Consider the following 71,465-nt stretch of genomic DNA (forward strand, 5'->3'; position numbering starts at 1 on the left):
CTCGTACACATGTGCCAATGATGTGCAAGGGTGCTAGTTACTTTCACGCTCAAGTACACCAAATACAGACCTGACCTGCACAAAAAATACCTAGTATGATTGTAGGAGTGCAACCTCTACCTCATACTGACACATTCCTCAATGAGTCATTTAGTTGCGTGACATTCGCTATACCATGGATGCGGAGAACTCTGCCTCCAGCTGAGTCTCAAGCGAATCGTCAAAAATGTTTGAGAAGCAAGTTATTTTTAAACAATCCACAAATTCCAAAATAGGAATGAATTATCAACAGGTTGAGGCTTGCGCATCCAGCCAGGAGTACTTTCAGTAACATTCTCCCTGACTATCACTCAGTGCTACAAGTGATACCAATGTACAAACTACAGCTAGATTACTCACCAACTGGCGACTGGAACTTCACGGAGAATGGCGGTCGTCTAAACACGGTGTAGTTCTGGATGGGGTACTGGTAGACCTGCTGGACTTTTACAAAGTCAACCCTGCATGGTAATCATCCGGGTACAAATAACAACAACAGTAGTAGTTATCACACCAGCAACACCAGAAGCAACACCAGCAGCAGCAACACCAGCAGCAACACAAGCAGCAGCAACACAAGCAGCAGCAGGAACACTAGCAGCAGCAGCAACACTAGCAGCAGCACAAGCAGTGGCAGCAGCAGCAACACCAGCAACACCAGCAGCAGCAACACCAGCAGCAGGAGCAGCAACACCAGCAACACTGAACAACAGTGGCAGCAGCAGCAGTAACAGTAAAATTATTAATTGGACCAGAGCAAGCAGAACACACAACACATCACCAGTAGTATTGAACATACCAAGGAGCTGTTCACCGTATTTTGTAAAACAGACTGGCAAATAGAGTGCCGTCAGGTTAACAAGATGATCAGCTCTTCCGCTGCTCCCAACACCCACGAACAGAGCAACAGCTCCTGACGTCGTGCGAGAAGAGAGTTCAGCGATAAGCACTTCCAAGAATGACAACGTGAATGTTCAAACAATCACGTACAAGTCAACGCGCAGCGCACGTGAAGCCAAACTCCATGTGCACACAACAACAACAAAGAGGTGCACCGACAATGTACAGGTCGCAGAGGTCAAAAGGATAACAATAGTATCCATCCGTACCCAGTCCAGGTTGTCTCTGCAGGAACTGATTGGTGACTACATGGTGATGTTAAGTCAATACTCACCGGTAGATGAATGCATACGCTTGCCGTGTTCCAGAGTCAGGCCCAAGCAACTCACTGGTGATGGAGCGAAATGGCTTGTTACTGGCATACTGGGATCTCCTGTTCACGGAATACATGCACACACGTACACACGTACAAACACACAGATACTCAAACACATGCACACACGCACACACACACACCACCACCACCACCACCACCATCACCACCACCACCATCACACACATGTGTGCGCACGCCAAGACAGATACAATAATGACGGCACACATGGCATAAATTCCGATGTGCTGTGAACATGATACAGGTCAACATGAATGTAGAGGAAATGTGTGAAACTGGTCAGTGGATTGTTTACTGATCGGTTGTATAAGGGAAGTTTCACTGTGAGTGTATAGAGAGGGAGAGTACTTGATTCAGGGTCATCACCCACATTATCATACACAAAATATGCTCGATTTACAATATGATCCGGATGCACTGGGTCAGGTGAACACACAAACAGTAATCTCAGTATAAGTATTACCTAGTATGAGTAATGTCCGTCAGCACACTATACATTAGCGAGTCCCTGGTTGCCGGGCAACATACCAATACATGCCTTGTACAGTGCTGCTAAATGAAACAGACTAGAAGTATCCAGGGTACAGGACACTCATATATACATGGTGGCTCAGCTAGATACCAGTAGACAATTCTATAGGAAAGAAAACGACTGGTTTAGGCTACGTCTCTGAACCCCCCTTTGTACTTCGGCACCAGGCAGCACTAATATAGCTACAAAGGAACTTACGCATTGAGGCTGTTGACCAGGGCATCTGGTATACTCGTGTTTAGGACCTCCTGTAAGAGGAAGATTTTCTGCCAGCCAACAATCTGATGCAACAAATGAGAGAGAGAGAGAGAGAGATAGAGAGAGAGAGAGAGAGAGAGAGAGAGAGAGAGAGAGAGAGAGAGAGAGAGAGAGAGAGAGAGAGAGAGAGAGAGAGAGAGAGAGAGAGAGAGAGAGAGAGAGAGAGAGAGAGAGAGAGAGAGAGGGAGAGAGACAGAGAGAGGGAGAGAGAGAGAGAGACCCAGACAGAGAGACAGAGAGAGAAAGAGAGAGAGAGAGAGAGAGAGAGAGAGAGAGAGAGAGACAGAGAGAGAGAGAGACAGAGAGAGAGAGAGAGAGAGAGAGAGAGAGAGAGAGAGAGAGAGAGAGAGAGAGAGAGAGAGAGAGAGAGAGAGAGAGAGAGAGAGAGAAAGAGAGAGAGAGAGAGAGAGAGAGTGTTCGAAAGGAAAATGCACACATACTTGTAGCAGAGGGAAGTCCAGGCTATGAATGACAGTGCTCGGTGGTGGGCTTGAAAGCATAACGTTGCTAGCATTGGAAGCCAGACCGCTGGACCAACAAATTCTATTTTCTGTGAGGTTTGGTTTATTGTCGTCTTGACTCTGGAGTACACTCATCTTCTCCTATCTGAAATGATTCTATAACATACAAATAAACCCTTACAAGTTGGAAGCTGTGCTCAGCACACCCAACACCCAAGATGTGATACATCCAAATTTCTTATGTACGCCTAGTCTTCTGGAACTGCATCAGGGCCTCACACGTCTCAAGGACCAGCAACCCATCAACAATTATTTCCAGGCCTCGGCAGGCCCGCGGAACCAGCTACTTAGGCGTTGGCTTTGGGAGTGAGGCCGGGTAAAGGGGAACTCATATTCCTCCGACAAGTCCTGTTGGCCAAGGTTGCACTTTGTTATGAGTTTTCATCATTGTCCTTGCTTTGTGAAGAACAAAATAACGCTCTGTGCGAAATAGAAGACTTAGCCGGAGGGAAACAAAGTAGCACACAGAGAGATGAAGCCAGTTGTAAATCTGATGAAGCCTTTTATACCTTTACTTCTCACATAAGTCAATCTAATTTGATATCGCTGTGCTTCGTCACATTATCACCATGTACTGATTTGAGAAGTAATCACTGCGCTCAGTTGCCAGAAGACTACAACGCTTGAGTTGTTTTACTTCTCGGCCTTCATTCATTTCCATACAAGGAGCCGCTGCTGCTGCAAGCACAACCCGAACATTCTGAGACATGGCGGTAGAAAATAGTCAAAATACCCTTTGCCTTCATGTTTTTATCCTTGGGGATTCCTTGAAATGTCCCCTTTACAACTGGATGCACAATTCTCTTGAGAACAACAACAAGCGCAGGAAGTTTGGCATTTGCCAGGCCAACACCGTGCCGAGCACCATACCTGGATGGCAGATGAAGTGCCTAGCAGCAACAGTGAGGTGGTACGTATCACAAACAAGTGCACGACAGAATTCATCAGAAGGGTTGTGTTTGACTCTAAAATGTATAATGATGAAAAATTTACAAACGATGTGGGCGGACGGTGGCTCATTATCTGTATGCATTGCATTATGAATTTATGACCTGACCCAAGTACAATGCTGTTTAATGAAATCCGATGGAATGAGTCAGCTTTGAGCAGGGGCGTAGCACCCGCTACGACTGGTACGACCACGGCCGTACCACTTTTCGAAAAGTGTGGTCCGTCCGGAACGTGCAAAATCGTAATAAAAAAAATCAGGATTTATCGATGCATATGCGCATCAGACTTTGACCTTTTTCTAGACTCGAACTACTACTAGTAGATCTGCCATGCATCTGCGCTGCAGTCGTATACTGACTACTCCGTACTCGACTCGACTGCACACTGAACAGTCCCATGCCCAGGCCCAGAACGCAGGATTTTGTGTCTTTTTTACAAAATTTTCCCGGAGGAGGTCCCCCCGACCCCCCTCCAACCGTGACGCCTTTCGCCCGAGCCGAACTTCGGTCGTACCACTTCCAAAACCCCTCCTACGCCCCTGTTGAGTAATGTACTAGAGAACATGCCAGTGTTCTCAGGTCTAGAGTTACACAGCTCCAGGTGTGTACTTTACTCATGCCATCAGATTTCAATCAGCAGCACACACACACTATACATTAGCGAGTCCCTGGTTGCCAACATACCTATACATGTCTTGTACAGTGCTGCTAAATGAAATACCATCACGGGAGTCAAGTGTGCGCCTTGCACCATTTCTAAGCCCAGTGTTCGCAGGTCTAGGGCTGCCCGAGGCCCTGCGCATACTTCAGTCATTCCATCGCATTTTATTCAGCAGTATCGTATTATGAACCAGCTGCAGTGGAGCCTCCACACACTCAAGTCAGTGAAGATGCGTGTATCGTTCTTGTACTAGGAAGTAACTGATTTCATGACTAAGTGTCTTGAGCTTCATGTCTAGGATCAACGTGTGCATGTATGACTGTGCATGTAACGGCAGACACCCTGCTCCTACTCACCCCGCTATAGATATCGCTGTACATGTCGTACTTGGCCGAGTCGAAGTTCTTCACGTTGAATGAGCCTATCCCTAGCGAGAACGACCCGGCCGCCAGTCCACAATAGCGGCAAAGCAGCAGCAGGATGCCCGCGAGCGCGCTAGAAGAACGCAGGTTGCGCTCCATTGTCACGAGACGGACGCTATGTCCAAGGTCCGACAATCAATCACGGATTATTTTTCCACCCACAGCAATGGTTAGTTCTGGGTCATGAAGTAAGTCATAAGTGGCCTGCCCTGAGGACTGAGGAAAGGCTGAATGATTGCCACTCGCTCAAGCCAGGACCAGCCGGGCCGGCGTGTGCGTCGGCTCCGGCACTTGCTCAGGGACCCAGGTGGACGCGTGCACGCCCAGTACAGCGACAAGCGTCCAGACGCGCAGAAACAGTCTGTCGATCCCCACATGCGATGAGCAAAATGCAGACTGGTAGGAACCTACACTACAGAGTCACAGAGATCTTGTAACGCGATCCATGCCAAACCATTCATGTAGGTGATCGTGAACAAGAAACTCAACTTCAAGAGCCTTGAAAAGGAACAAAATTTTAAAATAATTCAATAATTATTCAGTCATTTCTTAGCACTGTACTACTACTACTAGTACTAGCGCATAGCAATCATTATCATTCTGAACGACTGTGATTTCCTAAAAAAACCATCCGTAATCCCAGGACTCAGGCATAGCAGGAGGACATCCTGCCTGCCTCTGCGGCCCTCTAGCTCTGGTCAGTGGTCACTGGGCTTGGTGATCCATTATAATAATAATGATGAATCATGATCACACTGCCTGTGAGCTGTGCATGTGCGACTACGGACCGGTAGATCTGCTAGTACTATAGCATTACATTAATTTCACAAGTGAGCATGCAAGAGAATGTACATGTGTGCGTTGTACTGAATAGGGTACATTTTTTGAATGAGTATAGTCAAATGTACGGTTAAAAAAGAGTCCGCAGGATTGCCGTGGCTTATAGGTTATAACCGTTAAACCGACCGTTAGCTTAGCAGTTAAGGTGGCGCTACACCTTTCCGGCACCTTTCAGAGGGTCAAAAATCGAATTTTGGATTTTGACCCCATTTTCGCTTCCAGACCCTCTGGGTAGGTCCCAACCGCACATCCCGAAAATTTGAAGTGAATTGCTTCAGTAGTTTTTGAGATATGGACTTTCAAAGGCCGCTATTGTCAAAAATAGTAATTGTAAATTCAAAAATTCAAATTTTAACGCATTAGAATTTACATTACACATGTTTTGTGTTTAACTTTGATTTCGCTGGCATTTTAGCGATGAAACTTCGCGGAAAGGCTGAAAATCTCCCTGGTTTTACCTTGCTGCGCCCCACGCAGAGCTGACATCACCATCGGCATCAGCAGTGCCACTGCGCATGTCACCACACACAGTGCGCATGTCGTACTTCAAATTTTTGGTAAATATTTTTATACCAGCAATCTCCAATCTCCAAACTGTAGCTCTTTATCAGTTTAGCTGCTTTGTTGGCTTTCATCTGTTTTGTGGAACCTTCCTTGATCACTATGGGCAAGAGGCAGTACGTAGGCCGTCCTGGTCGTCCAAAGAAGCGCAAATTCCATGGAAATCAATGTGCTAAATAATTTATAAAATTGTCGAGTGAAATTACGAAAATTGTCGTGGCAGAGGACTCTTCTGTGTTGCCAGAAGATAGGGATGATGCCGAAGTCCAACAGTCTAATTCTGGTGACATCTAGTGACAGTGACAGCGACAGCTCTGGAGATGAGCGCGACGGTGATGATTACCTTACGACCGGGAGCCGAATTATTTATTTAGAATGTTTACAAAATTTACTTGCTGATAGTGCCTGTTGCTCAGCGTGCCATGGCACCCTTACACTATGTGAAGTACGTCGTGAAGGATTGGCTTCAACTCTATCGCTGGCCTGTGACAGCTGCGAGGCTGAAAGCCGTGAAGCTATGTCCAAGAAGACTGGGCACTGCTGGGATGTGAACAGAAAGCCGGCTACTGCAATGACATGGATAGGACGTGGGCATCCCTTGTGAAATTCTGCACTGTCATGAATATGCCTGCACCCATGAATGTCTCTCCATACCAGAAGCACACCAAGGTACTAGCAAAGGCCAGTAGAGTTGTTGCCACCAGCAGCATGAGCGTGCAGCTGCGAATGCCAAGGAGTTAGCGTCTTCCCCTGATATTGCCGTCACTCACGACGGAACGTGGATGCGACGCGGCTTTACCTCGCTACATGGAGCGTTTCTTGCCATCTCGTGGGATACTGGCAAAGTCATCGACTACAAAGCCCTCTCCCGGCACTGCCAGTAGTGCACAATATTCCAGAGGAAGCTGAGCAAACATGAGATCAGCAAGGAGCAGTATACTGCCAACGTACGTGGACATGGCAATGACCTGCAAGGCATGGCACGCGCGATATGGGCATCGGTCATGCATTGTATTTCAACAGATGACAAGCCGCAGCATCAGTTCTGCCCCCCTGGACCAGATAGTTTGTGCAAGTGGCAGAGTCATCAAGCTGGTGGCCCTGAATACCAACATCAGAAGAGCCTGCCGGATGCAGTCTTCAAAGTCATCAAGCCTGTGTACTTGCGGCTGACTGAGAGGCAACTTCTCGAGAAATGCTTTCGTGGCGCTACTCAGAATCGGAACGAGTGCATCAATGGCCTCATTTGGCAGATTTGTCCAAAGACTGGCTTTTGCTCGTCAAGGACTGTCCAGACAGCTGTTGCCATAGCCACTGCTTGCTTCAACAAGAAGAACAAGGCCTTGGAGGAGATTCTTGAAGCGATGGGCCTGACAGCTGGTCACTACATGCGGACAGCGCTTGAGAAGTTGGACCGTGAGCAAGCCAAGAATGCAGCCAGGAAATCCTCAGATGAAGTGAAGAGTGCAAGGAAGAGGCGAAGCAGAGTTAGGTAGGGTGTCGAGGAGCAGACTGTTGATGACGAAGGTCTCACTTATGAGACTGGGGCCTTCTAAAATGTAGCTGGCGTGGTGGACACAGATTGTAAATACATGTATTATACTGCAATTTTTCCCCTTTTTTTGGCTATTCCCGCAACTCTTAACCAAGCTACTGAGATAACCGTGGCCTGCAGACCCAACAAAGTATACATTTTTGAAATCTGTGAAGCATTAGCTAGACATTGAACCGAAGTTTCAGAGGGCTGCTCTTCATATGCTCATGATAGCACAGGTCAAACCTTTTGGTATTTTTTGCGCTTATCGTTCTTTTTTTTTCAATCTCCTGCACTTGCTGGCTTGTTTTGCTGCTGTCCCCTTTCTTTGGTTCAATGTCTTGCCATGTGTGTGTGAGACACTGCAGTGGCACTCATTTTATTGCATAGGACGCATGGTCTTCTATATTGTGGTTACAGGCGAACCTTTCGGCGGATTTTGCGAACAGATCCGTCACATGTATGCCAACAGTAGATAGATGGCATCTTTGGCTTTATGTTTGCTGTTTCTGAAACGGGTATATCCAAGGAGTAAATGCTGAAAATTTTATAAGAATCTGTTGACCCATTGCTGAGATATGTGTGCTTGCGTGGGACGGTGCCGGAAAGGTGTAGCGCCACCTTAACCGTTGGGGGTAAAACCGTGACCGTTTGAGCCCTACTATTTTGTAGTCTGCTCATGATCAGTGCCAGTGGTCCTGGAAATGACGACAGGTACAGACATCCAGGCATCCCACAGTGTCTGTGTAGAACTGTCCGTGCTTGGAAAAACGGTCGTTAAGAGCAGGTGGTCGCTAAAACGAGAGGTCGCTTACACCAGGTTTTACTGTACAGTAAACCTTGCCAATACCGACCCTGGATCCTCCATGAGAAAAAGGTTAATTTTAAGAAATGGTTACGAGGTACTAGATCTGGAGATTGTGTTGTTATTCGCGAAATTTTCGGCTAAAATTGTGTGAACTTGTGTACTTGTGTGTGTGTGCAATTATTGTGAATTCCGGGTTATGAAGACATCCCCGAACCTACAAGGTTATTTGTGTATACACATTGCCACACAAAATGGAGGCAAAGCCACGGCACAACACTCAACAGTGGTGTGCAAGACGTGACATGGGCTTTGCATGCGTTCACTGTAATGTGCGAATCCATACATGTGCTGGCAGGAAAACCTATGCCATAGCTACGTCCACTGTTCAGATCAGGCAAGTTCTTGCTCCACATAACACATAGCATCATAGAGTTCTACTGACATGGGCCGCTTTGTTTTCATGGCCATTGCTGGTATACAGCATGCAGTGACTGTTTTACTGGACACCATCGCCCTGGTGTTTGGCGAGCAGCTCATCGAGGCAGGCCACACGACATGCAGTTGGTTCATCGTGCTTGAAGGACCTTGGCGTCCCCTCGTCAGAGTGACCCTTTACGGCCTTTAGCGACATGACGAAAAACGGCAGTCCCTTGACGCCGAACTCTTTGCGCGCCCTCTAATGCTCTGTCCAGACTTGCTCCTTGAGCTTGGAATCCTCCATGTGCAGCCTTGCTGGCTTCGAGCTCCAATCCAACCTGCCAGTACAAAACAACATTAAAAGTACAAATCCCTAGAAAGTATAAGAAATAACCAAAATGTTACATGTTATCCGCAGTTTGTCCAACAACACTGTATAAGCAGGATACTGTGTATTCAGAAAGAACAACAGTTAGCACAATACACACTGAGGCCGTACTGACATCATCACTGTGACAAACTGATGTTAATTAAGCTCTATCACGTCTGGAATGCACACACCAGCAGCCTTCCAACAGCTCTTAATGCATTTAGAGGGTAGAGTAGTGGAGGATAATTCTATACAGCAAGCCCAGGACTTTCCCTTGTCTCATGGACCACTTACGACCAACTATGCCTACTGCCAAAGTGGCTCTGCAATGCTGATATGAAGCTGCCTTTACTGAAAGGTGACTGTCTCTCTCTCTCTCTCTCTCTCTCTCTCTCTCTCTCTCTCTCTCTCTCTCTCTCTCTCTCTCTCTCTCTCTCTCTCTCTCTCACTCTCTCTCTCTCCCTCGCTCCCTCCCTCACTCCCTCTCTCGCTCCTTCCCTCCCTCCCTCACTCTCTCGCTCCTTCCCTCCCTCCCTCCCTCTCCCCCTCCCTCCCTCCCTCCCTTCCTCCCTCACTCCCTCTCTCTCTCTCTCTCTCTCTCTCTCTCTCTCTCTCTCTATCTATCTCTCTCTCCCTCTCATTTGTTAGACTTACCTGTCTTTATAAATGTAACTTACTCTCTCTCTCCATCTCTCTCTCTCTCTCTTGGGTCTTTCTCCCTCCACCAGGGGACCAACCACGGTCAGTTTCTGGACCCTACCCAGAAGTGAACGAAAAGTGATTAATTTTTGAACGGATTGGGAGAACTTCAAATACAAAGGATCAGGTTCGAGTCCTGGAGGGTCTGGCGATTTTTTCTCTTTTCAGGCAGTTCACTTCCCCAACTGATCTTTCATAATTCTTTTTTTTTTGCAGTAAGTAATATCTACAAGCCTCGCCACTACATAGCTTGGATCCCCTCGTCATTCATTCTCAATCTGTTAGCAAGCGGGTTCACCTTTGCGACTCTTTACCATCGGTGGTTCTATTTTTTACTGCGTACATTCTTTTTTTCCCTATCAAGGGCCTTTTCCGGAGGCTGGCCTACTCTGCCTACACATGTTAGATAACCCCATGATCAAACAAACAGTGAATCACTATACCTCCGGAGCTCTGCAGTTGCCTCCATCAGGACATCCAAGTCATTGACGTTGCGTGCATCCTTGAAGTGTATCTTGAGCAGATACTACTCGACAAGATGCTCCTGTACCTCCAAACCCATCGAGCCGGCGTAGTGGATGAGACAGTGGAGGCGTGTCGAGCCAGCCATGTGACGCGAGGTATCAAAGTCTATGCCCTGCAGGGAATAACAACAGCAGACCAGGCCAGAGTGGATGTGAGTACAGTGTTGGATACTGAACAGGAAATACTACATGAGCTGTAGCAGCACTTTGGAAGGGGAATGTTACTTTGTACAAAGTTTTACAGATCACACTGTACTAACAGTGTTGGTCTACAATGTCATGCTTGATACACTGCACTATGGAGTGCTACCAGTAGAGTAGCGTGGTGAGAAGATAGTTCTCTCGGCCATTTCCCACCTTTTTTTTTTACCTCAGCCCCTCACATGGAGTGGCCGGGTGAGAAGTCTCTTTGCTACTCTCAAACCAAGTTCTCCATTAACGTGGGTCCCAGTACGGTTGAAAAACCCTTCAGCTTCCAAGTGTGCTGCAGATCTGTTGTAAGGATAAGTTTGGAGTCACTCAGGCTGTGTTTACATGAGAAATTTCAACCCGGGTTGAGTTCAGCCCGGGCTGAAAGTCTGTACGATAGACAAAATAGGTGAGCGTTTACATGAAGACAGTTGACCCGAGTCAAATACTGGTATGCTGCCAATAGTCCACTTCTAGAGTCCTGTATGGTCACGTAAATCCGTTCGCACAAAATATAAAAACAGGTGGTCTTTCAGCACAGGTCACACTGTAAATCTTTGCATGGTCTGTCGCAGGGACCAGAGGTGACCGGTCTCTAATGACAGGTGGTCTTTTCACACAGGTCAGCAATGCATGCTGAAGCTAGGTATAGGGTCTGAGAAGCATGGTCTCTGTAAACAGGTGGTCTCTTCAGACAGGTGGTCTCCTATCACAGTGGCTGTTTATCACAGGTTTCACTATACACGTACACGCATGAGTACAGAGTCATTGTTCTTACCAACAGCTTTATAGAAGACGGTGAATCCCTTGTTGGTGTTAGTGTAATCACTCGACAACCCTATACCAATCTGATTGGCGGCGCTGGTGAATGGTATTTGGCAGCGTGTTCTGAGAGAGCTGCAGGGCAGAGACCTTCGCTGGCGCCAGGCTGAATATGTCCTTGGTCACCTGGCCGTCGATGACATTGACGTAGTCCGCAGCACACTGACCATCAGGTTCAACCTGTGGAAGAAGGCACAATTGGGCAGAATAGCTGATCAACGCCCAGCCCGGATGTAATCAGAGCAACATTTCTGCATCAACTTCTGCTTGCATTCCCTACAGTTTTGCTACGAACTCGATAAGAATGGCATATACTTCTAACTCAATAAGTTACACTTAGAAGTGTACTAGACGAAACTAATGCTCAGCGTGTAACAGGCTACCTTGCCACACCTCTATGGCTGGACTGACAAGGCATGGTGAAGTTCCACTTCCGCTCGCCAACAAGCTAGAGAGCCGGTTGATATGGAGTGACACACTCTGTGTTGCAGCATTCAATCACAGTTAAAACTGTCTAGGCAACCACTCTGATAAGGAGATCGCCTGTCCCAGAGTCCCACAACAATCAGGATGTTATTTCCATGCCAATTGGCACTGGACAAGACCACCGGTACACAGGGATCCTATATTGACGGTCACTTGAGTAGTCGCCTTTGACAGGTTTCGCTGTATGGTAATACTTTAAAGAAAAATGAGTGCCACCACCAGAACGCTAACCCGGACCTTTGTCACCACCAGAGCTATAACCCGGACCTTTGCTACAGGCTGCTGAAGTGCTTTCACTAAGCCATGGTGTAGTTGTCATTCCAGCAATACATAATACGTTACACACTTAGTGTGTGACATGGAAACATTCTACTGCCAACAACTGAAGGTGTCCCCTCCCCCTCCCCCCCCCCCCCTCCCCCCCCCACCGCCGACTAAGTACCATCCAAAATATGATAATTGGACAAGCGTCATGGAACCAGTCCACACCGGTCTAGCTGAATAGCTGCTGTCACTTGACTGGCTAGTGCCAGTTTATCTTGAAGACTTTAACCAAACATCTACTAAAGATCCCACCTAACCTAACAATGCATTCTATGGTACATGACTAACGATGGCCCCGACAAACATCCTGCCGGCTCCTACCCTGAGCATTCACAGCACCGTAGATTCTCTTTATGTGTGCATAGCAACTTTGATCACGAACCTGGAAATTCGAGAAGCTGAGCTTGATGACCATGCCGAGCGGTACGCGTATGTTCCACGTGCAGTGCAAGTTATTAGGGTAGTGCCCAGTATAGCTGTAAAGCGGGCTGGAGAAGTTGCCTTCTCTGTCCGTTAGCGTATAGTCACACTGTGGTGAAGCTGGACGCAAGCAGAAGAACAGACGGAGAATTCCATTACACTTTGCAATCCACGATACCCATTCAGTGGCCCCACACTCATACTCGAGGAGTGATTGGTAAGTGAATCGCATTTCGGTACCCGTGGAGGAAGACACACACATTACTAGTGGGCAAAGGGTAAACAACAACAGCAGACCAATAGGGAGGGTAGGGGTGACGCAATGAAACCCATGCTGGTAAGACAACCAATAACACCATCGACCTGGGATCTTGGTGTTAGTAACTCCCGCTTTGCACACCGTAAATTTCAAACGTTGAACAGCGATCCTAAAGTGAACTATTGGGAGCGAATGCAGAAGACAAGCGAGAGAGTGGTAAAGGAGAGAGGGGGGGGGGGGGAGGGGAGGGGGGGAGGAGGTCAGGTTCGATGTGTGTGTGGCAGTGGGGGGGGGGGGGGGAGTGGATAATGAGGCCCAAATTCATTATCACAGAGCAAATTTACAGCAAATCGGCTTCATCCTCACTTGTGAATGTGGCGACAAATCCGGGTCCCGTTCCGGTGCTGTCCGTGCGGAAGTTGAGCAGCAGTGAGTTGCCAGTGGTGGTGACTGTTCGATTTCCCTTGTCCTGCAGCCGTGCAATGAGCCGTGACGTGAGCGTGTAGCCATCACGGATATCAAGCCGATCTTCGTAGAAGTTTTCAAACTGCAAGGCAAAGTGCAAGGGGTAGTAGAGTAAAAGACTTGGCTGTTGTGATTCAGTCAAAACTGGTAGCTACATGTAGAGTGCAGTATCATCATAACCACTGTGCTGCTCAATGAAATCCAGTCGAGTCAATCAAGTATGCGCCGGGCGTTGCGCAGCCCTAGACTGTCCCTGCGAGAATTTGCGGAAAAACTCTCGAAAACTTGCGCAAGAAATTGCGGCAGAAAGTAAAAAATGATGCGACGAAAAGTACGGAACGATGCAGAACTTGCCATTGGGCTGCACCTGCACCTGCCTCTGCCTCTGCCCTTGCATGCATGCAACGAAGGCTGATGTCAGTGATGATTAAAGTGTTACAATGGCCGCATGAATGCTTACCAATCCTTCCCTGGCTTTGATTTTTTTCGACACTTTGATTCTGAAAAAAACTGAAGCTTCTACAAGTACTAAAAAGACTTTCCAAGATTACTTCCAATTGGACCTTTAGGCGATGTGTGTACCCGAATGCCATCACAATGACGTCAGTAGGAAGGGACGAGCGGGTTCTGGGCCAGGGGGCGCCCGGGTCCCAAAAAATGGGGTATTATTGAAAAATGGGGTACTAATAGTACCCCATTTTTGCGGTGAAAATTATTTTTGGCCCGGTTTTTTTGCGGATAAAAATATGTGCCAGGGGGTGCCCCTACCTCAAAAAAAAAAGGGGGTATTATTGAAAATATGTATTGGGGTGTTATGCTCTACCCTAAACAATAAGGTAATATGGTGTCATGATTATGTAAGTATAAAAGGTGTGTTCTTGAATGATGATCCAGTCAGTTTCAAGTTGTTGTGGTGCAGTGAAAATGGATTCTGAATTTGAGATCCTGTATGCTTATGTACGTTCAAAGAAGCAATGTGCGCTGGAGGAAAAGAAGAAGAAGAAGAAGAAGAAGGAGATAGAGGAAAGTGAAGAAGTGTGTTATCATCGTGAAGAACAAGTTGAGCATGCTGGTCATAGAGTTTGTTCTCAGTGTGCATTGGTAATGGCGGACATTTACATGCCCGAGGTAAAGTGGAGAGAGCGTTGTACTAGCATAAAGACCTACACGGATTCCGATCGCATTCAAGGTGTGAATCGTCATCTTGTACATTTTCTCAACAAGATCGACTTCACTTTACCGCATGCACAGTTTCACCCTGTTCAAGAGGCACTGCAAGCAATGAAGAAGTCCAGTAGCTATAAAAGCATGAACTATGCAATAGCATTATCGTGTATACTTCATGAGGATCATGATGCAGTGCGCACACTGCGTTCTTCTTTACCGCGCAGTAATGTATCATGGTTGAGAAGCAGCCGCATTACACAACCTCTTCCATCATGTTTTCCACTGATGTTTCTTCTACATCTCATGGAACACATCAAGGGTCCTCTGTCCGCTAGACAGCTGAACACTCTGAAAGTTAATTTGTCCTTGATGTCACCTGCAGACCTGTCCATGATGCATCTTCTAATAGATGCCTATTGTTGGCATGACTACAGTCTGGAATATTTAGTAGATCACGTGACCTCTCTCCCACCTGATCTTGCCAACATACTCTATCAATTTACCAAGACTGCAGTACATCATCAACGTTAGCAATGCGTTGGAGATTTACACTCTCGGGAACCTGTTCTGAGACATGGTCGAGACACGTTCAGTCATGACCGAGACATGTTCCGACAGGTCAAGTGCAAGTCGTGCTGTGATTGGTTAAATCTTATCATCTGCTCACCGTGTCCTCTGATTGGTTGATTCTTGAACAATTTCACCGTGTTCTCCAAGGTCGTCACCTCCCATAGGATGTTATTTCAAACTCGGCGGCGGTCAAAAGGGTATATATGTGCAAGCACAGTCCTCCATTCACTCACAACTGCCTTTGTTGTTTCGTTGCTCAAGCCTTCTCTCTCTCTCTCTCTCTCTCCCTCTGGATCTCTCTGGATCTCTCGTGACTGATATCATGATGGCCACTGATGCTGTTGTTGCTGGTGAAGATGTTGTGGACTGTTTGGGTATTGACCCGTTCGCTATCAAGACGATAAAGAAACCCGGTCTCTACAAGCGACGTGCTAGCCGTAATCCGAATCTGGAGCCTCTGCCTAAGATCAAGATGCCATCTCCTCGTCCTACCATACTACCAGGTGTCGCCACCATTATTACGGATGGGGCAGCAGAGTGTGTTCAAGCAATGTACAGCAAGACCGCCCACGACTATCATGTTGCTCCTGGCACCGATTTCTACTATACGCGCGGTGATTTACCGGGCATGCTTGTCAATGGCACGGTATGTGAAGGACGCTTTGGTCAACTTAAGCTGTACGTCCAGGCTTCACAAGACGATCTCATTCAATTCTTCCTGAAGACCTCAACACCTTTGAGACGTGCCGTGAGATCTCCACATATCAACAGGATACGGAGTAACATCTTCCCTGCAATGTACCAAGGGAAGAGTGTGACTGCTTTGTATCTCAAGCCAACCAAGGGTGTGCCCAACTTCCCGATGAACGAAGAGTGTCAGCTCTATCTGCATCCTTCCACTATATCTTTCAACAGGGAGAAGTGCGAATTCAAGGCATGGCTTTCGGCAATCCCCCTGATGTTTGTAGACTCACGGCTTTGTGAAAGGGATCACGACACCGTGCAAGACCTTCCCGAGGCTGAATTGACTCGACTGGTGATTGCATTCCTCAAGAAGTGGAGCACTGCTGACAACGTGACTGCTGACATTGCGTTTGACACAACGGTGGCGGCGGCAGCGTCTCTCCCTGACACCCTACCGGACAATTCACTGGACTTGAATCTGCTAAATGCTTAGTCTATCTTACCACATTGATTGATCAGAAAGACTTTATATCCTAACCCTTTTTTTTTTTTTTTTTTTTTTTTTTCATGCTCTCTCACTCTCTCTCTCTCTCTCTCTCTCTCTCTCTCTCTCTTGCTAACATATCATCGCTTCATTAGATTACCACTAGCACACATGAGTATCATAATGATTTATTTGAGAAAGAAAATATTTCCTATCATAATTAGAACAGTGTGTGTATGTGTGTGTGTGTGTGTGAAGATGGCGTACTGGGCTACGCATTTCCATAGGAGTGATGGGGAGGAGACTTCCCTCAAGCACATGCAAAGCATGCGGAATGATATTACCGAAATACAATCAGTTGTGGGGAACGATGACACCGAAAACACCTTGGTTCATGATGTGGAGAAACTGAAAGAGGTGAAAGCCGATGAGAGCAAAGTGGAAGATGTGGAAAACAGATCTACGCGCTACACAGATCAAGCCATAGCAGCTGATGAGCTGCACGTGAAAACAGATGGATCCGTGTCCATGGATGCTAACCTCAACATGAACGAGCATTCCATCTGTAATTTGGCGTACGATGATAGTTCTTTGACATGTGCTGTCCCTGCCGGTTGGGTCAAGAATGAAATCCAACAAGCATCATCGAGATTGCAAACTGGTATGGACACTGTGCGCAAGATGAAAGGACCTCGTGGTGATCGGGGATTGGGATGGCTTAGCGGAGGTGGCATACCACTGAACTCTGTAGGGAGAAATGGTGACTTCTATCTCGATGCAACCACGCTCATCGTGTACAAGAAATTCAGCTCGAAATGGAAGGCGTTTGGTCGGCTTCATGGATCAAGAGGTGAAGCTGGTCCACGTGGAGAACGTGGATTGATCGGTCCTGAAGGTGAGACTGGACCTAGAGGAGCTGATGGGCAAGGTGGTGAACGCGGTCAAAAAGGTGATCAAGGAATACCTGGTCCAGAAGGTCCCAGAGGTGAAGTTGGACCACGTGGAGAACGTGGATTGGTCGGGCCTGAAGGTGAGATTGGACCTAGAGGAGAAGATGGGCAAGACGGCCCACAAGGTGAACGTGGTGTGCAAGGTGATCAAGGAACCACAGGTCCCATGGGTCCCCAAGGAACCATCGGTCCAACCGGTCCTCCAGGAAACAGAGGTCCCGTGGGTCTCCAAGGAATCATCGGCCCCATAGGTCCTCAAGGAACCAGAGGCCCCATGGGTCCGCAATCAAATCAGAACCTATCCGATCCGTTTCATCTACTACCTCTCATTCGGAGAAACGCCTACCTCTACATATACTCTCATCCTAGCAGATTTGAATCCGTCACCAGGGTGAGCAGAAACAGATACAGAGGGATAAATCTCGTTGACATGAAGGACAAGAGAATCAACGTGAACAGCATCGACATGTTCCGAGACGATCACTTCTACCTCAACATTACACAACCCAGCCAAGTTTCCATTAGAGAACGATTCGTCAATCTGTTTCACGACAACATGTCTTTTGCAATGTTCCAAGTAATTCAAGTGGACGCACCTGACCCTAGAAACATGGCATTGAAGGCATTCGATATCGATACTGTCGGAAATTTCAGCTTGGATAGTTTGTACGTGTTGTTCACTGCCACCCACATAAGCGGCAACTACTTCACGCGTCCCGGCCATTCATCATTCAACATACCCGTTTCGTCTGTAGTCAGCCAATTATCGGCGGCTTTGGATAAACCTGTGTCGAGTATGACGGATCTCTTGGGTACAAAGTGTGTCATAAGTTACGCTCGGAATTCAGAAGGCCTATTCACTCTATACGTAAACTCCATTTTGATACATTCCAACTTAGACACTGTCCCATTTTCCAGGACCAATGGAATCGAAGATTGCAATTATAGCATTGGTGGTACTCAATTCTTCAACGGCACTTCATCAAAGTTGTTCTGTCATTTGCACTTTGCAGAGAGTTTATCTTCTCACACAGTCCAGCGCATCCACACAGAACTCATGGCACACTACGATATATGAAAGTGCTACTTTGATTGTACATAATATATAGCACACATGCTACACTACATTCTTGAGATGAAAATGAAAAATAAAACCTATCTATAGTGAGTGTCATCACAACACCAGAATGTCTGTGATATTGACAGTGGCGAACAACACGTCGGGCGTGAGCAGGGGATTGCACAAACCGAACTTTACTCTAAATGTGAAGGAGCTCGATACGCGTGATAAAGTCCTGCATGTTGAATCGGCTCAGTTTGAAGTACACTTTGAGAACATAGACGAGGCAACGAACAAACTCTATGTGGTACATGGTGTAGAAGAAGAAGAAGAGGATAGACTTTCCATCAAGACGGGAACATACAGCGATGTAGACGATTTGGTGTCTATTATCAATGCCACTCTGAAACGAGCAGGACACGGAGACATTGTGTTTTCCTACTCTCGTCACACCAGCCGCATAAGTGTCTCGGTACCCAGGAATAAACGGTGCTTGTTGAAGAAGGACTCACCCGCATTGGTGCTGGGTGTGGGCACTATTCTCAAGCCATACACGATCGAGGGATCTCACACGTTCCCGTTCGCTGTGGATCTGACGAAAGGCAGAAGACTTGTCCTGCTCTACACCGACCTCATTGGACCTGCTGTGGAGTACGAAGACAATACTGATTCGAGGGTGCTGAAGACTTTTCTTATTCAAACCCTCAACGGTTTGAATAACTACGTGTTCGGGAAAGAAGACAAACGACTGCTGCTTCCACACGAAAACGTGACTAGCATTTCGTTCTGGTTGAAATTCAACACCGGTGAACACATTACTTCCGGATATCCCGTCTACCTTGATCTTCGGATCACCAACACAACTACTTAGATGGATCTTCCAGATGTTCGTGTCCGTCACGTGCGTGACATGGTGGAGGATATAGCAAAACGAAAGAAATTGGAGAGCGAAAAGGTGCGTTGCCGGGAGAAGTACGTGATTTACAACACTGCAATCTTGTCCTTTCTCATACTCATTCAAACCATTCTCAATATCCTTCAAGGGAGTGGTGTTGTATCTGGAGAACATCGCATTCGAATCATCGCCATCAGTAGCACGATTATCGGTGTGATCATGGCATGCATTGGTAAACACGTTCTCGACACCAAACGTCAGCTTGTCAAGTGTATTGAACAACTGCAGCAGATGGAGAGAGCTGAAGACTCGTTCATGTTGGAATTGGGCATTACTCTTGAAGATGGGAAGCTCACTAACGAGGAGCATCAACGATTGATATCGATGATGAACGACTTTCGCAAGACACTGGATATTGGATCTTTGAAAAAAATTCACCCCTATTATAATGTGACTCGCAAGAATGGCACAGGAGATATACTCACCACAAGCTCCGGAGTCCTTCACGGGACTCCTGACCAACACGAAGATCGTTCAGAAGAACATCCTCGACAGGACGGAGAAGAAACTCTCGTTGCTTGAGGGTAGACGCGGAGTACGACTCTTTTCCACAGCAGATCGATCACCACCATCCCTGAACAATGAACTAGACATCTCGTCGCCGAATTTCATTGCTCTGGGGGAGAGCTATTTCATCGTGAAAATGCGCTATAGTGTCAAAAACAATCTCAATAACCAGCCTGGAGACTACACGCGATGGGTGTGCACCACGTCACCAGCCTTTTCGTGGTTCAAGAACATTCGAGTGGAGATCAACGGAACAGAGGTCACGCAATCGAGTAAAGTTGCCGACATGCAAATGGTTCAGCATATCCTCAGTCTAATGGAAAGCAGCAGCGAACGCCTTCAGTACGTGGACTCGGATCTCTACGGTCTACAGAAACTGGATCCGCAAAGAGCATTGAGAGGTGTGGATTTAACGCCCTATCAACTTGGTGTGAAGCGTAAGCATGGCTATGCCTTCGAAACAAACGCTGCAAACGCTAATGCAGCACAAGCACCGGATTTCGTCGATGATTTCACACTCAGGCGTGCACCCACCGTCGAGCTTGTCACCAACGAAGGCTTCTCCAACACGGTTCAGGAAAATGCACTTCGTGCAGCTGTTGGACGGTTTCAGTACAAGCTGAGACCCTTCCTACCGTTTTTCAATCAGGACGATGCTTGGTTACCCCCGGGTACACAGGTGAAGCTTCGCTTTGATCTGCCACAATCCGAGCTTTCCAGATACATCATGCTTAGCGATCAAGGCGGTGGTGCCAACAGTGCTCTGAGCGTCGGTGATATTGAGATCGATCTACTCCAATTGGACTTTGTGTACACTACCTATCGAATGGAACCCAATCTCACCGATCGTGTACGCCTTCCCAAACAACTCTATTTCCACACGTGGTGCCCTCGTCTCATACAAAAGAGCATTTCAGATGATGCTGGTACACTGGAACTGCTTCACAATGCGGACATTCCACGCAGGATGATCCTGTTCTTCACAGATTTGACTCATGGTACACAGCCAGCATTGGCTGGAGGTCAAGCATCGCATTCTTCGAACAGACTGGCCATGATTCATGCAAATCTCAGTCAACTTCGTGTCACTGTCAACGACCAGACGCTCTTTGACAACCCGCTCAAATTCCAGTGGGATGTGAGTCGTAATACTGAAGGGCAATACTTCTACGATTACAACAAATCCTCCTACCTGCGTGGCTACAATCTGGTTCAAGACTTTTTCGGCAAGACGTATGGAACGCAAATCCCCATCACCGCTGCAGATTACTGCAATCACTACTTTATGGTGCCTATCAACTTGAATCTGGATCGGACCACAGACAATCCAAGATCGAGAGGAAATCTGTCCATCGACTATCAATTTAGCGACGTGACAAACGCCCCCGTGAGGAGACCTAGCGAAAATGGCGCCTCGATCAAAGTCAACCTTCTCTGCATGGACAAGTACTTGTACACCATGAGCAAAGATGAAGGTATCAAAGCCGAAGTTGTATGAATTAATTCCGACCTAGTAGTAAAAGGGCATCATGGAAGGTGGTGACCTGGAGACCAGACATCGTGTCTACGGTGGTGATTTGAAAACATCGAGTCGACAACACGGTGGATTCTTCTGGAAAAAGAGCTTCTGGAAAAACCTAATCGGTGCTGGACCGGATGAGATGGAAAAGCAGATGGCGGAACCCACGACAAAACAAGATGCAATGCAACGCGGTGGACTTGGACCCCTGGCTGCCATGGCAGGAATGACACTTCTTCCCATGCTTTTGGGGAGAGGAGAGTCCGGAGACATTGTGGAAGCGCAAATGAAAACAGCTTACAACCCTGCCATGCACCGAGGAGGTCTAGCCATTCCACCAGGATTAGCCGCCAAGGCCATACCACTCCTGACGAACCTGGCTGCTCCCTTGGCCATGGGTACCATGGCATCACTGGGTGACAACGTAATGGATAAAATATTCGGCAGAGGAGTAAGGAAGGGAAGCTCAGCAGGTGCCATGAAGCGCACTAAAAGTCGTCGTCGTCGGCATGCACCGAAGAAGATTCGTCAACGAGGATCTCGAAAAACCAAGAAACCAGCTCGTCAAGTTCGCTCCAAAGGCCGCAGGGCACGAGGAATAAAGAAACAAGGAAGGGCCTTGTTCAAAAAACTAGGACATCGTGCCCTCGACGAAGCTTCATCGTTCCTGTCTGCACCTCGTAGATCCCTAACCCGTCCTGAAACTCCATTTGCTCAAAAAATTCGACAGAACATTAACAGTGCAGGACCGTCTTCTATGAGTTCCGCTCACATCGGTCCATCCTACAACATCTGATCATGGACTTTATCTCGCTCCTTGGACAGGAAATCGGGAGGAAGAAAAAGACTAGTCCCGTAAGGAACGACGATGTTCCGACCACGGCCACTGCTCGACACGGGCTGCACATTCCTGGTCTTCAGTTCGAGTCTAAGGATTGGTTCACGGAAATCATTCCTGCTCTGAAATCCTGGGGTCAAAACGTATTGTTTCTGGGACAGAGCAACATGGGTAAATCCTACTTTCTCATCAAGCTCCTGAAACGTGTGCAACCTGAGCGTATAGTTGTCATCTCCAACACGCCGGCCGATCAGTATCGTCTCCCAAGCCTCAAATCCTTCAAGCATTACAGCACCATGCCCGAGTGTATCGAAGACATGGATCTCCAGCCTAACACCTATGTGATCATTGATGACATCAGAGTGATGGGTTTGAAGCACGGCAGCCAAAGAGAGTGTCTCTACAAGTTCTTCACCATGTACAGTCATCATCATAAGTTGAACGTGTTCTTTCTCTCTCAGAGCTTTGATAACATTAAGGACATGAAGATCAATGCAAACTTTATGTATCTATTTCGCTTCACTGATAAAAGCAATATCAAGCGTTATCTCAATACTCTGTTTGGTGGTCTGTGCACGAAGTCATCCATTATCTTTAGATTGTATGAGAAGTTATTGGCGGTGTGTCGCAGACCTATCCTAACCATTGATTGCTCTTCTAATCAGTACTACACGTATTGCGAAGACACTGCATTAAAGGTGACTTTTGAATAAAAACCTCGTTGATGTGCGTGTTTAGCCGAAAAGTTAGCCGAAAAGTTAGCCGAAAAGTTAGCCGAAAAGTTAGCCGAAAAGTTAGCCGAAAAGTTAGCCGAAAAGTTAGCCGAAAAGTTAGCCGAAACATTGAAAAAAATTCCAATAATGAATAAGAATGGAGCATCTTACGGTGAAATTCTCAAATGGGCTACCGAGCAGTATACAGAGGGTGGGGTCCAGAAAGGGATCCTTCTCGATACCCAAGCGTAAAAGGTTGCAAACCTTGCAGTTTATGTCGAAACATCCTCAACACATCCTCAAGAAGAGAGTAAATTCGTGGGAAGTTCTCGGTATACCACCACTCATGCGGCAAAAAGGAGGTAATAACTACAATACCTACTTGAAAAGCGTCAAGAAAGTTCTTTCCCAAGTGCCAGATCACAGTTTGAGCACCTCCACCCTGTTGGAACTGCAAGCTGATCCGCGAGTAAAGCGTCTATATGACACCCACTTCAAAAACAATCCCGATCACATCAGTTACCCGTCTGTGAGAAATGTGATTGCATCCAACATACTCAACTATGATTCCACTACCGATCAAGTTCGCGATTCCGTTGCAGATGTCAGGAAGAAGAGAAAGGCACCTTTAACATCAGTGCCTTTCAATCTATTACAAGACCACGAATTTGACCGATGGATCCTACAAATCCTGGACAGTTTCCTCCGACATACAAATATACCGGCAACCTTTTTGAAGAGCAACTATTTCACAAGCCGATCACAACTGCTGCAACTCTACGATGAAGATCGACTGAGGTTCAGGAGTCGGGTGGAAGCGGCTGCGGATGCCCTGAAGACGCAGACGATGAACGACTACACTACTCTGGTCAACGAGACGAATCGCATCTACATGTCCAGGTACCCGTTTGCAACCATAGCGGGTGCGGTGGGAATCCACAAACATGTCGATGGATTCCTTCGATCAGAACGAAAGATTCATGAACTAGCCACCCTAGTGCTAGCTGTACCAGGATCGCAGCTCAAGTTTCAAGATCTCAACGATATGACTTCTACGTATGGTAGAACAACTGAAGCAAAATTGATCCATCCCGAGCATTTCATGATCAGAGCACAAAAGGTGATGGTGGACGATGCATCATTCATTCAAGAGGTTCTGAAGGATAAAAGCAGGATCACTCGTATCATCAAGGATATCCTGAGTGGACGTTCAATGTGATCACGTGCGCGAAAATTTTCAGGCTATGATCAAGAATGGACTACCCTCTCAGCAGTGCCGACATCAAAGGAAGATTGAATGGTGTTGGAGGGTTCGTGGGGTGTACAAGTTACGACCTCTTACCACCCTTGAACAATGGAGACTTTTGTATCGTCAACACCGACAACGTTCTACCGGTGTACGATGCACCGGAAGGTGGACATCATTGGTTGACCGTGTGTCGCGAGCAAAACGTGATCCTGGTTTTTGACAGTTTCGGACGCAGTCTATACACTATGGAGCAAGATTACACTGAACCTGCACTGTGCGATTTCTTTAAAGAAGCCTATGCAGACTGTAAGATCATCACCAACACCCAAGCCGTTCAAGACAGAAGCACAGCAGTATGTGGATGGTATGCCATATTGATGGGAAAGCTATTTTCCAAATATGGTCTGGATGAAGCACTTCGAATTTTCCGAAGAGTCTTCGATGAGGATGAAAAGCTGGAAAACGATCAACTGGTTCTCAGTTTAGGTGCCTTGCGAGGTGGTGGAGCCTTGTGGGATACGAAAGTGCAAAAAGCACTTCATGATGGAAGACAGAAGAAGAAGTCGCAGTCCACACCATTCCACACGCAACTGGCTAACGAATTGCACAAACCCAGACGAGTGCATTTCAAAAGACGCAAGGTGAAGAGCAGGTCTGTGGATCACATCTGGAGTGCCGATCTAGTGGATATGCAACGGTTTGCCCGAAGCAACAAGAACTACAAATTCCTGCTGACCGTCATCGATCTGTACAGTCGCTATGCCTGGGCAGTACCCCTGAAAACCAAAACTGGCTCTGCTGTCAGGGATGCATTCGACCTGATCCTGAAAACATCGAACAGGGTACCACAAAAACTATGGGTAGACGAAGGCAAGGAGTTCTACAATGCAACAATGAAGCAATGGGTCAAGGATCACAACATCATCATGTACAGCACCCACAACGAAGGAAAAGCCGTGGTGGTGGAACGCTTCAATAGAACACTGAAAGGCAGAATGTGGCGCCATTTCACGGAGAAAGCTACGACACAGTATCTTGACGTCCTTCCTCAGCTTATGGCCAAGTACAACAGCTCGAAACATCGCAGTATCGGCATGAGTCCCACGAAAGCTTCTCTTGATGGAAAACCAAAAGATGCAGACGTACACTCGAAGCAATCACCAGCTAAATTCAAAGTGGGTGATGATGTGCGTTTGGCTGTGGCTAAACGTCATTTCGAGAAAGGGTACACGCCCAACTGGACAGAGGAAGTGTTCGTGGTAAACGATGTCCTACCCACTGTACCCCACACCTATCGTGTTCAAGACCTGATGGGAGAAGTCATTCAAGGACAGTTCTATGGAGCTGAGCTACAACATGCCAGACACACAGGATTGAGATTCGATAAGGTGTTGAAATACAACAAGAACAGTCGGCTCGTCAAATGGAAGGGTTATCAAGACGAAAAATTCCATACCTGGTTAACAAAGAAGGATGTGAATGATCTCAAAAAGTATTAGCATTTCATATGTACAATGTAGCTCATGCTTTGGATTAACGTGAATATTATGAATCGCATAGTATTTACAATGTATTTCATGAGAAGATATGACATATGCTCTAGTATGTGTGGAAATCCCTCAGTGCTTTGGAATATCCTTGTGTCCGAATGCCAGGGTGTTGATACCATCCTCCAGAATGTAACGCTTACTGTCGAATCCACAGAGGGCAATCTTGTGTAGCTCCTCTCCGTGAATGCAATGTCGTCGACTTCGAAGAACATTCATTGTTCTCTTCAGCTGAGACTCCTCGACGAGACATGTTCGATAATCATCGACGGTTATGGTGTTTTTCAACACGCTTCTCTGCACACCTTTGGCACGCTTGCCATTGTCGTCGTTGTCTTCACAGCGGTATGCGTACATCTTGCTCCGCAAACCAATGAACTCCTTGATGGGTTTGCCACCTAGTTCGTCCTTGAACTTCCCTACCACCTTCTTGTTGACCGTGCTGTACAGGTGGTGGGATGGTGAATAGTTGGATGTGTCATAGGCTGTTATGTTGTTTGACATATCGGTGTACAGATCATCCGTTTGAATATGTACGATCAGACTATCAGTATCAGTGTAGAGCAAACGTACATTTTGTCCATAGCGGGGTAGGAGAACTTCATAGTAAAAGGAATACATCAAGTGCTTCGACAGATCGAGGATGGCTGTACCCACATAAATGGGTTTATTGAGAGTCACCTTTGTCTTGGCAAACTCGATTGCTATCAGATCGTTCTCAAAGGCTACACTGCGGATGTACGAAGGTTTGTTGATGCTTTTCTGGAGACGTGGTTTTTCATCCTGTTCACGAATGAGCTTGATGTTTACTCTGTTTCGAACGTTTTCCATGGTCTTGCCATATACAGCATTGTTCATCAACTACGATAAACAGGCATACAAAAAAAAAAAGCCAAGAAAAACAACAATAAGAAAACTGTTATCTTCAGGTCATTCACACTTCCAGTACATACTAGATCCCACACTATCGCTAAATACACACACACACACACACACATGATGTGGAGTACCCACCTTATAGAAGTCTTTCTCGAAATCAGAAGTTGATAGCTTTCTCAGGTCAGTATTAGTGTCGATGTATGGCTTCATCCATGGGTGTTGTGTGAAGGAGAGCACACGATGCACATCTGTAATCTCCACACCCAAGGACACATACTGCTGCAAGTTTCTGTAGTGCAGAACATAGTGCTCTTTCACCAGTAGATTTGGTACCAGTTTCTTCGCTTCCAAACCGGTCACCTACAAGAGTACAGTATAGATATACACAAACCTTAGAAGATTAATACAAGCATATCCACCAGATAGACCATGACTTACCATTAGTTTCTCTGCCATGTGGGTCTGATATGGAGAAAGCATATCTCGTGTCACCTTCATCTTCTCAGGAGCCAACGGATAGTCATTCATCATGTCATGCACACCATCTGGAATCCTTAAATCGCACTCCACCATGTATCCCGTCGAAGAGTCCATTGGATGATCGAGTACCGTCTCCAGAAGATCATCCGTCACTGCTTCAAAGCAGAAGTCCGACACGGGCAAGGGTTGAGACATGGCCCATCCATATAGATTGTTCGCATCTAAATATTGGATGAAGCTTGTCGGCTCGTCTGGATTGTACTCCGATAGATATCTGTTGTTGGCGGTGGCGTGTCTAGCGGACACCATGCTTATGCCACCTCTTTTGCCATGCTCAATGAAGTTGAACATGTCAATGTCGGAAATGAGATGAAGGGACACCTTCGTCATTTTCAGCAGCGAATCCCAGGCAAATCCCGGTAAGGTGAGGTAATTAGCGGGATCCAATCCATAGGTTGCGTGAGCAGTTCTTCTGAAGTTTTCGAAAACGTCAGCCAACAGCAGCACATCAGTCTCCAGGTAGAGGTCGTGATAGTCTCCTAGATCTTCACAGTCAAACGCAGTCCATACTGTTTGCGCATAGGCATAGTCTTCATCACTGATACCCTAGGGAATAGAAAATGTACACCAAAAAGAAAAACAAATCAACGAACTTATTTTAGTAGTTCGCCCACACAATCAATTATTTAGTATGAAGCTGCAGGAAGCGTTCAAACACATTTTGTCTTATTTTAGTACTTCGAAGTAAGATGGTGAAAAAAGAAAGAGAGAAAGATCTACTATATCTGTCACACTACTCACCGTGTTCGTTAGCGTTGAGTGGAATGCATCCTTGGGTGGTAGACGCGTTTCTTCGAATTGATCGTACGACCCCATATATTCATACGGGTAGACACCCTTTCGTGTCAACAGTTTGCGTTCATCCTCGTCTGGAAATCGTGCGGATAGAAGGGCGAATGCATCTGGTGGTGTAGCCGAAACCAACCGGTCTAGGGAGGTGTTCAAGAATGCCAGGCTGTCGATGAACTGGAACTGTCTCCATCCGAATGTGACATATTTTTCACTGTTGATGGGAACCACTTTGATAGCACCGAGACGCTTGGTCTGAGAAGAAGAAAGAAAAAGAGGAGACACAGTTTTAAGGTGCAGCTGTAAAGATGAATATCAATCATATAAACGTGAATATGAGTACCAACATAGTAATGATCTTCCTTCTTAGAAAAACATCATGATCCACGCACACACACACACCACGCATATGTAACGTACCCGTTCTTGTCCTTTCTCGTTCACATACGTAATCTCATCAGTGGATGTTCTCCCAATGGCAGATATGATGTGATGAGAATCGTATCCCTTCAAGTTATGAAAGATCACAGGAATCTTGATCTTGAACGGCTCAATCCGCATGTTCAGGTTACAATGGTTGTGTGCTGCACCACGGTAAGCACCGGTGATGTGACAGTGGTCACGTACACGATCGCTACCCAACGCTTCACCACAGATCCAACAGGAGACTACCGTTTCAAATTCACGTTGCTGACTTTCTGAAATGATCATTTGACCAGCATTACATGCTAGAAGCTCATCACGGATAATCTCCTCCTCTTGCTCAAGTGACAGCAGAAAACAGAACATAGAATCTTCTCCACGGTAGAAGAAACGGTTCGTGACGACGCCATCAGATCGTACTACAATGTACGAACAGGAACAGGCTACATGCTTGTTCTTTTGGAATGTCGAATGACCGATTTTCTTGACAGCGGATAGAGGTTCTATGAAGGCCTCACAATCGGCATAGATCACCTGCATTTGAGAGAGAGAGAGAGAGAGAGAGAGAGAGAGAGAGAGAGAGAGAAGTAGGAATAGCAGCAGGGACAACACCGAGTAAAACAGCGGAAAAGACAGATAGAGAATTAGGAATAGCTGCAGAGACAACACCGAGTAAAACAGCAGAAAGGTGAACAATCAGAGTCAAGAAACATGTGCAGGAAAGAAAAGAAAAGAAAAAAAAAAAAAAAAAAAAAAAAACAGACCACAGTGTGTTCACCTTGATTAAGTGTTCTACTTACAAATGGGGCTTGAAGCTGCTTGTTCACATTCCTGAACATCACTCTATCACCAGCCTTTGGCATCTCCACCGTAGCTTCAGGATGTTCACTGCAGTACATCATATGATTATTCAATGCCTTCTCCGTGACGTGTGTTGAGAGACATCTGAAGCAGACAAAATGTGCTCGACGTGCTCCAGTAGCAACAAGACGACTGAATGACTTTATCCACACCCAGTGCTGCACCTCCACGTCATTGCGTTCGTCTTGGATGAGCAATACATTGATGGCGGTCTGCGGTTGCTGAGAAATTCTTAACGGATATATGACTTTCTCTTCATATCCGAAGACGTTGATGTAAAGACCGTCGTTCAGTCTTTCGATGACTGGTATGTCTTCCAGTTTTGCTGGAAACTCGATGCCGCTCACATCCACAGTATCCGCATGTTCTGCGTACGACGATTGACGACATGGATGAGACTTGTCTGCCGAAAATTTAGCAGCCAGTATTGACCATCTAAAGTACGGATGACATAAGACATGGACAGGCGGCATACAGTTCAATCCATACACCGTATCACCACACTGAAACCCCACTGCTATACTTACAGTAAACACTTGTTGTCAGTGTTCTGCACGTTAACAATGGCCTTCTTCGACTTCAACTCCGGTGGCAAGGGGATGTACGAACTTCCTCCAAGTACACAGTAGCGTGACATTTCGATGTGTAAACAGGAAATCCGTTCAACTACCCAACCTGATCCATGACGAACGAAATCATCAAGACGAGCGTTGATCTGAGCAATCATCCTACTGAGAAGGTCCCTCAGCTCCATGGTGTTGAGCACCAGCGTTGTACTCGATCGGAAGAAGAATGTGTTGGAAACCATTTGTCCTGTAGCAGGATTCAGCTTCTGCATCACCACCTGAACTACCAAAGAACACTTGTACTGACCCCATTGCTCAATATTCTCTTCAAGAAGCAGCTCCAGCGACGGTAGAACATGAGAGAAAAACTTTAGTACATCTGCAAACTCTTGATCAGGACAATAACTAAAGAATTGCAACAGATCAGATGATCTCACTACATCAAAAGACTGACGAGGTTTCTTCCGAAGGGGTTCCATCCTGAGCAGGGGTGGTGGCGGACAACCACACAATGGCTTGACAAGGTACCGAGGATCTATTTTTATAGGGTTTTCGTAATAGTTGAATTCGGAATAACTGGTTGTTTTTCAATTAACCAATCCACTCATCTCCCGCTGGAAACAATTAACCACTTACCGCACTTCCCGCTGAAAACATGTGACCAATTAGCGCACTTCCCGCTGAAATCACGTTCATCCTTTTATCGCGCATTGACCCATGTTCCACACTTCACAGTGAAATCAGTGCTGCAATGATGTACTGTGACGTCAATGCATGGATGCATGATCTGTGCATCTGAGGTCAAGATGAATCCGGTATTCCAGCAGCTAAAAGTTCGAGAAAGAATTGTTGTATGTCGAAAAGAATTATACGAGAGGAAAGCTAGAAAAATTCTACACCTCATGGACCTTTCGATTACGGACATAGATGGAAAACTAATTGACTTATGTCAATGGAAAGATTCCAAACCCGAACCAAAAAAGACACGGCATGTCGCGAGCAACGTTTTGGTTTTTGGCGCGCACCGTGTTCACCGTGTTCTCCAAGGTCGTCACCTTCCCGGAGGCGGGACCCGGCGGGACGGGACTTGGCGGGACCTATAAAACCTGATATAATTTCATTTTTGGTTCACAATTCATTTTTGAGTCCATTGGATGATCGAGTACCGTCTCCAGAATTTCTCTCTCTACCAGATCAAAGATGTCGGCCTGGTCAACCTCCGAACCATATGTAGAGAAGTTTTATTTATTTTCTTGTAGTAATAAAGATGAATTAACCGTTCGGTTACTCACCGATCTGGGTACAGCTTACGAGCTAAGACCCATGCTTCTTCACCCGGATCGGGCGGACTTGACTCCCATGGAGATTGCACAGTATCTGTGCAGGGTGTCGACGCGCGTTCTCGTGAGCGGTGAGAAACACCAGCGTCTACCGAAGATCGTTGTTGATGGTGTAGAGGATTATGGATCATCATCATGGCGAGATACGGGCAGACTGCTCCGCTGCTGGGACGACGGGCGAAGATCGATGTACAACGTGATGAAGGCTGCAGGTGTTCTGGATATTGTCGAAGAGACATTTGCAAATGGAGAGCAGATCGAAGCTCAGGAACTCATCCGTGTCATCAAGGATCTCAATGATCGCAAGGTCTTTCGAAAAGACGGGGATACACAAGCGACGACGAAATCTGTCCGCCTCTCAGTGATGTCGACGAGGATAACCCGTGTTGTTGCGCGTGTCGGCACGATCGATATTGACGATGAAGGATATCCTAAGAAGATGCCGGAAGTCTCGTGTGATTATGTAGTAAGCCGGAAGCGCAAGGCCGATGATGACCTGGATGAACCAATTGTGACGATTCAGGCTTCGAACACATCTCCTATCATCGAAGTTTCCAGGAAGCGCTCCTGGGTAGTACCTTCTCAAGATATCTTTGATTGCTAGACTCTCTCTCTCTCTCTCTCTCTCTCTCTCTCTCTCTCTCTCTCTCTCTCTCTCTCTCCCTCGCTCCCTCCCTCACTCCCTCTCTCGCTCCTTCCCTCCCTCCCTCACTCTCTCGCTCCTTCCCTCCCTCCCTCCCTCCCTCTCCCCCTCCCTCCCTCCCTCCCTTCCTCCCTCACTCCCTCTCTCTCTCTCTCTCTCTCTCTCTCTCTCTCTCTCTCTCTCTCTCTCTCTCTCTCTCTCTCTCTCTCTCTCTCTCTCTCTATCTATCTATCTCTCTCTCTCTCTCTCTCATTTGTTAGACTTACCTGTCTTTATAAATGTAACTTACTCTCTCTCTCCATCTCTCTCTCTCTCTCTTGGGTCTTTCTCCCTCCACCAGGGGACCAACCACGGTCAGTCCGGAAAATGATCCGAAAAATTGAAATTACAAGTCAAAATACTGCAAAACTATGAGTTCTGATTAATATAAAATTGGAAAAAGTGAGATAACATTGACATTTGAAATAGTAATATTTTAGACATCGGAATGCAATATTATGATGTAGGGCTGGACATATTACCCACCCCTAAAAATCAAAATTAATGATACATGCAGAATTCCAAATCATGACACCATATTACCTTATTGTTTAGGGTAGAGCATAACACCCCAATACATATTTTCAATAATACCCCTTTTTTTTGAGGTAGGGTCACCCCCTGGCACATATTTTTATCCGCAAAAAAACCGGGCCAAAAATAATTTTCACCGCAAAAATGGGGTACTATTAGTACCCCATTTTTCAATAATACCCCATTTTTTGGGACCCGGGCGCCCCCTGGCCCAGAACCCGCTCGTCCCTTCCTACTGACGTCACCGTGACAAAAAAAGCTACACCACCATGACATAATCAGTACACTACTTGTACATGTACCATGACATCATCAGTACACCACAATGAGTCCATGACATCATCAGTACACCACCATGACATCATCAGTACACCACCATGACATCATCAGTACACCACCATGACATCATCAGTGCACTGCCAGTACACCACAAAACACCACCATGAGGAGAGTCATGGAATGAAGGAGCAGAAAAGGTAAGCAGGTGCAACACAATGGGTTGGGTTGGGGTTGTGGAAGGGGGGGGGGGTAATCTACTTGCAAAGCACAACATACCGTGTAGGTTACTCTCAGAGAAATGCTGTGATTGAGCGGTGCGAGTATCACCCAGACGCAGTCGAGGTCGTTTCGGTAGTTCTCATCGAGGCCGCTTCCATCCGTCAGAGCACCTTGCAGGGTGGTCGTGATGTACCCACAGCCGAGTGCAGCTAAACAGAACACGTTTTGAAAGCAGAATTCAACCTCCTCCTGTGTTAGAAATCAATGGGAGAAGTGCTCAAAGTGCAGGTGGAACTGGCAGTGATTGCATGACAACTGACAAGCTAAAACACACGAATTACATTTCATTGAAGAGTTACGCATATACGCCTGAGTGCGTGAGTCAGTGTGTGTGTGTGGTGTGGGGGGGAGAGCTGTTGGGTGTTTCAAAGCCAATTGAGTCACCTTTCCCAGATCCCCCACCGGAGACCCACGTGACCGATTTATGGCAGTCAGCACGTACACGTATGTGTATGTGTGTGTGTGTGTATGTGTGTGTATGTGTGTGTGTGTGTGTGTGTGTGTGTGTGTGTGTGTGTGTGTGTGTGTGTTGTGAATAGTGGCGGTCAATTCATCAGCCTTGCAAGCTGTTGCAGGGGCGTCAGAAGGTATGTTAGTGTGGTACGGTCAGCCAACTAAAGTGCAATATACCCGTGGGAGAGGGATAGCTGAGCCGAAAAATTTGGCAATTTCGAGCCCAAATCAGTGCATTTTATTGATTCACGGGGTACTTGGGGCGAATACCGGTAGTGGTACGGTCAATACCGTAGTGACCGTACCGGGTGCGACGCCCCTGTGTTGAATGGTGCAATCCCAGCACAAGTTGCTATAGCTTCTGCCGTGGCATCACTATGATCGCCTCCGGCGATGGGCGTCAAAGGTCGACGGTGTGTTGTGTTGTGTGTGTGTGTGTTTGTGTGTGTGTGTTTGTGTGTGTGTGTGTTATGTTGTGTTTGTGTTGTGTTGTGTACATGTTGTTAGTACCGTACTATATCGCTGTACACCACACTTCACTTACCTCCGTAGCCGTACAGCTTGAGCAGAGCAGCTTCACTGATCGTACTCTATGGCACAGCACAGTCACACCAACACAGTCACACCAACACAGTCACACCAGCACAGTCACACCAACACAGTCACACCAGCACAGTGAGGGGAGAGCAGACTCAAACTCAGAGGAGCACTCTAGCTGCGGAATACGGCAGTGATCAGTCTAAACTTGAAAAGGGAAATGATCAAACTCCTGTCATGCACAATGGGTCTACATCATCAACAGCAGTTGAGTACTCTGTGTACATACCCAGATGCAGAATAATGCCAACACACAAAACCTTATGTACTATACTAGTACTATACGGTCCACAGAGTCCAGGTCTACAGGACACATGCAATGTATCATGTTGATGATGTCATCATGCTCAATGCCCTGCACTAGAACACTGCAGGGCAGATACAACGTATGGTGATGGTGATGTCATCGTACTTGACCCACACACAACACTGTGACTGCAGGATACATCCAATGCATGATATCGATGCCATCTTACCTGCACTGGTCTGCTTTCACCTGAAAGAAAAAGGGAAAATTCAACATAACATCCCATGTTAGAATGTGACTTAGGAAAAGTAGAATATCATGTTTATAGTGGATTACACATGCATGAAGTTTATACCATGCCCAAGCAAACACAGTAGTGACAGTCCAAACGAGATTGCTACAGTAGTTTTGTAGCGGGCCTGGAGGCAAAACAACCTAACAACTCGAAACTAACTAACGTGTTACTTTATTAACAGTTCTCTCTCTCTCTCTCTCTCTCTCTAGACGGCAAAACTGTCTCTAGCAGTAAAACTCTGAACTCATTGTGAAAGATAAAATAAACGCAATTTATGGAAAATAATCACAACCAGCAACGTACTGTCCAGCGACCGTTGTATGGTAGAACGAACGTCGTTTTGAACAGTACGCTGAGCGTATGCAAATGCTGAGCTTGTAGCGTGACCAACGCTACAGTAGTTTTACTGGATGTATGGATTGTGTACTAGCATGTACTGTTTTGTGTTTTGCTACGAGTACATGAATTAATACAGAATGGAGAAACGAGGTCTCACAAGGTAGTAGCAAAAACAGGACTCAAAGCCACAACATACTGGCCGGAACATTTTGAAACAGTGAAGTATTATCGAGCAGTGCAGGACATGTATCTGTGCTCCTTCGGTTACCTAGCCAACCATGACTGATTTGAACAAGAGAGCACAGTGATAACTCTCATGTGGACAGTGGAACCAACATGGCTGACATCATGTGACCCAGAATATGCAGGGGTCGAGTGGAGTTGGAACCAACATGGCTGACATCATGTGCCCCAGAATATGCAGGGGTCGAGTGGAGTTGGAACCAACATGACTGACATCATGTGACCCATGCCCATAGATGCAGGGGTCGACTGGAGTTGGAACAAACATGGCGGACATTGTGTGACCCATACCCATATACAGTAAAACCTGTAACTAACGACCGCCCCTTGGTGCCCGGAAAAGTGGTCTTTAGTGGCAGGTGGTCTTTAGTTAGAGGTTTGCACCGCGTGACCATATATGGATCCCATTATATGATATGTATGTCAAAATGCAGATAATACAATCCCCCACCACTTGCGCACTGACATTATTCTTTCAGATCATACAACATTTGGAGAGAGAGAAAATCAAGTTTTATTGCAGACATTAAATTCAGCTCCTACTTCTGAAGCCAGGAGTCAAGAGTTCCCTGTTGAAGCTTCTCTTTGCGCTGGGCTTCAAGTTTGTTCACGAAGGCACCAAGTTTCTCTACATCCATTGCCATGGTAGACAAGCCACGCTGCAACGTAAACTGTTGCAATGTTGAGATGCAGGACAGTGCTTCTTTGCCGGATACTTCTCTGACTTCTGTGGACTCTTCAGCATCACACTCATCCCCACTGGCATCGACCGCATCATCATGATCATCAGGCTCACCCCGTGCTTCTTGGAAGATTCTATTCTCCCAATCATCAGACAGAGTTTCGTTTGTTCCAAGCTCGTTGTCTATTGCTGCATAATCCGACAATGTCTGATCTCCAAGGACACTCTCTGCAGCAGGGAGCTCGTCAAATTCAGGTTCATCCAACTCTGATGAGGGTGCTTCTACTGCAAATCCACAATGACTGAAGCACTTCTGGATTGTTGCGGGCTGCACCTCACTCCATGATGCTGTAACCACATGATGGCATCCAGAACGTTCACTTGTTTGGCCAGTTCTGAAGCAGGTGTTTCTTGATCAATTCTTGCCAACAAGTGTTGCACAATGCGCCTTCTGTACCTCAGCTTCATAGCTTGGATTATCCCTGCATCCATGGGTTGCAGCCTCGATGTTGTGTTAGGGGGGAGGAATACTAACTCAAAATGTTCAAGGTCGAGTGTTGGATGAGCCGGACAGTTGTCGATGAACATCAGGATGTTGCGTCCCGCTGCAGCAAACTTCCTGTCTAAAGACTTCAGCCAACTACGAAACAGATCCGACACCATCCACGCCTTCTTATTGGCCTCGTACTGCACGCCCAGCGCTGTTTTATTGACCCCTTTGAAGCACCTGGGGTTAGCCGATTTACCAATGACCAACGGCTTCAACTTCTCACCCATGGCACTGGCTGCTAGGAGGACGGTGATCCGCTCTTTGGATTGCTTACCGCCTTTGCACGAATCCGTTCGAACAACGAGAGAACGGTTCGGAAGAGTGCGGAAAAACAACCCGGTCTCATCCGCGTTGAAGATGTCCTTAGGATCGTACCCTTTGCACAGATCGCCAAGGCGTTCCTTCCAGCTGGTCACGTCTTCTTCTCGGACATCAGAGGCTTCGCCCGACAGCACAGCTCCCTTGATGTTGTTGCGCTTTTTCCACGCTTCCAACCAGCCATTAGAGGCAGCAAACGGTGTGTCCTTATCCCTTGCCTTTGCGAGTGCCATTGCTTTTTCTTGCAATAAACTTCCAGGCACAAGTATTCCGCGAGACCGCGCACTCGTGAACCACTTGAACAGAAGTTCATTTACATCCGCATACTGTCGTCTGTTGGGAGCGAGCTGCTTAGCATTGGTGTTTCCGCCAGACTTCCACTCCTCCATAATTTTGTCCTTGTTCATGAGCAAGGCCTGGATCTGGGTCTTGCCAACTCCCATTGCGAGAGCGATCGATCGTGCCGACTGTCCTTGCTGTGACTTCTCAATCGCTCGGACACGATCCTTCAGCACCAGGACCTTGCGGTGCTTCTTGGTTTCTGGCTTTCTTGACGCCATCCTCAACGAAAACGAAACAACTGCAATCCGAGTTCGATGATGACAACTTCCTTGGTCAAGTCGAAACTCGTCGAGCTAACTACAAGTCATGTAACAGTTGTTACTTATGCCATTCACGGCCTTTTATACCGGAAGCGATACGACCTTTTGACCCGTATGTCGACTCACTGGGTTTCCAGAGCAGCGCTGGCCTGGCCAGGCAGTGGACCATGGTGGACTAGTCACTATCGACTCCATCCTCATCTGTGTGCGACTACACTGGCAACTGGTATCAGTGTGTAGATCTACAGTGGAAACTCAGTCGCTCCGACTTGGATGTAGTGTAGCGTAAACTGTACTGGTGTGTACCAGTACTCGATCTACGTGATGCGGCGATGTTGCGAGTTTTCGCACCTTCACTGTAGACTATAGTATCCGCCATCATATCCTGGCCTGTGTTCCGTACAGGTAAGTACATAATACCGTAGCATGCTAGCTAGCCAGCACAGACTGTCAGTGTGACCTGGTGACTGAGCTGTGTGATTGCACTTCGACAGAGAGCCGCTCAGTCTTAGTTTCTCCTTCGAGTAGTAACATTGATCAACGAGCGCTTTGGATGCGCTCTCCAAGACGTTTCCTATGATGTTTGTTCTTGACAGCACTTGAAATTATGACAGGTGTAGTGCAGTCCACACTGATTCCACAGTCAAAATGAGACAGCGTTCATTTGTCCAGCTGTAGTATCGAAACAGTCCTTTGAGGACCATGGAAAATCATCAACATTTCGAGAAGGAGCTTCGAGCAATGTTTGATTTCCTACATCGCGGTCGCTAGTTACGGGTCAAAATTCGACATTGGGACAAGAAAAGGCGGTCGCTGGTCGCGTTCAGCAGGTAGTCGCTAGTCACAGTGCATTTTGAATGTGAGACCGTCCGTGCCTGACGAAGTGGTCGGTAGCACCAGGCCGGTCGCTAGTCACGGTGGTCGTTAGTTACAGGTTTTACTGTATGCAGGGGTCGAGTGGAGGTTGGAGCCAACATGGCCACCCTGTATGGTCATGTTATAGATGTGCAACACCTCCATAGAGTAAAGGACCAGCATGCTGAGGAACTGCAGTAAAACCTGGTGTAAGCGACCTATACTAGTTTTGCCGACAACCTGATTTTAAGGACTGTTTTTCCATGCATAGACAGTTGTTCTACACAGAAAGTGCACCGGGTACAGTGGCCACCTGCCTTGCATGACCAGCGACCGACTATTAGTTTACCAAGTGTCATATCTGACCTGCATACAGCGACCAAAACTACTAGTAACCAAAGTGCCATATCTGACCTGCATACAGCGACCAAAACTACTAGTAACCAAAGTGCTATCCTTGCTGATAGGCTTCACTGCAACATGGTTGAAGCGTGCTCAGAAGCAAGTACAGTTGAACATCGGTTATCCGACCACCTCTGGGCAGACAACTGTCAGGCGGTGTTCAGATAAGGCAAATGTTCCGGATAAGAAAACACACTGTAAATACATGTACATGTACATTGTAAATAGAATAGAGTGCTACTTTTCAAAATTTTCGTATTTTTTGAATGGCTCACTACATGCACAGTGCGTACTCTACGGCATGTGCGCCCAAAAAAACTGTTACTGATAATCGAATGGTCGGATAGTCGATGTGCGGATAATCGATGTTCAACTGTACATGCAATCAACAGAAGTGACAAGTCATTAATGACCGTGCAGGGTGCGCTGCATGTACTTGATTGAGGTGTGAAACTGATGAGTGCTCTGCCTGCACACAAGTGTTCTATGCTTCACACCTGTCAATATGAGTACATGGAAGTACATTGTCATGAACACAGTGTGTATACATGTTCCGATATGCCGCGAATGTATGGGATCTGCTTCTAAAGACCACCTGGCTAACGTTTTTCCTTGCACCGTGGGGTGGTCGCTTAAACCAGGTTTTACTGTCGGTGTATGACACTGAGCACGCTGCTGTCCAGTGGGTAGAGCCGGCTGACAAACAATGGTGGAATATGCCCATTGTGTACTGCCCAGGTATGGAATGCATGAGCACTGCATATACGTACACTGGGGTAAGGCCTGCCAAGGGCGTCGGAACCGGGCCGCACCGGCCGGGGCGGCCATGGCCGCCCCACTTTTTTGGCCGTTTTTTTTAGTTTTTTTTCTAGCACACTGCAACAAAGCGCGATGATCTCAGCGCAAACGTGGCAAATCCTTGTCCCCGATCGTGGTTTGTTGCAGAATCAAAAGTCCATGTACACTGAAATGGTACCAAATGCCTGAGAATGCTTGCAATTGGCTTCAATTTTTGAATTTTTTCCCAGGGGAGGGTAATGTTTGTCCCCGATCATAGCATCTTCTTGGTTTTTTTCAGAATCAAAAAGTCTTTTATTGTAGTTACCGTACACTGAAATGGCACCAAATTCCCGGAAATGCTTGCAATTGGCTTCAATTTTTGAAATGTTTTCCTGGCGGAGGACCCCGGACCCCCCTTCCATGGCCGCATCACCTCCAAAGTCGGTGCGACGCTCCTGCTGCGCTGCACAACACCCCGCACCAGCAACCATCCCCAAGTGGCTGTTGTAGGGTGTTCAATGATACAAACTGTACGTCACCGCACACTGCCGGGTTCAACAGTAAAGCCCTGAGCAGCAATACAGTGTTAGCCGAGAGCGTATGCATCCTCACTTGGCTCAGGCTGAATGATCTCCAGTTGTATAGGGTAGTGGGTACTGATCTTCACTGCCTGTAAGAGACAAAGCAGCAAACACAGTAATCAGACACACAGTACTCACACCACTGCAGCTGTAACAAAGATCAAGATGCATGAAACACTGTTACGAATACACAGCAGGGTATACATTACATTTGCATGTTGTATTATTTACCCATGATTTCCGGTATACTAGGCAACATACGCATGTCTTTCCACTAGGGGTGAAACGGTTCTGGTAAGGAACCGTTTTTGGAACCGCCAGCTGAAAATAATCGGGTACCCGTTCCGTCAAATTTCGAACCGAAACTCGAAAAATCTCGTTCTTGTACAAATACACGTACACGTCAAGTCTACTCAAGCCTTGTCAAGGTTTAAATGTCTTATATCTTATAACCTTACAATCACCGCTCTTCCAAAGGGTTCTCCTGGTCATCTTCTCCGCACGTACATGGACTCTCCGATGTCTCGTTCTTGCTCGTAAAAATGTTTTCTAAAAAATAATTGTCACGAACGCATTTTGTAGGTCTGGACAAAAGAGTGCATGGAACCGATACCCGAACCGTGGAAAGCTATGCTGGCGTTCGGGTACCCGAACATGAACAACATGGAACCGTTTCACCCCTACTTTCCACTCCATCAGAGTATGTGTTTCTATACAGAATCACTTACCAAGTGGATCCTGTTTTCTAATCCAGCCTTTTCACAGAAACCGATGCCATCACCAGGCACGGTGCACACTTGCTAGTACCGTTGAAGCAGGCAGACTAAGGGAAACTGTAGTATTTGCCAGCACATGAAGTGGCACTGTGATGTCGGCAAATTCTTCTAAAATAAATTCTAGGCAAAGGCACTAGGCTTACATAATTTTATTTTCATTATTTCATTGGTTTGGTGAGACTCCCATGATAGATATCCATTTACCTCTGGAGAATCCGTAAATAAACAAATAACAAACAACAACAACAAAGCACTGAGCAGGGTCCACTCACTTCTTCCAGGGTGAGCTTGTAGAAGTCCTGATAGTGGTACACTTCCACAGATGATTCGGGAATCCGAAGAGACAATGCTGCGGAGGCTATGAACCTGTGGAACAGAAACAAAATTCAAAAAGGACAGAGAAGTGAGAGTTCTAGCTCTACCTACGTTGCAGGATCCCTCAACTCAATGTGCTGACTACACGGCCACACTAATTTAGTATAACAGTAGCAGCAAGGAGAGGAAGCGTTTTTAAGCAGGTTTTCTTAAATCTATCCTTCTCTTACTTTACAACCCACATACATCGTGACACGGTAGGAGCTGGGTTGTTACATTGTGTGCGGTGAAGTGCTTAAGAGTGAAGTAGAGAAGGTGGCCGGGTACGGCAGGTATTGGAACAAGGGAGGTGTGAATATGGGAGGTATGGATATGGGAGGTGTGGATATGGGAGGTGTCTGGATAAGAGAGGTTCCACTATTAATGCTCTGTCGGCTTGCTGAATACATTTTATCACGGGCCCCGGCATTTTCCGTTGATTCAAGTGGCAAGCTCAGTTTCCTGAAATCCATCCGGGCAATGAGTTGGAGGCTGTGACGAAGTAAACTATTTGAACACCAAGTGTCCCCTGGTCATGGTGCTGATTGCCGCTAGCTTGCTCACCTGTCATCCGAGCATCCACCGGACAGTGAAGTATCCACCGTGCTACTAACATACCACCTGTACTGGGAGCTGGTACCAATGCTTATGGTGGACCTGCAGCAGTGTACACAATGATGCACAGCACTGAGTGCATTGATACATTATGCTCCGGAGCAAAAGCCACACTTTAAAACACCAGTAATTAACATAGAAAGTCAGCACTGCTTATACTACGATGATCAAATAAACACTGTGATAGACAGTGTAGATATTTGTACTTTGTGACAAATATCTGCGTGAGGCTTATACTCCAGAAAACACGGTGCACAAGACAGCAGTTGCTTGGCAGTGAAGCTTCAAGTCAGTCGGCAAAAAGCGCGAGCTCCAATATTTGGAACAGGCACCGTCTATACAGTCATGCAGCATGCAGTCTCAATGTACCACAGTATTTTACATCACAATCACTGCAATAACTGTGCCCAGGCAGAAAACTACAGTATCAGCAGGGCATGCAAGCCTAGAAAATGGACACGATTGTGCTGCCAGATGATCGCTTTTGTGTGAGTTTTTAAAAGCAATGCAGCTTCATGCGTCCTTCCATCTTCGTGCAAAAGGCTTTACACCCAGGTGTATTCACCTAGCGTATTGAGCACTCTTGGACTACCAAAAACTCGCTCCAAGTGCATGCTTTTGTCAAACCGAGGACTTGTGGAGTGGCATAGAAAATCATGACGTACACCATTTTACTCCTTCGCTTGCTTCTGCTCGAAGAAGTAACTGCCGCGTGTTAAAAATGCGAAAAAGACAAAAGAACCAAACATTTTCATGCGGTTGCATCTAAGTGTGTGGACATGAGTACATTTCAGCTATAACTTTGCTACAATGTATTCTGTGGATGGATTTTCATTCGGGGTTTTTCATGTGATTCGTACAGCTTCTGGCTCCACGAATCTGCTGATCAATCAAAAATGCACAAAATCGGGATAACATCCCTTTTCACGTGCTCTGGCTCTATTATATTTTCAAACACACAACGGCCAATTGCTCACCATTCGGCCGGCCGCACGGAGCCACAGCCGACATTCAGATCACCCATGATCAGGATGTCGTGGCTGCCCATGACATGCTGGATGTGCTGCACCGCACCGTCCAGCGCCTGTAGTTCACGAATGGCGGGCCGCGATGTATGCATACCAGTACAGATGAAGCTACCCACTGCAGAAATGCGAGCACAGCAAAGCAGACAGCGACACACACACAGGTTTGCATCCAGGGTTAGCACAGCAAAGCAGACAGCGACACACACACAGGTCTGCATCCAGGGTTAGCACAGCAAAGCAGACAGCGACAACTGAACACTAAACTCTGCATCCAGGGCTAGCACAGCAAAGCAGACAGCGACAACTGGACACTAAACGCTGCATCCAGGGTTAGCACATTTTCTTCCTACATCAAACCTGTCTTTGTAGCAACCATTCCAGGTGCACAGGAAACCAGTATTTAAACACACACTAAGTCTTTCTGCACAGGTCAGGATGTGCACATGGTAAGGTACATGATATGACAGGCCAGTTTAAATCATTTTTAACCAAAGAAAGGTGATGTCTTAGGCCGGGTGGTCTATTGACACAGGAGGTGGTCCCCCATTTTTAAAGAATAAAAATTAGGAACACGTGCTTGCATTATCCCCTCCATGGGAGATTAGGTCACCTCAGTTTCCCAGGGAACGCCACACTTCTATGCAGAAAATCCGCAATTGGACCAGTTTGGCCCCGCATACGTGAGTCATTCATACACTCAAACCTCCACTAATGATGTTTGTTGGAGCGAAACAGCCGTCGGAAGGGACTGCAATATCAACACTCCATGCTAGTGATGTTCAACTGGAATGGATCTCCAATTTCTGTGGTCTATTAGCACATCACTTTACCATCTTGGAATCGTGTGGTGGTTGACACTCTGCAGCTAGCGTCAGTACCCCCAGAGTTGCTGGACAGTATGTGTACAAGCACGCTACACTAGCAGAGCACACATTTCATCAAACCCAGCCAGGTTACGGGGGAAAATGCTTTCACCACGTGTGTCTCTAGTTATTAGATGCCTGAATACAAACCTTTAAGCAGCGTAATGACAGAGGACCGGAGACTATGCAAGTCACTATTAAAAACTCAAGACGAAGACTGGCTCTCCGCACAACAGCAGCACGCGCATGCATCAACAGCACATTAACATGATATGCAGAAAAAAGCGTACTTCAAAATCATTAGAACAGTTGCATCTACAAGGCCATAGTTCAGCTCAAAAACGTTCTGTGTTCTCCATGAAGAACACAGAACTTGAACAGGAACAGGGACATTCAGCATAATTGTATTATGTATTTCTCTAGCTAGGCTGTTTATTACGAATCATTAGCCCTCCACTGTCTGCTATCTCACCCTACAGCCTCCCATTATAATGGAACTCCCTTCAATTTAAACTACGTCTTTGGGAAATCCTCAAATATATATAATAATAACAAAACAGCATCAAGTACGGCTTGCCGGAATGGTCACTCATTACGATGCATTCAAACCCGTTGAGGACAAAGAGATTTGTGCTTTACGCAGCATAGCCTAGTTATTCCCAGGCACACGCATATTAGTGCTAGAACACGGTGTAGGTATGAGTGTGTGTCAGCACTCAGCCCGGCGTCAGTGGGCAGTAATGTTGACCTTTCCTCACCAGTCGGAACCAGTCAAGGTTCAAGTCCAAGTGGTTCCTTGGTGGAACCGAGTGGTTCATACAGTGTCGAAATAAATTCAAAAATGAAGAAAAAAAGACTGCTGGCCAGGGAGATAAAAAAAAAAATTTAAATTCGCGGTTCACGAGACTCGGCTAGAGGAGGAGATATTGACGAAGTAAAAGCACAATGGCTGGTAGAAGGTCAATATACATTTGTATAATATTATTTACATAGTGCAAGCTTGTTCTGTACTGGATGTGCAAAACACACACGGGCCACGTTTAATTAAAAGAAGAAAGTCCTGCAACAGGGCATGGCGGAGAAAGAAAACAGGAATTGAGAACACTAGAGAAAAGCTGATGCAGCAAAGCTACTAGTATAGTTCAGTATAGTAGTACAAACAAACACCTGAAACAACATTCAAATGCCACAATAAGTTTTGAACCATGAGTTCAGCATATCGGTTCTGCCGGCGGTTCCGACAGTTTGTGCAAGCAGTACAAAACCAGAACATTCATAATAATAGGCTACACACCGTGCAGTTATCATGTTTACTATAACACACTGGCTACCAGTATATGTTACATTCTGGCTATCACGATCAGTGCTAGCTCATGAGCGAAGTAGGAACTGGAATGAATCTAGATGTAAATACGCGGATCTAGATGTGTTTGGTTTTCAGGGAAAATTGCTGAAATTCAGGGACAGAAGAAGACAAGCTACAAATATATTATGTGATCAGCGATAACAATGCAAATCCGGCTTGTGCCGAATTGATTAACAGAATGTTCTAAGTTCACATCACGGTTACTGATGCAATACTACAGTAGTGCTGGGTGCTGAAGAACAGAGCACCGGAGAAGAAACAGCCGAGAATGTCACCAATCACAGCATACCAATGTATACACGGTGACTCAACTGTGCATAGATGCTAGTACATGAAAATAAGAACAGTCTAGGCTACGAGGCTGACCCCTCAGTTCTTCAGAGACAGACAGTACTATAGTAGGTTCTTGACGGCGTTAACACCTATGATCTACAGTATCGTCACTTGATCTACAGTATCGTCACTTGATCTACAGTATCGTCACTTGATCTACAGTATCGTCACTTGATCTACAGTATCGTCACTTGATCTACAGTATCGTCACTTGATCTACAGTATCGTCACTTGATCTACAGTATCGTCACTTGATCTACAGTATCGTCACTTGATCTACAGTATCGTCACTTGATCTACAGTATCGTCACTTGATCTACAGTATCGTCACTTGATCTACAGTATCGTCACTTGCTCTACAGTATCGTCACTTGATCTACAGTATCGTCACTTGATCTACAGTATCGTCACTTGATCTACAGTATCGTCACTTGATCTACAGTATCGTCACTTGTTCATCAGGATAGGCCATGCATACATACCAGCAGCATGAACCGGTGATGCCGTGAAGTACCTCCCTGCTGCCAGTGCGCTCGTGATGACCGGTTAGCGTTTGATCGTCATGGTCGAGCTCCAGAGAGATGATATCACCTGCTACCCACTGCTGTCCAAGTTGACCACCATTGCCCTTGGTGTATCCCGCCGAATAACCATTCCAGCCAAATATCTCCGTCTTAACACTGTGTACATCATGTAGTCGTGGTACAGTGGCGGAACAAGCGCAGATATACATGTCACCGTCGTAAGTTTTGTCTATTCTTAGCCTGATGCTGCTGGTACCATGGGTAGTAGGGATAGATGATGTGCACACTGATATATACCCTCTTGTCTGTACTCTTCTTACAGTGTGGCCTGCATTGCTGATGGTGATACGTTCATGACAGCGGCTCTGATCAAACACCGGCGGTGCAGGGTGGGTTACTCTAACTTGCATGGGACTGCCCTGCACGTGTCGCTCTCCGTACTGCACCGACACCGTCAACTGATCAGTCTCTTCAGTCAGCTGCTGCTCACACTTTGACTCTAGACAATCTGATGAGACCTGCTGCAGTTCTGCTACGGGCAATTCTGCATGACTGCCATCATGGACGGAAATCTTGAATCGAAGGCGATCAGCACACTCTTCCAATGGTACTGGCAGTGAGGCTCCCTTCAGCTCAATCCGCATATTCGCATTCACAAGTGTATCTTGTGCAGAAACGGTCAATGCATCCGAGAACTGGGTGAAGTCGACCACCTTACCGATTTCTTCAATCTCCTTGGTTGCATTCTTTGCATTGATACCGTGATAGCTGATGTGACTGTGGACACACGGTACCGCATCCTTCTCGGTCACATTCTTTCTTTGATCAATGGCACTGTTCAGCCAATGTGCAATCTTGAGGAACTCTGTCTGGTCAGAGCAGGTCTTGAATATTGTCGAAACAGCTTGACCGTGGAACAGACTATCCTGTAACCGACACACCTGAGCTTCAAGCTGCACAAGTTTGCCGTTCTTCTGTCGATCCACCTTATCCAGCAGTGTCTTCTCCCTGGCTTCCAATACCTTCTTCAGCAAATTGAATTGCTCTGTGATCTCCTTTGAGGCAAACTCTGCATCATCATTTACAGTACTAATCTCAGCTTGCACTTTTCCAAGAGCTGAAGAGATCACACCCTCACTATCAGATATACAACTGCTGATGTTGCCCTCCACAGTTTCACGCATTTTCTGTGCTGCTGCTTCAATGGACAACACTTGGTGTTGAGTGTCAGTGTCACTGTGAGCTCCAGCGTCCATGCATTTCTGACATGCCAGTTGATTACACTGAACGCAGTATCTGCTCAACACCTGCCTGGGATGAACAGCACAATAGTGCTGAATAGAACCCCGCTCGGTGGGAGTCTCCTGTTGCTCAGCAGAGAGTGATGTCAGTTTGTGATTGCGTGTGGCTCGAAAGAGTGGATGCCCAACAGCATGCGCACTGCAAAGATTTACTCCACAGTCGTCACACCTAGCTGTAGCATGTTCATCATCAGCACAATCATCACACATCACCTGTACATTGGTAGCTGATGCTCCCGTCTCATCTCCATACTGCTTCGGATAGCTATCAGGCAAGTGGGTCAAAGGAAAGGCTAGAGATACAGGTGTCTTGCTCAAGCATTTTGGACACTTGATGTAGCCATCACGGTGAGTATGTTTCTCTAAACATGCTACACAGACTGAATGCAAGCAAGAAACTAACTTTAAACGTCTGCCTGTACCGCCACAGGACACACAACACACTCGTTCAGAAGACATCACTCACAACAAACTCTACCCGGTACAAGACGATTTCTGCTTCCTCTCCGATGAGCTAACGAGCAAAACTCCAAAAGACATGTCGCAGAAGAGAGAGCATGTGTGCACGTAGCACAACTAGTGCTACGCCCCGTGCAACTTCTGTTTTCTATGCTGCTGCTGTGTGGACACTTCTGTCCGGCTGTCACCTTCACTTGGAAAGATGTCAGCTAATGGACAGGAGTACTGTCAAGTGACGTCAATGATGCACTGGGGAAAGCTCAATGCAGTACACTGTACAGCCGTGTGTCCTCATGTTCTCAGTACAGTACAGTTCTCTGTACTTCTAAAAAACAGTACTAAAACAGGTCCCATATTCACATAATACCAGTAACGTACCAAACCTGGTCCCGAGTCACTGCATCCATGTTTCCCTCATGCCAGGCCACGAGTTCCCAGTTCGGGACAGTTAGGTTGAAATTTTGAAGTTGGGCATATGGATGTATTTTTGTCGGTAAGCAGAGCACCAACATCTAAAGAGATCTGAAATTATAGTTGTATGAGGCCTAGTGCATATACTGGGCCTCCCGCTCTTCAGGAAGGGTGAATAGCCATGCAATGTTGGTTTTTGCAGCTAAATCGGGCAAGGTTGGTTAGAGATGGTATGAAACACCTTGGATTGAATAAAGGGTGCTACATAAAAAATAAAAAATAAATGTCACGGTTCGCGTGAGACTCGGCTGGAAACCGAGTGTTCCGCATCCGTAGGAACGCCACCACCCTTCCAGGATCAAGGCGCATATGCAGCTCCTAAAGCGGTGGGAGGTGAGTAGATCAGCTCACCAGCAAGTGTTCAAAGACCGAAAATCCCATTCACTCCATCCTTGTTCTCCTCGTGCCAGGCCACGAGTTCCTAATTAACTGTGGGTCGCAGCACGGCTGGAAAAAAATCCTTCCGCTTCCAAGCAGGACTTCAACCTGGTACCCTCTGTTTCTCAATCATGGTCTTAGACCATCCCACTATGCCTGCCTGCCTGCCTCATGCACCCTAAGAATAGACGGTATATGGATACAATATTTGTAGCCATTTTTGGAAACTTGAAATATTTTTGGCACAAAGATGGAGAGGTTGCCCAAGGTTTCATTTAAATATCCAGAAGGGCGTTAGCCAATAGAAGACCGACATGTTGGGCCCCAATTGTTGTCGGCGGGCTTGCTCTTCGCCAGGGATGTGCCTTCTTCCGGAGACTCTCCTTGGAGCAGGACAAAAATACTATGTCCTCTGTGTGTGTGTGTTGTACATCGGACGTACGTGGGAGATGTATCGGAAGGGCATATCGTCGGCTAGGAATAAGCCCCCCGACGACACCTTTACCATGAGCATTTTGCAGGGGGGGGGGGGGGGGCACCAGGCATTTTATCGCTTTAGCGGAAAAAAACACGTTCAAAATTGCATATTTTATCATTGCATATCTAGGCCTACAAAGTGGCCAAGTCAGTAAGCATTTTTCTTAACTTTCAATTCACTACTGACTCTGAGCAATCTAAAAGCAAGAATCATGGGAATTGAAAGAAAAGAAAGTTGCCCAGAATGGAATTCGAAAACACAAACTTGGATCACGCGGGAAAACAAGAAAGAAAGAAAAAAGGTTGACGGTATACATACTTACACGTGGATACACTCGTACACATGGGCCAATGATGTGCGAGGGTGCTAGTTACTTTCACGCTCAAGTACACCAAATACAGACCTGACCTGCACAAAAAATGCCTAATATGATTGTAGGAGTGCAACCTCTACCTCATACCGACACATTCCTCAAGGAGTCATTTAGTTGCGTGACATTCGCTATACCATGGATGCGGAGAACTCGCCCTCCAGCTGGATCTCAAGCGAATCGTAAAAAAAAAATTTGAGAAGCACATTTTTCTTGGATGAATCCACAAATTCCAAAATAGGAATGAATTATCAACAGGTTGAGGCTTGCGCATCTAGCCAGGAGTACTTTCAGTAACATTCTCCCTGACAATCACTCAGTGCTACAAGTGATACCAATGTACAAACTACAGCTAGATTACTCACCGACTGACGACTGGAACTTCACGGAGAATGGCGGTCGTCTAAACACGGTGTAGTTCTGGATGGGGTACTGGTAGACCTGCTGGACTTTTACAAAGTCAACCCTGCATGGTAATCATCCGGGTACAAATAACAACAACAGTAGTAGTTATCACACCAGCAGCAGCAACAACAGAAGCAACACTTTCATTATCATCATCACCAGCAGCAGCAACAGAAGCAACACCTTCATTATCATCATCACTAGCAGCAGCAGCAGCAACAGCAGCAGCAGCAGCAGCAGCAGCAACAACACAAGCAGCAGCAAAAACAGCAGCAGCAGAAGCAACAGTGGCAGCAGCAGCAGCAGCAACACAAGCAGCAACACAAGCAGCAACACAAGCAGCAGCAGCAACACAAGCAGCAGCAGCAGCAGTGGCAGCAGCAGTGACAGTATAATCATTAATCGGACCAGACCATGCAGAACACACAACACATCATCAGTAGTATTGAACATACAAAGGAGCTGTTCACTGCATTCTGTAAAACAGCCTGGAAAGTAGAGTGTCGTCAGGTTAACAAGATTATCAGCACTTCCGCTGCTCCCAACCCCCACGCACAGAGCAACAGCTACTGACGTGGTACGGAAAGAGAGTTCAGTGATAAGCACTTCCAAGAATGATACAGTTAATGTTTATACAGCCATGTACAAGTCAACGCGCAGCAGTGCACGTGAAGGCGAACCCCATGTGCACACAACAACAACAAACTCGGAGGTGCACCGACAATGTACAGGTCGCAGAGGTCAAAAGGACACCAATAGTATCCATCCGTACCCAGTCCAGGTTGTCTGTGCAGGAACTGATTGGTGACGACATGGTGTTGTTAAGTCAATACTCACCGGTAGATGAATGCATACGCTTGCCGTGTTCCAGAGTCAGGCCCAAGCAACTCACTGGTGATGGAGCGAAATGGCTTGTTACTGGCATACTGGGATCTCCTGTTCACGGAATACATGCACACACACACATACAAACACATACACACACATATACACACACACACACACCCACACTTGCTCACTGCCAAAACTGGTCACATCTCCCGGGAGAGAGGAGACAAATACACACACACACACACACACACACACACACACACACACACACACACACACACACACACACACACACACACACACACACACACACACCACCACCACCACCACACACATGTGTGCGCACGCCAAGACAGATACAATAATGACGCACAAATGGCATAAACCCGGATGTGTTGTGAACATGATACAGGTCAACATGAATGTACAGGAAATGTGTGAAACTGGTCAGTGGATTGTTTACTGATCGGTTGTATAAGGGAAGTTTCATTGTGAGTGTATAGAGAGGGAGAGTACTTGATTCAGGGTCATCACCCACATTATCATACACAAAATATGCTAGATTTACAATATGATCCGGATGCACTGGGTCAGGTGAGCACACAAATAGTAATCTCAGTATAAGTATTACCTAGTACGAGTACTGAAGATCACATAACACTCGTCCAGCGTGTAAAAGCTGTTGAGCGTAAAATGACTTTCATTCAACGCACTCGCGTACAGTTTGTGGCACGACTCGTTACTAGTGCATTATAGCCCACATTGGTCAAGAGTTCTTGCACCATAACTCCCTTCACTAGTGTCTATTGTACAGAAAACATTCCATTTGATGAAGGTGAGTAACCTCATCATTGCGTGGACAAGACAAGTGCCGGTTTAGTGACATTGAACAGGCCCATGCATGCATACATAAATACAAGCTAGGAGACACGAGACAGTTGGGAGAAAGACAATCTGGTGGAAGACATTGCGTGTGTGAATGCAATCAGCACAACCCGCACAGGTTCTATCAGGCTGTCGCTAAAGGGCATGGACACTTGCGATTCATAGCTACAAAGAATCTGACATGTTAAAGGGGAAGTTAAGGCAAAAATTAAAATTTCACCAGTTGTAGTCTTCGGGGTGCTGAGTTGAATGGTCGTGGTCCGAGGAAGCTGAGACGCTCCCTTCCTACTTGAATCCCAATCGAACTCAAGCACTTCCACCGAAACTGGGTGACTGCGCCCTACTAGATGGGGATTTGTATGCAAAATGTCACTAAAAGCGCCATTTCGTTCTTATAAAAGCATGGATGACCGCGATTGGCCCATATGTTGTAGTCTTTTGGACGCTGAGTAGATTGGTTTTGGTCCGAAAAGGCTGCGATGCAGCGTTCCTCCTTTATTCCCAATCGAACATGGTTGAACAAGCGGTCACGTGCTCCTGCGTACGCCAGTCACCTGGTCACCGTGCCTGCAGGGTACAACTTACTAGCCTGCTTGACCTTTTTTGGGTGCACTCCTGTCACTCGAGTTGAACCTTGGTGTGAAAGTTGTCGCCTGCTGGCGTGGTGACCAGGTGATTTGGGCACCCAGGAGCACGTGACCACTTGTTCAACCATGTTCGATTGGGAATAAACGAGGAACGCTGCATCGCAGCCTTTTCGGACCAAAACCAGTCGACTCAGCGTCCAAAAGACTACAACATATGGGCCAATCGCGGTCATCCGTGCTTTTATAAGAACGAAATGGCGCTTTTAGTGACATTTTGCATACAAATCCCCATCTAGTAGGGCGTAGTCACCCAGTTTCGGTGGAAGTGCGCGAGTTCGATTGGGATTCAAGTAGGAATGGAGCGTCTCAGCTTTCTCGGACCAAGACCATTCGACTCAGCACCCCGAAGACTTCAACTGGTGAAATTATAATTTTTGCCTTAACTTCCCCTTTAATAAGGAGTTCATTAGCATGCATATCACATACGCAAACGCACGCACCCGCACACACACGCACATCCGCATGCACGCATACATACACACACACACACCCACACACACACACACACATAACCACAAACAAAACATGCACGCATACACATCAACACACATGCACACACAGACACGTTTTTTAACAAAGAAAGATGATAATAGAAGTATCATGGGTACAGGATACTCATATGTACATGGTGGCTCAGCTACATACCAGTAGACAATTCTATAGGAAAGAATACGACTGGTTAAGGCTACGCCTCTGAACCCCCCTTCGGCACCAGGCATTACTAATATAGCTACAAAGGAGCTTACGCATTGAGGCTGTTGACCAGGGCATCTGGTATACTCGTGTTTAGGACCTCCTGTAAGAGGAAGATTTTCTGCCAGCCAACAATCTGATGCAACAAAGAGAGAGAGAGAGAGAGAGAGAGAGAGAGAGAGAGAGAGAGAGAGAGAGAGAGAGAGAGAGAGAGAGAGAGATAGAGAGAGATAGATAGAGAGAGAGAGAGAGTGGTTGAAAGGAAAGTGTGCATATACATGTAGCAGAGGGAAGTCTAGGTTATGAATGACAGTGCTCGGTGGTGGGCTTGAAAGCATAACGTTGCTAGCATTGGAAGTCAGACCGCTCGATCAACAAATAGTATTTTCTGTGAGGTTTGGTTTATTGTCGTCTTGACCCTAGAGTACACTCATCTTCTCCTATCTGAAATGATTCTATAACATACAAGTAAACCATTACAAATTGGAAGCTGTGCTCAGCACACCCAACACCCAAGACGTGATACATCCAAATTTCTTATGTACGCCTAGTCTTCTGGAACTGCATCAGGGCCTCACACGTCTCAAGGACCAGCAACCCATCAACAATTATGTCCAGGCCTCGGCAGGCCCGCGGGACTAGCTACTTAGGCGTTGGCTTTGGGAGTGAGTTCGGGTAAAGGGGAACTCAGATTCCTCCGACAAGTCCTGTTGGCCAAGGTTGCACTTTGTTATGAGTTTTCATCATTGTCCTTGCTTTGTGAAGAACAAAATAACGCTTTGTGCGAAATAGAAGACTTAGCCGGAGGGAAACACAGTAGCACACAAAGAGACGAAGCCAGTTGTAAATCTGATGAAGCCTTTTGAACCTTTACTTCTCACATAAGTCAATCTAATTTGATATCGCTGTGCTTCGTCACATTATCACCATGTACTGATTTGAGAAGTAATCACTGCGCTCAGTTGCCAGAGGACTACAACGCTTGAGTTGTTTTACTTCTCGGCCTTCATTCATTTCCATACAAGGAGCCGCTGCTGCTGCAAGCACAACCCGAACATTCTGAGACATGGCGGTAGAAAATAGTCAAAATACCCTTTGCCATCATGTGTTTATCCTTGGGGTTTCCTTGAAATGTCCCCTTTACAACTGGATGCACAATTCTCTTGAGAAAAACAACAAGCGCAGGAAGTTTGGCATTTGCCAGGCCAACACCGTGCCGAGCACCATACCTGGATGGCAGATGAAGTGCCTAGCAGCATCAGTGAGGTGGTACGTATCACAAACAAGTGCACGACAGAATTCATCAGAAGGGTTGTGTTTGACTCTAAAATGTATAATGATGAAAATTTTACAAACGATGTGGGCGGACGGTGGCTCATTATCTGTATGCATTGCATTATGAATTTATGACCTGACCCAAGTACAATGCTGTTTAATGAAGTCCGATGGAATGAGTCAGCTTTGAGCAGGGGCGTAGCACCCGCTACGACTGGTACGACCACGGCCGTACCACTTTTCGAAAAGTGTGGTCCGTCCGGAACGTGCAAAACCGTAATAAAAAAAATCAGGATTTATCGATGCATATGCGCATCAGACTTTGACCTTTTTCTAGACTCGAACTACTACTAGTAGATCTGCCATGCATCTGCGCTGCAGTCGTATACTGACTACTCCGTACTCGACTCGACTGCACACTGAACAGTCCCATGCCCAGGCCCAGAACGCAGGATTTTGTGTCTTTTTTACAAAATTTTCCCGGAGGAGGTCCCCCCAACCCCCCTCCAACCGTGACGCCTTTCGCCCGAGCCGAACTTCGGTCGTACCACTTCCAAAACCCCTCCTACGCCCCTGTTGAGTAATGTACTAGAGAACATGCCAGTGTTCTCAGGTCTAGAGTTACACAGCTCCAGGTGTGTACTTTACTCATGCCATCAGATTTCAATCAGCAGCACACACACACTATACATTAGCGAGTCCCTGGTTGCCAACATACCTATACATGTCTTGTACAGTGCTGCTAAATGAAATACCATCACGGGAGTCAAGTGTGCGCCTTGCACCATTTTTCAGCCCAGTGTTCGCAGGTCTAGGGCTGCTCGAGGCCCTGCGCATACTTCAGTCATTCCATCGCATTTTATTCAGCAGTATCGTATTATGAACCAGCTGCAGTGGAGCCTCCACACACTCAAGTCAGTGAAGATGCGTGTATCGTTCTTGTACTAGGAAGTAACTGATTTCATGACTAAGTGTCTTGAGCTTCATGTCTAGGATCAACGTGTGCATGTATGACTGTGCATGTAACGGCAGACACCCTGCTCCTACTCACCCCGCTATAGATATCGCTGTACATGTCGTACTTGGCCGAGTCGAAGTTCTTCACGTTGAATGAGCCTATCCCTAGCGAGAACGACCCGGCCGCCAGTCCACAATAGCGGCAAAGCAGCAGCAGGATGCCCGCGAGCGCGCTAGAAGAACGCAGGTTGCGCTCCATTGTCACGAGACGGACGCTATGTCCAAGGTCCGACAATCAATCACGGATTATTTTTCCACCCACAGCAGCAATGGTTAGTTCTGGGTCATGAAGTAAGTCATAAGTGGCCTGCCCTGAGGACTGAGGAAAGGCTGAATGATTGCCACTCGCTCAAGCCAGGACCAGCCGGGCCGGCGTGTGCGTCGGCTCCGGCACTTGCTCAGGGACCCAGGTGGACGCGTGCACGCCCAGTACAGCGACAAGCGTCCAGACGCGCAGAAACAGTCTGTCGATCCCCACATGCGATGAGCAAAATGCAGACTGGTAGGAACCTACGGTCCACTACAGTACAGAGTCACAGAGATCTTGTAACGCGATCCATGCCAAACCATTCACGTAGGTGAACAAGAAACTCAACTAACTTCAAGAGCCTTGAAAAGGAACAAAATTTTAAAATAATTCAGTCCGGAGATACGAACTACATAATTATTCAGTCATTTCTTAGCACTGTACTACTACTAGCGCATAGCAATCATTATCATTCTGAACGACTGTGATTTCCTAAAAAAACCATCCGTAATCCCAGGACTCAGGCATAGCAGGAGGACATCCTGCCTGCCTCTGCGGCCCTCTAGCTCTGGTCAGTGGTCACTGGGCTTGGTGATCCATTATAATAATAAGGCCTAAACAAAAAATAGCCTTGTTTCCGGTCGTCCGACCGGGTCATTTTTTCCCAAATTCTGAAACTTTTTTTTGGTCCGCGTAATGTAGTACATGTCATGTGTGCGCCTGTAAAGCTAGCGCTGTATAATGACTGTAGGTATTTCGCCGTGCAAGCACGCTTGTTGTACAGTTGTAGCTTGCATGCATCCGCGGTCTTGTACGTCTGGTGGTGGACTCACGCTGTCAGGAGCACACAGTCTGTCATTGACTTGTGTCAAGTATTAGTTGTGAATACTGGATAGCCGCTAGAATTATGAGACATGCAGGTCTCTGTTGTGATGTTAAACTGACATTCCTCTATACCATGTACATAATTATACATCAAGTATGTATATCTGCATTGCTTTTACTGCGTAATATGCCCCAGGATCATTGATTGTAAGAACCAAAAAAATTGCCCAAAAATAATTTTTTCCGGCCGACCGAGTCTGTTTTTTGGGGGGTTGCCGACCGGAAACAAGCCTATTTTTTGTTTAGGCCTAATGATGAATCATGATCACACACTGCCTGTGAGCTGTGCATGTGCGACTACGGACCGGTAGATCTAATAGCATTACATTAATTTCACAAGTGAGCATGCAAGAGAATGTACATGTGTGCGTTGTACTGAATAGGGTACATTTTTTGAATGAGTATAGTCAAATGTACGGTTAAAAAAGAGTCCGCAGGATTGCCGTGGCTTATAGGTTATAACCGTTAAACCGACCGTTAGCTTAGCAGTTAACCGTTGGGGGTAAAACCGTGACCGTTTGAGCCCTACTATTTTGTAGTCTGCTCATGATCAGTGCCAGTGGTCCTGGAAATGACGACAGGTACAGACATCCAGGCATCCCACAGTGTCTGTGTAGAACTGTCCGTGCTTGGAAAAACGGTCGTTAAGAGCAGGTGGTCGCTAAAACGAGAGGTCGTTTGCACCAGGTTTTACTGTACAGTTAACCTTGCCAATACCGACCCTGGATCCTCCATGAGAAAAAGGTTAATTTTAAGAAATGGTTACGAGGTACTAGATCTGGAGATTGTGTTGTTATTCGCGAAATTTTCGGCTAAAATTGTGTGAACTTGTGTACTTGTGTGTGTGTGCACTGTTCAATTGTGAATTCCGGGTTATGAAGACATCCCCGAACCTACAAGGTTATTTGTGTATACACATTGCCACACAAAATGGAGGCAAAGCCATGGCACAACACTCAACAGTGGTGTGCAAGACGTGACATGGGCTTTGCATGCGTTCACTGTAATGTGCGAATCCATACCTGTGCTGGCAGGAAAACATATGCAATAGCCACACCCACTGTTCAGATCAGGCAAGTTCTTGCTCCACATAACACATAGCATCATAGAGTTCTACTGCCATGGGCCGGTTTGTTTTCATGGCCATTGCTGGTATACAGCATGCAGTGACTGTTTTACTCGACACCATCGCCCTGGTGTTTGGCGAGCAGCTCATCGAGGCAGGCCACACGACATGCGGTTGGTTCATCGTGCTTGAAGGACCTTGGCGTCCCCTCGTCAGAGTGACCCTTTACGGCCTTTAGCGACATGACGAAAAACGGCAGTCCCTTGACGCCGAACTCTTTGCGCGCCCTCTAATGCTCTGTCCAGACTTGCTCCTTGAGCTTGGAATCCTCCATGTGCAGCCTTGCTGGCTTCGAGCTCCAATCCAACCTGCCAGTACAAAACAACATTAAAAGTACAAATCCCTAGAAAGTATAAGAAATAACCAAAATGTTACATGTTATCCGCAGTTTGTCCAACAACACTGTATAAGCAGGATACTGTGTATTCAGAAGGAACAACAGTTAGCACAATACACACTGAGGCCGTACTGACATCATCACTGTGACAAACTGATGTTAATTAAGCTCTATCACGTCTGGAATGCACCCACCAGCAGCCTTCCAACAGCTCTTAATGCATTTAGAGGGTAGAGTAGTGGAGGATAATTCTATACAGCAAGCCCAGGACTTTCCCTTGTCTCATGGACCACTTACGACCAACTATGCCTACTGCCAAAGTGGCTCTGCAATGCTGATATGAAGCTGCCTTTACTGAAAGGTGACTCTCTCTCTCTCTCTCTCTCTCTCTCTCTTTCTCTCTCTCTCTCTCTCTCTCTCTCTCTCTCTCTCTCTCTCTCTCTCTCTCCCTCGCTCCCTCCCTCCCTCACTCCCTCTCTCGCTCCTTCCCTCCCTCCCTCACTCTCTCGCTCCTTCCCTCCCTCCCTCCCTCCCTCTCCCCCTCCCTCCCTCCCTCCCTCCCTCACTCCCTCTCTCTCTCTCTCTCTCTCTTTCTCTCTCTCTCTCTCTCTCTCTCTCTCTCTCTCTCTATCTATCTATCTATCTCTCTCTCTCTCTCTCTCATTTGTTAGACTTACCTGTCTATATAAATGTAACTTACTCTCTCTCTCCATCTCTCTCTCTCTCTCTTGGGTCTTTCTCCCTCCACCAGGGGACCAACCACGGTCAGTTTCTGAACCCTACCCAGAAGTGAACGAAAAGTGATTAATTTTTGAACGGATTGGGAGAACTTCAAATACAAAGGATCAGGTTCGAGTCCTGGAGGGTCTGGCGATTTTTTCTCTTTTCAGGCAGTTCACTTCCCCAACTGATCTTTCATAATTCTTTTTTTTTTGCGGTAAGTAATATCTACAAGCCTCGCCACTACATAGCTTGGATCCCCTCGTCATTCATTCTCAATCTGTTAGCAAGCGGGTTCACCTTTGCGACTCTTTACCATCGGTGGTTCTATTTTTTACTGCGTACATTCTTTTTTTCCCTATCAAGGGCCTTTTCCGGAGTCTGGCCTACTCTGCCTACACATGTTAGATAACCCCATGATCAAACAAACAGTGAATCACTATACCTCCGGAGCTCTGCAGTTGCCTCCATCAGGACATCCAAGTCATTGACGTTGCGTGCATCCTTGAAGTGTATCTTGAGCAGCCTGCGGATACTACTCGACAAGATGCTCCTGTACGTCCAAACCCACCGAGCCGGCGTAGTGGATGAGACAGTGGAGGCGTGTCGAGCCAGCCATGTGACGCGAGGTATCAAAGTCTATGCCCTGCAGGGAATAACAACAGCAGACCAGGCCAGAGTGGATGTGAGTACAGTGTTGGATACTGAACAGGAAATACTACATGAGCTGTAGCAGCACTTTGGAAGGGGAATGTTACTTTGTACAAAGTTTTACAGATCACACTGTACTAACAGTGTTGGTCTACAATGTCATGCTTGATACACTGCACTATGGAGTGCTACCAGTAGAGTAGCGTGGTGAGAAGATAGTTCTCTCGGCCATTTCCCACCTTTTTTTTTTTACCTCAGCCCCTCACATGGAGTGGCCGGGTGAGAAATCTCTTTGCTACTCTCAAACCAAGTTCTCCATTAACGTGGGTCCCAGTACGGTTGAAAAACCCTTCAGCTTCCAAGTGTGCTGCAGATCTGTTGTAAGGATAAGTTTGGAGTCACTCAGGCTGTGTTTACATGAGAAATTTCAACCCGGGTTGAGTTCAGCTCGGGCTGAAAGTCTGTACGATAGACAAAATAGGTGAGCGTTTACATGAAGACAGTTGACCCGAGTCAAATACTGGTATGCTGCCAATAGTCCACTTCTAGAGTCCTGTATGGTCACGTAAATCCGTTCGCACAAAATATAAAAACAGGTGGTCTTTCAGCACAGGTCACACTGTAAATCTTTGCATGGTCTGTCGCAGGGACCAGAGGTGACTGGTCTCTAATGACAGGTGGTCTTTTCACACAGGTCAGCAATGCATGCTGAAGCTAGGTATAGGGTCTGAGAAGCATGGTCTCTGTAAACAGGTGGTCTCTTCAGACAGGTGGTCTCCTATCACAGTGGCTGTATATCACAGGTTTCACTATACATGTACACGCATGAGTATAGAGTCATTGTTCTTACCAACAGCTTTATAGAAGACGGTGAATCCCTTGTTGGTGTTAGTGTAATCACTCGACAACCCTATACCAATCTGATTGGCGGCGCTGGTGAATGGTATTTGGCAGCGTGTTCTGAGAGAGCTGCAGGGCAGAGACCTTCGCTGGCGCCAGGCTGAATATGTCCTTGGTCACCTGGCCGTCGATGACATTGACGTAGTCCGGAGCACACTGACCATCAGGTTCAACCTGTGGAAGAAGGCACAATTGGGCAGAATAGCTGATCAATGCCCAGCCCGGATGTAATCAGAGCAACATTTCTGCATCAACTTCTGCTTGCATTCCCTACAGTTTTGCTACGAACTCGATAAGAATGGCATATACTTCTAACTCAATAAGTTACACTTAGAAGTGTACTAGACGACACTAATGCTCAGCGTGTTACAGGCTACCTTGCCACACCTCTATGGCTGGACTGACAAGGCATGGTGAAGTTCCACTTCCACTCGCCAACAAGCTAGAGAGCCGGTTGATATGGAGTGACACACTCTGTGTTGCAGCATTCAATCACAGTTAAAACTGTCTAGGCAACCACTCTGATAAGGAGATCGCCTGTCCCAGAGTCCCACAACAATCAGGATGTTATTTCCATGCCAATTGGCACTGGACAAGACCACCGGTACACAGGCAGGGGCGGATCCAGGATTTTTCCAAGGGGGTTCAGTTTTCTTCCACCCTTACCAAATTGCAAAGTGTGTTAAAATGATGACATAAGGCCAAGTAAAATAAAATCCCAGTTTATCGTCCTTTTTTCACAAAAATCGGGGAGGGAGGGCGGATTTTATTTTTATTTTTTATTTTTTGATGTGCTACAGACTAGTATAGTTCTTGGTAAACAATGACACATCATGTGCAACAATCTGCAACAGAATAGTGGTAGTGTATGGAATACACAATGCTATAACAGTTATATGTACATAAACAATTACATGCAAAATCTTTGGATCGACAGATTGTCACTCCACTCATAAGACACAAACCCCAATACTGTTTGGTTCACACAGACCACCAGATAAATGATAGAAAGCTGCAGAAGGGAAAGAACCAGTCAGGACAGTAACCAATAGTCAGTCATAAAGGGAACATGTTGGAATACAATTCACTTCTTCCCCTGAGGGACAAGCCTTCAAGCCTTAGCCGACGTAAAAAATCAAGCTTTTTGGCAAAATTCTAGATTTAAAAAATAAAAATAAATTCCGGGCGGCCTCGAAAAATGGGGCGGGCGGGGACGATAAACTAGGATTTTTTTTACTTGGCCTAAAAAAATACTTTTTGAAAATGACAGTTGCTGAACTACAGTGGCTAAGAAATTGGCTGCCGACTGATCGCCTGCAAATGTACAGTGCCTATAAAGCGGAAAATCAAAAGTATTGTAGAATGGAGAGGATGACGACGACTGATGGAAATGAAATTTGCTGGAATACAGTGGTTAACAGGGTGGTTGCTGTCCTGCCGACGGATAGGCATGTACATGTATGAGCAAACAGATTTTAGCACTTTTTCAGCTCAAAAAGGGCGATATTCACCAAAAAAAAACGCAATAAAGGGCGAAAGAAACGGGCTTTTCCAAAAAGGGCGAAAATAGGGCGGGCACCTTTGGGAAAGGGCTAGAGGATAGGCGCTCTGATCCCATTGTCGAGCGCTCGAGCGCAGGTAGTGCTTCAGCCATTTCAAGGCAGTGTTGCTGCGCTCATTCTCCGCAGAGGTGACGGGTAGTGTTGAAGCAATCCGGAGGAGGACGTGGATGTTCGGGAAAACATCGGCATCGCAATGCACAAGAGCTTCTCGTGGGGTAGCTGGAAGTGCACTAGACTTCTCTGCTGAGCTAAAGTGAAAGTAGTACATGTACATGTTTTGCAGGGTCGTGGGCAACTGGCCATGACCGCTCGTGTGCGCCTGCGTCACGGCCCGTGGGCATTTCCCAAATCGGCCGGCCGAAACATTGGCCGAAAATAGTGGTTTTGAAGAAATCACCGATCTTTTAGCCAAATATGCAATTTTCGCACTGAATTTGCCGAAAATTGATGTTTTAGTGCCTCAATAGCATGCAAATACAATTTCTGTAATCATTATCTGCGAATGGTGGCTGCGACCTTAGAGCCGAATTTCCACCTTTTACAGAAATTTTCAGCCGATTCTGGCGATTTTTTCAGCCGATCGAAAAGCCAAATAGGCCAAAATAAATGGCCGATTTGGGAAAGGCCTATTGGCAAGGTGTTCGTCTGAGGATCATATCAATGTATCAATGTAACATCTGCATGATTCAGCTCGGGCTATATACGCGCTACGGCAGGATCCTAGGCCTAGGAGCAATTCGCATGCCTGGCTTTTGTAAAAATAAAAAAATAAATAAATAAAAACCTGCACCATGGTCGGAAAAATTTTAGGGGGTTCGTTCGAACCCCCCGAACCCCCCCCCCCCCCTGGATCCGCCCCTGACAGGGATCCTATATTGACGGTCACTTGAGTAGTCGCCTTTGACAGGTTTCGCTGTATGGTAATACTTTAAAGAAAAAATGAGTGCCACCACCAGAACGCTAACCCGGACCTTTGTCACCACCAGAGCTCTAACCCGGACCTTTGCTACAGGCTGCTGAAGTGCTTTCACTAAGCCATGGTGTAGTTGTCATTCCAGCAATACATAATACGTTACACATTTAGTGTGTGACATGGAAACATTCTACTGCCAACAACTGAAGGTGTCCCCTCCCCCTCCCCCCCCCCCCTCCCCCCCCCTCCCCCCCCCCCCCCCCACCGCCGACTAAGTACCATCCAAAATATGATAATTAGACAAGCGTCATGGAACCAGTCCACACCGGTCTAGCTGAATAGCTGCTGTCACTTGACTGGCTAGTGCCAGTTTATCTTGAAGACTTTAACCAAACATCTACTAAAGATCCCACCTAACCTAACAATGCATTCTATGGTACATGACTAACGATGGCCCCGACAAACATCCTGCCGGCTCCTACCCTGAGCATTCACAGCACCATGGATTCTCTTTATGTGTGCATAGCAACTTTGATCACGAACCTGGAAATTCGAGAAGCTGAGCTTGATGACCATGCCGAGCGGTACGCGTATGTTCCACGTGCAGTGCAAGTTATTAGGGTAGTGCCCAGTATAGCTGTTAAGCGGGCTGGAGAAGTTGCCTTCTCTGTCCGTTAGCGTATAGTCACACTGTGGTGAAGCTGGACGCAAGCAGAAGAACAGACGGAGAATTCCATTACACTTTGCAATCCACGATACCCATTCAGTGGCCCCACACTCATACTCAAGGGGTAAGTGAATCGCATTTCGGTACCCGTGGAGGAAGACACACACATTACTAGTGGGCAAAGGGTAAACAACAACAGCAGACCAATAGGGAGGGTAGGGGTGACGCAATGAAACCCATGCTGGTAAGACAACCAATAACACCATCGACCTGGGATCTTGGTGTTAGTAACTCCCGCTTTGCACACCGTAAATTTCAAACGTTGAACAGCGATTCTAAAGTGAACTATTGGGAGCGAATGCAGAAGACAAGCGAGAGAGTGGTAAAGGAGAGAGGGGGGGGGAGGGGAGGGGGGAGGAGGTCAGGTTCGATGTGTGTGTGGCAGTGGGGGGGGGGGGGGGGGAGGGGAGTGGATAATGAGGCCAAAATTCCGTATCACAGAGCAAATTAACAGCAAATCGGCTTCATCCTCACTTGTGAATGTGGCGACAAATCCGGGTCCCGTTCCGATGCTGTCCGTGCGGAAGTTGAGCAGCAGTGAGTTGCCAGTGTTGTTGACTGTTCGATTTCCCTTGTTCTGCAGCCGTGCAATGAGCCGCAATGTGAGCGTGTAGCCATCGCGGATATCAAGCCGATCTTCGTAGAAGTTTTCAAACTGCAAGGCAAAGTGCAAGGGGTAGTAGAGTAAAAGACTTGGCTGTTGTGATTCAGTCAAAACTGGTAGCTACATGTAGAGTGCAGTATCATCATATCCACTGTGCTGCTCAATGAAATCCAGTCGAGTCAATCAAGTATGCGCCGGGCGTTGCGCAGCCCTAGACTGTCCCTGCGAGAATTTGCGGAAAAACTCTCGAAAACCTGCGCAAGAAATTGCGGCAGAAAGTAACAAAAAATGCGACGAAAAGTGCGGAACGATGCAGAACTTGCCATTGGGCTGCACCTGCACCTGCCTCTGCCTCTGCCCTTGCATGCATGCAACGAAGGCTGATGTCAGTGATGATTAAAGTGTTACAATGGCCGCATGAATGCTTACCAATCCTTCCCTGGCTTTGATTTTTTTCGACACGTTGATTCTGAAAAAAAACTGAAGCTTCTACAAGTACTAAAAAGACTTTCCAAGATTACTTCCAATTGTACCTTTAGGCGATGTGTGTACCCGAATGCCATCACAATGACGTCACCGTGACAAAAAAAGCTACACCACCATGACATAATCAGTACACTACATGTACCATGACATCATCAGTACACCACAATGAGTCCATGACATCATCAGTACACCACCATGACATCATCAGAACACCACCATGACATCATCAGAACATCACCATGACATCATCAGTGCACTGCCAGTACACCACAAAACACCACCATGAGGAGAGTCATGGAATGAAGGAGCAGAAAAGGTAAGCAGGTGCAACACAATGGGTTGGGTTGGGGTTGTGGAAGGGGGGGGGGGTAATCTACTTGCAAAGCACAACATACCGTGTAGGTTACTCTCAGAGAAATGCTGTGATTGAGCGGTGCGAGTATCACCCAGACGCAGTCGAGGTCGTTTCGGTAGTTCTCATCGAGGCCGCTTCCATCCGTCAGAGCACCTTGCAGGGTGGTCGTGATGTACCCACAGCCGAGTGCAGCTAAACAGAACACGTTTTGAAAGCAGAATTCAACCTCCTCCTGTGTTAGAAATCAATGGGAGAAGTGCTCAAAGTGCAGGTGGAACTGGCAGTGATTGCATGACAACTGACAAGCTAAAACACACGAATTACATTTCATTGAAGAGTTACGCATACACGCCTGAGTGCGTGAGTCAGTGTGTGTGTGTGTGGGGTGGGGGGGGAGAGCTGTTGGGTGTTTCAAAGCCAATTGAGTCACCTTTCCCAGATCCCCCACCGGAGACCCACGTGACCGATTTATGGCAGTCAGCACGTACACGTATGTGTATGTGTGTGTGTGTGTATGTGTGTGTATGTGTGTGTGTGTGTGTGTGTGTGTGTGTGTGTGTGTGTGTGTGTGTGTGTGTGTGTGTGTGTGTGTGTGTGTGTGTGTGTGTGTGTGTTGTGAATAGTGGCGGTCAATTCATCAGCCTTGCAAGCTGTTGCAGGGGCGTCAGAAGGTATGTTAGTGTGGTACGGTCAGCCAACTAAAGTGCAATATACCCGTGGGAGAGGGATAGCTGAGCCGAAAAATTTGGCAATTTCGAGCCCAAATCAGTGCATTTTATTGATTCACGGGGTACTTGGGGCGAATACCGGCAGTGGTACGGTCAATACCGTAGTGACCGTACCGGGTGCGACGCCCCTGTGTTGAATGGTGCAATCCCAGCACAAGTTGCTATAGCTTCTGCCGTGGCATCACTATGATCGCCTCCGGCGATGGGCGTCAAAGGTCGACGGTGTGTTGTGTTGTGTGTGTGTGTGTTTGTGTGTGTGTGTTTGTGTGTGTGTGTGTTATGTTGTGTTTGTGTTGTGTTGTGTACATGTTGTTAGTACCGTACTATATCGCTGTACACCACACTTCACTTACCTCCGTAGCCGTACAGCTTGAGCAGAGCAGCTTCACTGATCGTACTCTATGGCACAGCACAGTCACACCAACACAGTCACACCAACACAGTCACACCAGCACAGTCACACCAACACAGTCACACCAGCACAGTGAGGGGAGAGCAGACTCAAACTCAGAGGAGCACTCTAGCTGCGGAATACGGCAGTGATCAGTCTAAACTTGAAAAGGGAAATGATCAAACTCCTGTCATGCACAATGAGTCTACATCATCAACAGCAGTTGAGTACTCTGTGTACATACCCAGATGCAGAATAATGCCAACACACAAAACGTTATGTACTATACTAGTACTATACGGTCCACAGAGTCCAGGTCTACAGGTCACATGCAATGTATCATGTTGATGATGTCATCATGCTCAATGCCCTGCACTAGAACACTGCAGGGCAGATACAACGTATGGTGATGGTGATGTCATCGTACTTGACCCACACACAACACTGTTACTGCAGGCTACATCCAATGCATGATATCGATGCCATCTTACCTGAACTGGTCTGCTTTCACCTGAAAAATGGAAAAATGGAAAATTCAACATAACGTCCCCTGTTAGAATGTGTCTTAGCAAAAGAAGAATATCATGTTTATAGTGGATTACACATGCATGAAGTTTATACCATGCCCAAGCAAACACAGTAGTGACAGTCCAAACAAGATTGCTACAGTAGTTTTACTGGATGTATGGATTGTGTACTAGCATGTACTGTGTTGTGTTTTGGTACATGTACATGAATTAATACAGCATGGCGAAATGAGGTCCCATAGGGTAGCAGTGAGAACAGGACTCAAAGCCACCAAAATACTTGCCGGAACATTTTGAAACAGTGAAATACTTTTCGAGCAGTGCAGGACATGTATCTGTGCTCCTTCGGTTACCTAGCCAACCATGACTGATTTCAAGAAGAGAGCACAGTGACAACTCTCATGTGGACAGTGGAACCAACATGGCTGACATCATGTGACCCAGAATATGCAGGGGTCGAGTGGAGTTGGAACCAACATGGCTGACATCATGTGACCCATACCCATATATGCAGGGGTCGAGTGGAGTTGGAACCAACATGGCCGACATCATGTGACCCAGAATATGCAGGGGGCGAGTGGAGTTGGAACCAACATGGCTGATATCATGTGACCCATACCCATATATGCAGGGGTCGAGTAGAGTTGGAACAAACATGGCTGACATCATGTGACCCATACCCATATATGCAGGGGTCGAGTGGAGTTGGAACCAACATGGCCACCCTGTATGGTCATGTTATAGATGTGCAACATCTCCATAGAGCAAAGGACCAGCATGCTGAGGAACTACAGTAAAACCTGGTGTAAGCGACCTCTAGCACCGGCAACCATCCCCATGTGGCTGTGTAGGGTGTTCAATGCTACAAACTATACGTCACCACACACTGCCGGTTTCAACAGTAAAGCCCTGAGCAGCAATACAGTGTTAGACGAGAGCGTATGCATCCTCACTTGGCTCAGGCTGAATGATCTCCAGTTGTATAGGGTAGTGGGTACTGATCTTCACTGCCTGTAAGAGACAAAGCAGCAAACACAGTAATCAGACACACATCACTCACACCACTGCCTGTATGAGACAAAGCAGCAAACACACAGCGTTCTCACGATTCAGACACACAGTACTCACACCATTGCAGCTGTAACAAAGATCAAGATGCATGAAACACTGTTACGAATACACAGCAGGGTATATATTACATTTGCATGTTGTATTATTTACCCATGATTGCCGGTATACTAGGCAACATACGCATGTCTTTCCACTCCATCAGAGTATGTGTTTTTATACAGAATCACTTAGCCAGGTGGATCCTGTTTTCTAATCCAGCATTTTCACAGAAACCGATGCCATCACCAGGCACGGTGCACACTTGCTAGTACCGTTGAAGCAGGCAGTTTAAGGGAAACTGTAGTATTTGCCAGCACATGAAGTGGCATTGTGATGTCGGCAAATTCTTCTAAAATAAATTCTAGGCAAAGGCACTGAGCAGGGTCCACTCACTTCTTCCAGGGTGAGCTTGTAGAAGTCCTGATAGTGGTACACTTCCACGGATGATTCGGGAATTCGAAGAGACAATGCTGCGGAGGCTATGAACCTGTGAAACAGAAAACAATTTCAAAAAGCACAGAGAAGTGAGAATTCCAGCTCTACCTCCGTTGCAGGATCCCTCAACTCAATGTGCTGACTACATGGCCACACTAATAATTATAACAGTAGCAGCAAATAGAGGAAGCGTGTCGAAGCAGGTTTTCTTAAATCTATCCTTCTCTTACTTTATAACCCACATATATCGTGACACGGTAGGAGCTGGGCTGTTACATTGTGTGCGGTGAAGTGCTTAAGAGTGAAGTAGAGAAGGTGGCTGGATACGGCAGGTATTGGGATAAGGGAGGTGTGGATATGGGAGGTGTCTGGGTAAGAGAGGTTCCACTATTAATGCTCTGTCGGTTTGCTGAATACATGTTACCGCCCCGGCATTTTCCATCGATTCAAGTGGCAAGCTCAGTTTGCTGAAATCCCTCCTGGCAATGAGTTGGAGGCTGTGATGAAGTAAGTTAATTGAACACCAAGTGTCCCCTGGTCATGGTGCTCATTACCGCTAGCTTGCTCACCTGTCATCCGAGCATCCACCGGACAGTGAAGTATCCACCGTGCTGCTAACATACCACCTGTACTGGGAGCTGGTACCAATGCTTATGGTGGACCTGCAGCAGTGTACACACCGATACACAGCATTGCATTGATGCCTTATGTTCCGGAGCAAAAGCCACACTTTAAAACACCAGTAATCCACCCAGAAAGTCAGCACTGCTTATACTACGATGGTCAAATAAACACTGATAGACAGTGTAGATATTTGTACTTTGTGACAAATATCTGGGTGCGGCTTATACTCCGGAAAACACGGTGCACAAGACGGCAGTTGCTTGGCAGTGAAGCTTCACGTCAGTCGGCAAAAAGCGCGAGCTCCAATATTTGGAACAGGCACCGTCTATACAGTCATGCAGCATGCAGTATCAATGTATCACAGTATTTTACATCACAAATCGGTCAATTCTAGAATTAGTTATTGTTGATGCACAGCTCGATTACACAAATTCCGTCGTTAGAATTGATTTTACCCAATTCCGTCAATTCTGAAGAGAGGGCAGAATTTCTCTAATTCTGGCGCCAGAATTGCACACTCGGTGTGTTACCGGTCTGGTCATGCATGACTCAAGTCAAGGAAGAGCCTCAACGGTGGGTCGCCAAAGCAGGGCTACAACTGCATGTAGTTGCTACTTTTGTCTTCCCGAAAAGCTAATTGCCGCTGTTGAGTTTCCGCTGGGAGCTAATTATTAGACCAGATCAGTTTTGGGTGGTCCTTTCGCACACGCGTTCAGCTTTATCGAAGCTCAATATTGTTGCCGACATGGAGCCTTCGCCGGGATGGACCGGTACGCGAAGCTGGGTCGCCGCGCGCGCGTGCGCGCGAGGGTGTACATGATATCTTTTTACGACCAATTTTGTTTGTGATATGCCATCATCGGAATAAAATGAGTGTGAAATCCAGTCGTTCGTTTACATGGCCGGAATTCGTACATTTTGGTCATTTGAGAATTACAAAAGCCAGTTCCAGAATTGTGTAAACGTGTAATCGAAAGCGCCCAATCACAGCAATAACTGTGCCCAGGCAGAAAACTACAGTATCAGCAGGTCATGCAAGCCTAGAAAATGGACACGATTGTGCTGCCAGATGATCGCTTTTGTGTGAGTTTTTAAAAGCAATGCAGCTTCATGAGTCCTTCCATCTTCGTGCAAAAGGCTTTACACCCAGGTGTATTGTAGGCCTAGCGTATTTAGCACTCTTGGACTACCAAAAACTCGCTCCAAGTGCATGGTTTTGTCAAACGGAGAACTTGTGGAGTGGCAGAGAAAATCATGACGTTCACCATTTTACTCCTTCACTTGCTTCTGCTCGAAGAAGTAACTGCCGCGTGTTAAAAATGCGAAGAAGACAAAGGAACCATACATTTTCATGCGGTTGCATCTAAGTGTGTGGACATGAGTACATTTCAGCTATAACTTTGCTACAATGTATTCTCTGGATGGATTTTCATTCGGTTTTTTCATGTGATTCGTACAGCTTCTGGCTACACGAATCTGCTGATCACTCAAAAATGCACAAAATCGGGATAACATCCCTTTTCACGTGCTCTGGCTCTATTGTATTTTCAAACACACAACGGCCAATTGCTCACCATTCGGCCGGGCGCATGGAGCCACAGCCGACATTCAGATCTCCCATGATCAGGATGTCGTGGCTGCCCATGACGTGCTGGATGTGCTGCACCGCGCCGTCCAGCGCCTGTAATTCACGAATGGCGGGCCGCGATGTATGCATACCAGTACAGATGAAGCTACCCACTGCAGAGATATGAGCACAGCAAAGCAGACAGCGACACACACTCAGGTTTGCATCAAGGGTTAGCACAGCAAAGCAGCCAGCGACAACTGAACACGAAACGCTGCATTCAGGGTTAGCACATTTTCTTCCAACATCAAACCTGTCTTTGTAGCAACCATGCCAGGAGCACAGGAAACCAGTATTTAAAAGACAAGAAATCTTTCAGGAGGTGGTCCCCCATTTTTGAAGAATAGAAATTAGGAACACGCGCTTGCATTATCACCTCCATGGGAGATTCCGTCGCCTCAGTTCCCCAGGGCATGCCACACTTCTATGCAGAAAATTTGCAATTGAACCAGTTTGGCCCCGCATACGTGAGTCATTCATACACTCAAACCTCCACTAATGAGGTTTGTTGGAGCGAAACAGCTGTCGGAAGGGACTGCAATATCAACACTCTATGCTAGTGATGTTCAACTGGAATGGGTCTCCAATTTCTGTGGTCTATTAGCACATCACTTTACCGTCTTAGAACTGTGGGGTGGTTGACACTCTGCAGCTAGCGTCATTTCGCCCAGAGTTGCTGGACAGTATGTGTACAGGTGTGCTACATTACCAGAGCACACATTTCATCAAACCCAGCCAGGCTACGGGGTAAATGCTTTCACCACGTGTGTCTCTAGTTATTAGATGCCTGAATACAAACATTTAAGCAGCGTAATGACAGAGGACCGGGGACTATGCAAGTCACTATTAAAAACCCAAGACGAAGACTGGCTCTCCGCACAACAGCAACACGCGCATGCATCAACAGCACATTAACATGATGTGCAGAAAAAAACGCGTACTTCAAAATCATTAGCACAGTTGCATCTACAAGGCCATGGTTCAGGTCAAAACGTGTCGTTCTTAAAGAACACAGAATTTAAACTGCATGTCATGTCGAGTACGGCTTGCCTGAATGGTCTCCCATGACGATGCATTCAAACCCGTAGAGGACAAAGAGATTTGTGCTTTACGCAGCATAGCCTACTTATCCCCCAGGCACACGCATATTAGTGCTAGAGCGGTGTAGGGGTGAGTGTGTGTCAGCACTCAGCCCGGCGTCAGTGGGCAGTAATGACCTTTCCTCACCAGTCGCCACAATCCCCAAGGATCAAGTGCAAGTGGTTCCTTGATAGAACAAAGTGGGTCATACAGAGGCAAAAAATCATAAAATGAAGAAAAAAGACTGCTGGCAAAGGAGATAAAAAAATTTAAAATATTTCACGGTTCACGAGACTCGGCTAGAGGAGGAGGTATTGACGAAGTAAAAGCGCAATGGCTGGTAGAAGGTCAATATACATTTGTATAATATTATTTACATAGTGCAAGCTTGTTCTGTACTGGACGTGCAAAACACACACGGGCCACGTTTAAAAGAAGAAAATCCAGCAACAGTGCATGACGGAGAAAGAAAACAGGAATTGAGAACACTAGAGAAAAGCTGATGCGGCAAAGCTACTAGTATAGTTCAGTATAGTAGTACAAACAAACACTTGAAACAACATTCAAATGCCACAATAAGTTTTGAACCATGAGTTCAGCATATCGGTTCCGCCGGTTTCGACAGTTTGTGCAAGCAGTACAAAACCAGCGCATTCATAATAATAGG

General features: G+C 46.6%; 4 protein-coding genes across 13 annotated transcripts in view; all 4 read right to left on the reverse strand.

Annotated features, from left to right (window-relative positions):
• The window catches only part of LOC135818131 (uncharacterized), an 82,949-nt gene extending 77,846 nt beyond the window's left edge, over positions 1-5,103 (reverse strand). For both annotated transcript variants that reach the window (XM_065331462.1, XM_065331461.1), the window contains exons 1-4: positions 4,552-5,103; positions 2,004-2,086; positions 1,214-1,312; positions 400-500 (exon numbers count right to left, since the gene is read on the reverse strand). In XM_065331462.1, coding sequence (XP_065187534.1) covers positions 400-500; positions 1,214-1,312; positions 2,004-2,086; positions 4,552-4,716 — 448 coding nt within the window. In that variant the 5' untranslated portion in view covers positions 4,717-5,103. The remainder of the gene's footprint in view (positions 1-399; positions 501-1,213; positions 1,313-2,003; positions 2,087-4,551) is intronic.
• Positions 5,104-8,414: 3,311 nt separating this feature from the next.
• Positions 8,415-55,284, reverse strand: LOC135818132 (deoxyribonuclease-1-like). 3 transcript variants are annotated; one of them, XR_010553626.1, is made up of 16 exons: positions 54,798-55,269; positions 52,525-52,607; positions 50,253-50,351; positions 49,376-49,476; positions 42,417-42,582; positions 41,389-41,481; positions 40,743-40,836; positions 39,726-39,783; positions 34,277-34,296; positions 33,748-33,793; positions 32,748-32,899; positions 13,237-13,417; positions 12,574-12,731; positions 11,338-11,561; positions 10,290-10,483; positions 8,415-9,115 (listed from the first exon to the last, which is right to left on the reverse strand). XR_010553626.1 is itself a non-coding variant. In XM_065331464.1 (15 exons), exons 1-14 carry the CDS (start codon positions 54,960-54,962, stop codon positions 11,385-11,387), a joined length of 1,593 nt encoding a protein of 530 aa, XP_065187536.1. In that variant the 5' UTR covers positions 54,963-55,270; the 3' UTR covers positions 8,415-9,115; positions 11,338-11,384. The 3 variants fall into 3 exon arrangements, 2 of the variants coding, with proteins under 2 accessions (XP_065187536.1, XP_065187537.1); XM_065331464.1 differs by lacking the exon at positions 10,290-10,483 and having other exon boundaries at positions 54,798-55,270; XM_065331465.1 differs by lacking the exons at positions 8,415-9,115; positions 10,290-10,483; positions 12,574-12,731 and having other exon boundaries at positions 11,421-11,561; positions 54,798-55,284.
• On the reverse strand, positions 25,464-28,961 carry LOC135818130 (uncharacterized). Of its 2 annotated transcripts, XM_065331459.1 has the most exons (5): positions 28,207-28,961; positions 27,739-28,041; positions 26,896-27,543; positions 26,593-26,817; positions 25,464-26,439 (listed from the first exon to the last, which is right to left on the reverse strand). In XM_065331459.1, exons 1-5 carry the CDS (start codon positions 28,747-28,749, stop codon positions 25,651-25,653), a joined length of 2,508 nt encoding a protein of 835 aa, XP_065187531.1. In that variant the 5' UTR covers positions 28,750-28,961; the 3' UTR covers positions 25,464-25,650. The 2 variants fall into 2 exon arrangements, with proteins under 2 accessions (XP_065187531.1, XP_065187532.1); XM_065331460.1 differs by lacking the exon at positions 26,593-26,817.
• A 1,312-nt stretch (positions 55,285-56,596) lies between the features above and the next one.
• Positions 56,597-71,465, reverse strand: part of LOC135818138 (deoxyribonuclease-1-like) — a 25,585-nt gene continuing 10,716 nt past the window's right edge. Inside the window, exons 5-16 of one of the 6 annotated variants that reach the window (XR_010553632.1) lie at positions 69,666-69,831; positions 68,037-68,129; positions 67,426-67,519; positions 66,876-66,933; positions 65,887-65,906; positions 65,358-65,403; positions 64,317-64,468; positions 63,306-63,486; positions 62,648-62,805; positions 59,580-59,803; positions 58,650-58,724; positions 56,597-57,329 (exon numbers count right to left, since the gene is read on the reverse strand). Coding sequence is in view for 3 of the 6 variants with exons in the window: in XM_065331473.1 (XP_065187545.1) it covers positions 59,627-59,803; positions 62,648-62,805; positions 63,306-63,486; positions 64,317-64,468; positions 65,358-65,403; positions 65,887-65,906; positions 66,876-66,933; positions 67,426-67,519; positions 68,037-68,129; positions 69,666-69,831 (1,145 nt within the window). In the remaining 3 variants the exon portion in view is untranslated. Of the gene's footprint in view, positions 57,330-58,523; positions 58,725-59,579; positions 59,804-62,647; positions 62,806-63,305; positions 63,487-64,316; positions 64,469-65,357; positions 65,404-65,886; positions 65,907-66,875; positions 66,934-67,425; positions 67,520-68,036; positions 68,130-69,665; positions 69,832-71,465 lie in introns of those variants that run through there. The other 5 variants (XR_010553631.1, XR_010553633.1, XM_065331473.1 and 2 more) reach the window with 5 other exon arrangements.

The sequence above is a fragment of the Sycon ciliatum genome, chromosome 5 (assembly GCF_964019385.1).
Source record: "Sycon ciliatum chromosome 5, ocSycCili1.1, whole genome shotgun sequence".
Lineage (NCBI taxonomy): Eukaryota > Metazoa > Porifera > Calcarea > Leucosolenida > Sycettidae > Sycon > Sycon ciliatum.

What these genes read in the sequence shown, in the direction of transcription:
- LOC135818130 (XM_065331459.1), bottom strand. Translation starts at nt 28,749, where the DNA reads ATGCAGGTGATCTATGCCGATTGTGAGGCCTTCATAGAACCTCTATCC. An exon ending in ACTCAACGCTAACGAACACG is followed by an intron (nt 27,544 to 27,738) that starts GTGAGTAGTGTG and finishes TCTATTCCCTAG; the next exon opens with GGTATCAGTGATGAAGACTA. An exon ending in TCGAGAAAGACTTCTATAAG is followed by an intron (nt 26,440 to 26,592) that starts GTGGGTACTCCA and finishes TGTTTATCGTAG; the next exon opens with TTGATGAACAATGCTGTATA.
- LOC135818132 (XM_065331464.1), bottom strand. Translation starts at nt 54,962, where the DNA reads ATGGAGCGCAACCTGCGTTCTTCTAGCGCGCTCGCGGGCATCCTGCTG. An exon ending in GGTGGATGCTCGGATGACAG is followed by an intron (nt 40,837 to 41,388) that starts GTGAGCAAGCTA and finishes TCTGTTCCACAG; the next exon opens with GTTCATAGCCTCCGCAGCAT. An exon ending in CTCTGAGAGTAACCTACACG is followed by an intron (nt 13,418 to 32,747) that starts GTATGTTGTGCT and finishes TTTGCCTTGCAG; the next exon opens with TTTGAAAACTTCTACGAAGA.